Raw genomic sequence first — 72,089 nt, forward strand, 5'->3', positions numbered from 1 at the left:
GGGGGTTTGAAATATGCGATCCACGAAAAGCCACATCGCGTGTTTGTCATGACGACCACGACTGCTGCTATCCGCTCATTGAACTCGCCCACGAAGACGACCTCAACAAGCTGAGGGACTAACTATATGGGCTAAAAATTATCATAATTATATGTAGGCCTAGTCGACATTATGAAAGCCTTCGTTGATTGCCATGTGCTATCGATTCAGTTAATCTAGGTCGACGTCACGAGGTAAAGGTGACTCAACAGAGAATGAAGACAAGGACGAGCATTCTCATTAATGAAGCAGTGATGGCTAGTTTTAGAAATAAGGTCCCCTAGAGAATATCCCAACAAATATTCTTCCCCGACTGTACTACTTAGGGTTTTGTGACCCATGTACCCTGATAAATAGAAAGATATGTAGTTATAGAAGGGATTGGACATTCATTGTAAAAAATTAATACATTGACATTCTTTGAAGATTCTTACTTTATCGTAGACATACAAAATACACATTTTCTTCAGATCTTTATCTATCATTTCTCTCACGGTCCAAGGAGGATCCGAATATTCAAAGGCTTATCATCATCTATCTTTGTGAGAAGGAATATCAAAGAATCTCACCATTTTTCTAGTGACTCACATGCATTTATTTACATAAATGTCATTCATTATTATTTACTGCTATTTAATGTTACCTTCTTTGTCCTTGGATCATTGAATATAGCATCATTGTTGCTATTTATTGCTACTCAAATAGTATACGTGACATCTCGCTACGAAATCATTTAATCTCTCTATTAGATATTAATATTGGCTAAGATTAACTCTATTTTATTGGAAAATCTGATTGTTTAAATCTAGATCTAAATTTTGGGTCAAACAGTGACCGAATATAAAATCTTATTTTCTGCTCCATTACATCTCCATGCCAATTTTGATTAACGACATGCGTCCACAGCATTATTCAAAGACTAGGATCTATTTTTAACTGTCCCTATGAATGGTACGTTAAAGCATAAAAAGCAAGAGAAAAACAAATGAACTTTTGAAAGGTTCCCCACCGCCCACCCAAGCGGCGGAGGCAATATTTTCGCTAAGGGGTTAAAAAAAAAAAGAAAATATTAAAAAATTTAAAAAGCTTGTGGCCAATAAGAACTAAACCAGCAACCTTATAAAAGTTTTTAACTCTCTTAACAACCAAGCTATGCTTTTGAGTTGTGTCAAAGGTATCTCTAACTTGAGTAAGTGCCAGCCATGCAAAAGGGTTAGCCTGAAGTGGTGGTTTAGCCAAAGGGGGAACGTGCAACGGTTGGATTCAGCACGCTCTTAGAAGAGATGTGGAAATCCGAACGCCTATCCCAAAATATAATATATAAAGGTACAAACCGGATTTTGCTTATATGTACAGTGTAATTTTCCATTGTCCGCTCCCTCTAAATCTGCCCCCTTTAATATGCTATAATCAATTGTTTAGTTGGGTTAAACATGATGATTTTCTATTTCTTTAGACTATTTCGAATACTTTTAGAATCCCACTTTTCCCTGTCCACATCTTAAGAGGCGACAGCGACAATGGCATGAAGCTAATTTGCTTTTGATTTGTGATCATCAAGTGAATACACTTATTTATTTATCAATATTTGCTTTTGAATTTGGAGTGATTATATTGTTTAGTACATGTATGACTGTTTTCTGTCTCTTGTAGTAATACTCTTTCAGAAAGCCGCAAGTCTTACGTCCAATTAATAAATACAAGTAATAGCTCATCAACATGACTTGTATTTCTGACGTGGTGCTAGTTATTTAATCACAGGAAGCCGCAAGTCTTACGTCCAATTAATAAAAAATGTTGCTCCTATAGTGGCAAACAATTATTTTCTTTAAGTGATAAAGGAGAGTCACTCTCGTGTAAGTTAATCTCCTTCTCTTATCGCTAAGTTAGTATATCTCTGTTATGGTATCCATCATGAAAAAAAAAAAAAAATCGACTTGTATTGACGGATGTGCAATAACATTCTCTTGCTTCATGAACCTAGTACTTGCTACTAGTATTTGAATGACATTAAATTCATTTATTTTAAAGCGGACAACCCGCACCTTGACAGATGGTGATAATAACCTGGCTTTGAGCTTACCTAATTATTCTCTCAAGAAATCGTTAGGAGATATCACTAAATGCAACGGTAAGATGGTTATTAACAATTGACACAACTCAAAAAAAGGTATATGTAGCATTCTTAGTACACGATGGTCAGAGCACGACTTCTTAGGTACAAACAAACATAGTGCTGTACCTACATGCACATTACATCCAACAGAAAAAGAAAAAAAAAAGTATACAAACTTAATCACTCAAAAAAACAAAACCAAATTAGCTACAGAGATTTGGTATGCACACCCCACCATCTGGATTTTGTTGTTCCTTCCATATCCGTCCAGTAACTCTAAGTTTCAGCTCTTTCCGGTCACCACCAGAAAAGAAAAGTGCCATGTTACGTTGGATTATAAGACCATCGTGACTGTCTCTCACCTTGCGGTGGCTATCTCGAATACTTCTTGGGGTACCCTCCCATAAGAGCTTTCTACCATTTCCTCCTACCTCTAGACTGTAGCTGTAACTCCGTGCCTCACTTTCATCACCCATGAAGCGTAGAAATGCCATATATACAGGTGCCATGCCAAGCTGGAACGCCTCGAAATGGAGACAGAAATACTGCCCGAAACAGTGGAAGACCTGATAAAGGAGCAACAAGAGTCACCCTGTCAAAATACACTACTTTTCTGAACCTGCAGTGACCATGAACTTGGGATACATCAAGTCATCAACAATAACATATAATGGGATACAAGTATTTAGTGTCTTGGAAGGATAAAAAAAAGGCGCGCACGCACGCGTCATACAGAATGCAGGCCCCAAGTAGATGTCAAGAGACAAACTCAACACAAATCATCCCTCAAACCTTGTCCTGACCTATCTCATATTAGAATCTGCCAAAGCAAAATGTTCTAGGGCCCCTTTACCATTATACTAGGCATTTTTGTTTTTAACTTGGAGAAGGAAGCTTTTCCAAAGCAGATGGGAAATGACAGGATAAATTACAATGGCCATAAGGTGCACTCCCTTTCTTCATTATTGCAATAAACTCTATACTTAATTGGGTCAGAACATTTCAACCTTCAATAGAATGATTTCAAACTATTTTCAAATGGCTGAATACATAGACAGCCCCTTAAACTTGTCCGAAAATTTCATTTAGACACCTCAACTAAGGATGTGACGTTCCATGAAAAGTGTGCCTATTAGACTCAAAACAGTGATACTACTTTCAAAATTCAAAAACATAAAACGCATACAGTTCATGCGCACTAACGTGGCAACGAAGACAGTGAAGTAATAACAAGTGGCATCCTAAATACTCAAAAAAAGTTTTGTGCAAAAAACAAAAGCTTTCATCGACCCCCTCCACTCATCCCAGTCATTTCTTTTCTCCGTTTTGAACCCTGTTTTCTTCTTGGCTCTCCTCATTTGACCATTGAAACCAATCCCGCCATCAAATCCCAACCCATCTCTCCTCTTTTCTTGTTACTTGGTGTTATCTCTTAACTGACTCTCCCATATCGGTTAAATTTTGTTGAATTAACAAACAAAAAGAAACCTGACATGAAGTCTATGAAACTTGAATCTCGGCTAACACTTCCTACACTACTAAGGCTGTTAGATAACTTCAATTTTAGACGTAGGTCGTCTTTCAAGTTCTCTTTCTGAATTAAGAATACTACAAAAATAGTAGAGGAACCAAGCTTCTTCTTTTCTCGATACAGATCTGCCTCCTCTGAAATTTTTAGTAATCTCAATGTCCACATAAAGGACAGCAGATATTTTCTAAACAAGGTTAAATCCAGTACCAGCTTTCTGTTTCTTTTTTTTTTTTTTTTTCAACCTTCTAGATCCGAATATTGTTTTTTACTCATTGATTATGATTTTATGCAAAACAGAGAGTTTGAGGCTGCAAAAGCAATGTTCCGAAAGCCAAGAAATCTCTCAACACCAAATAGTCTACTTATCAGTTTTTGTTTGTTATTCTCTTAACGTCTCAGGTGGATAGGTAACCTGAAGGCTGTTCTCCGGCGTGATGGTTTGATGAGTTTAAGTGTAGTGTAGTTGTCATGGTGGGAGTGTGTGAGTTTGGGTGAGATCACGGTGCTGGAGTGGTGGAAGCGGGAGATTGGAACAAGGGGCCTCATGGGTTTTCTGAGAGGAGAGGAAGATGAGGGCGTGAGAATTGAGTGTTTTTTCGGCGATGGAGGTCGCACGGGGATAGAGAAGATAAAGGAGAAAAAGAAAACAAAAAGTAAACTAATTACTGTACCTTTTTTTGTATGGAAACATGTCATTGGAAAATGTTAGCACCGTTTTAAGTTATTTCATGCTGCCCGAAGAAGTGCACATCACGCACTGTGCCATGTCACCACTTTGTGTCTAATAGGCACATTTTCTATAGACATCAAGTGTTCAGTAGGTCACATCCTTAGTTGAGGTGTGTAAATGAATTTTTTGGACAAGTTTAAGGGGTTGCCTATGTATTCAGCCTTTTCAAATAGATGCCATCAAAAATATAGATTGATTGGAAAAGGGACAAAAAAACAAGATTGACCTACAAAAAAAAGAGATAGGAAGCCAGGAAATATGTTATGGCAAAAGAAACAAAAACAACAACTACTACAATGCCTCAATCCCAGGCTAGTTGATGTCAGCTGTATGAATCCAAAATATTATAAATGCTCTGTTTGGATCCATAATATCTCAATACTCTGTACATAAGGATTATCCAACATTAGGAGTTCTCTAATATAGTCTAGTGGAAAAGCACAAAAAAAGAACATTTGGACTATGAAAATGTAAAGCAGGTATTCCGAAAAAGAAAAGATGTGACACATGATAATTTGGCATCCAAGTTCTCTTTTAAAAAATTCATTCGCAGAACAGTTGCAAGTTCATTTTTCAGCATTTGGGTGGTTAGGATAAATAGGTGAGCTAAATATTTTGCTACATAATACTTGCTCAGCAACCCCACTAAACACATTAAATATTAGGCATAGCAATAAGAAGAAATCATTTGATGCTTAAAAGATGCTGGAGTTACCGTCAGCATCCATGTGGCATTTTCCACTTCACGAGGATTAGACTTTACATAACGATGGTTGAACGTGCATCCTGTGTGCATATCCACTTTGTGGTCATCTCTTAAATGCGTAACCAAATAAGGGATGTCTCCGGTCACTGAGCACTCTGACCCAGCATATGGGCAATTGTATGGTCTAAAATTGCACAATGTCTCATGTTTAAGTTTGCTGTAATATGGGAATATTTCTGGGCAGCCCAAAGAATAATATTTGCAAGGCAGTTCAAGCGACTCTGCTACCTTCTCTAGCGCTAAACACCTTATATCACCAAGCTCTTGTCTGCATGTGGGACATCGATTGTGCACCCTTGTTTTGCAAGTTGAACAAAGCGTGTGTCCATTGTGACACTACAAAACAAAACAAAGTTTAAAATGATTACCTTAAGTCCATTCAGAAGGAGTTAAAATTCAAAAAGACTAAATGAGTAATATGAATCTTGATATGCATTAAAGTTTTTCAGTTGATCCAGCCCTAAAGCGTTCACATGACAACCAGACCTAAATATCAAGGAGAAAAGATAGGATTAAGGATAAGAGAACAGAATTCTACCTGATTTAGCCATAGAGAATATTTTGCGGATGAGAAGATCCATTATTATCATTTTGCTTTTCTCTTTTCTTTGGAAGGCCAAACATCTTGTCTTTTACAGAACAATAAATTTAGTCCCAGTATTATGTAACATGCCATGTTCCAAAACTATCACTGAAAGAAGCATACATATAAAGTATTGCATTCAAAACTGATCACGTGAAATTCTGCTCATCCATTTGATTGTATTGTTCGGTGAAAAATAGTGTAGTCAAGGAGTCACTTGAATCCCGAAGAATGTACCCAAAACTTGCCTGCTACAACTATAATGAAAAGAAAAAGGAAATGTCCATTTTTTGTAAAAGAATTCCTAGAGGCAGTAACAATTTTCTGAAAAAGCCATATTGGGTTACCCGAAAAGGAAAATGTCTACTTTCTAATCAAATAATCCCTGGTGGCATTGACCATTTATTGAAAGGCCACATTGGATTGTTAACGCTCACTCAGGTACAACCCCTACACATTGTCCAGCAATGTATAACCACTGAGTAAAGAACCTCAATTATTCACAAGATTTCAATCATTACATATGCATCAAGGATTATCAGAAATGTTTTTCTCTTACTCCTTTCTATGCTTTCAGCTTTAGAAACCGTTTTGTCGCCTTTCAAAGGGCTGGGGTAAAGCGGTATAAAATTTAGCCCGTCTTTTGTATCCTCCAATGTAGAATTATTATGTCAGGATAATATCCTAACAAAATATGTCCTAAATAACATTTTTACTCTAAAATATAAAAGGAAAAGAGCAAAAGGTTCGGCACATTCCTTCCCTACTCCCAAAATCCTAATATGCTTTTGCATCATCGTCCTTCCATCAATTGGGTGCTGGCCCATCAAGAAGTCCTATGTCCAGAAGATGAGCGTAGCTGAAATGAGTATGTTGAGATGGATGTGTGGACATACCAGGAAAGACAAGATCAGGAATGAAGTTATTAGGGACAAGGTGAGAGTGGCATCCGTGGAAGCCAAGTTACGGGAATCGAGGCTGCGATGGTTTGGGCATGTGAGAAGGAGAGACATAGATGCCCCGGTCAGGAGGTGTGAGAGGTTGACCATGACGGGCTTGAGGAAGGGCAGGGGTAGGCCAAAGAAGTATTGGGGAATGGTGATTAGGCAGGACATGTCGGTGCTTCACCTAACCGAGGACATGACTAGCGATAAGAAGGTGTGGAGGTCGAGGATCAAGGTGGTGGGTTGACAGGTAGTTGTGAGTTTCTCCTAGGTTTACTAGTAGTACTAGTAATATTCTTGTTGTTGGTTGAAAGTTACTTCCTTTTAGTTTGTTATTATATCTGGTACTTAGCAACCACGTCCATTGTTTTTGAAAATTGCTATTGGAAATTGTTGCTCCCTGATTGTTACTATTTGATGCTACTCTTTCTCCCTTTTACTAGAAATTGTTGCTCCCTGATTGTTACCATCTGATGCTACTTTTTCTCCTCTCTTTCCTTATTGTCTTTTGTCTCCCTCGTCTTTCTTTCTCCCCCCTCTTTCTTCTTTTTTTTTCCCCTTTCTTCCTTTCCACCTTATCTTGAGCCGAGGGTTTATCGGAAACGGCCTCTCTACCTCTCCAGGTAGGGGTAAGGTCTGCGTACACACTACCCTCCCCAGACCCCACTTGTGAGATTATACTGGGTATGTTGTTGTTGTCTTTCCATCAATTGGTCATGCCTCTCACTGTGTCCCACATCATTTTCCCACCTTGCTAGCGGATCATCCCCCCCCCCCCCCCAACCCACAACACACACAAAATTCTATACCCCCAGTGCACCACCAAACACTAAAAAATTCGGCTAAACGAAATTAATCTACTCCAAAAATCACAGGCGCAGATAGATCTTTGTCGGGGGAGATTGGTGCCGCCCAAGTCTCAATCAACAGAAAAACGAACTCCAAATACGACAAGTTACAAGAATGGGACTCTTTAAGTAGTTTTTACCAACTGGTGATACGTTTTCTTACTAAGCTCAACTTGTTCAATATACCTCCACACAAAAGTCTTTTCAACTTAATCTTACGTTCTCCCTCGATATACATCAATGTATCTATGTTTGTATCATATTATCAGATGCCAAATGGAGGACCTAGGAAGGATCATTCAAGACACTGCAGAATGAACTAGTTTAATCCAATCAATCGCTCTACAAATATCCTTCCATGACCTAAAGTAAGAAAGCTTATTGAATGTTAAGTGCACCACTCCCATACTGCAGCTCCATTAAGTCTCATTATCTAGAGCCAACATTGTCTTTCTGATTTACTAAATTCATCTCCTCATAAAGATTTAAACCACAGGTGAACATAGCACGGGCTGTAGATTCCACAAGCAGAAAATCCTCCCTTCTTCTATTCGTCAAAGTTAAAGCAGAAAACATCCGCAATCAGCTGCAGTTATTCACCAAAACAGCCAATAGTATACAGTGAATACAATAAGAAAAGCACAACACTATCTGCAGTCATCTTCAACAACTCTTCACCTCTTCAAAATTGATAAAACTCAATCTAATGAAGTACACTGTCCTGTTAACCTTGCTACACCATAATCATATTATCATGGTTCAATCCGTATCTTAAAGTTTTACAAGTATTCCTCAAGAGATCCTAAAAAATGGCCATGAAAGTTCCAAAGAACCCAGCTTTAAGATGATTAAGGGCCATAAGAGCGCAATATCAACCTTCTCTAACAGCAAGAGACAAACTCTTCGCATACTCTACCAGTGGCATCCAATTCCCCAATGGTCTAGAAAACACACATATTCCCTAACCAAAATGGAAAGGCCTATAAAAAAGAAATCTAGAATTCAATATCTATATTCCTTGTCATCTCTAAATATACTAGTCTTTTAGAATTTTGTTAGCACTCAACACAATCAAATTACACAAAAGACTTCAGTTTTCCCCTCAATTAACAACAACTAGTCTCAATTCCAAACTAGTTGAGATAGGCTATACAAATCGTCTATATCCATTTGGGTCTGTTTAATTTCAATCAAACAAAACAAAAACAGTCCGATCTAACCCAAATAGTAAATATCAAAAAAGGTGAAGAGAAATAAAGAGAATGAACCTGATGAATAGGCGGGTACATAGAATTAGTACAAACGGGGCATTCCAGCAATTCATGAACACTAGTTGGGGCAATCCCGGAAGGTATAACATTATGATGAGGTTTTGCTGAAGAATATTGTTGATGAGATGAAACAGAAGATCGGATCTCTTCATCTTCAACGCCATCCATTGATGATGATACACACTCAATGCTATCCATCTCCATTTCTTCCATTACAAATCTGAACCACCCACTTACATTTAATCATCAAACTTTTTCACCAAATGACTTACAAAATCAATCAAGACACAAACTTTCTTATGTTTCTTCTTTATCCTGAACAGGAAAATGGAGAAAAATAACACAAGGGTAAAGGGTTCGGATCAACAATCAAAAAGAAACGAACCCTTTTGCCAGAAGAGGAAGTTCCTTTATTCTTTCTTCCCCTCTCTCTGTCGGGGCTTCCGAGGTTGTCTGAGAAGAAGAGAGAGAAATAAGGATAGCCGTCAAAATTAGGGACATAACTGTAGTTGATATTCATCTTACGGCCACTTATTTTTCTCCCAAACTCCTTTTTTAAAATAAAAGTATACTCTCTCCTTTCTAATTTAATTGAATCTATTTCCTTTTTAGTTCGTGCCAAAAAGAATAACACATTTTTCTATTTAGAAAGAATTAACTTTTATGCAATGATTTATACCCACACAAAATATATGTGCCTCATTTTATACCATAAGTTCAAAAGTCTTCTCTCTTTTCTTAAATTTCGTGACCAGTCAAATGTGTTCATATAAATTAAAAGAGAGAGAGTATTAAATTCCGACCGGAGATGCCAATTTGATGGAAGCAATTGTCACGATCCAATTCCATCTTTGACCGTGATGGCGCCCAGCGCCATTGCTAGGCAAGCCAACAGTGAACAATCTAGTGATCTTCCCATTTTAATAAGTTTTTTCTAAGTAAATAACTTTCTTTAATTTAATGGGGTTAGTAAGAAACAGATTTAAATTAATAAAACGAAAGCAGCTGAATGTATTTATGGCCATAGGAATAAAACCAAAATCACAAGTCTACTAGTGTGTGCCAAGATCTGGTGTCACAAGTATGTGAGCTACTAGTAGAATATATAAAAGATCTCTACTCTACTGTCTGAAAAAGAATAGACAGGAAATAAATCAAAAGAGAGACTCCGGCTGCTGCTGAATGGCTCAGAAGGGCAACTCACCGTGTGGTCTCGGACCAGAAGTCAAGTGTACGCGCCGGACGGATAACCAGATGTACCTGCCTCAGATCCTGCACATCAAGTGCAGAAGTGTAGCGTGAGTACATAAACAAGATGTACCCAGTAAGTATCTAGCCTAACCTCTAAGAAGTGACGAGGGGTCGACTTCGACTCCTACTATGGGCCAAAAATATAATAGTATGAAGTTCTAATTAAACATGATAAAAAAATGATAATAGAACTCAGAGCAGGAAAATAAGTAGACAATCCTTTCATTTCAAGTGAGAACCAAGTCATTTCTCTCGTCTAATCCTTTCACCTTTCAAGTCCATGGAACAATATTAAATATAAAGGGGTTCCAATATCTTTACGCACGAATTATGCCGAGGACGTACGGCCCGATCCAAATATATACATATAAATATACTGTGCATTGCCGAGGGCCGAATGGCCCGAACCATAGATACATCAATTAACTTGTCGAGGCGAACGGCCCGCTCCCATGAGAGTAGTAAAAATTTACCCTGCTCGCGGAATATACTTGTGAAGCGGTTGAATGTAGATTTTATCAAGTTATCATAACATTTCTCAATTCTTTTTTTTTTTTTCAAAATATAAGAAATTCACCTAGGAACCCTTAAAATATTGAAATCCTCAACCTCCGCTTTAATCCAAACAATTAGTAAGCATAAACAAGCAACGGTATTAGCAAAATATGGTGTAAGCCTAAATCTACCCGGACATAAACATGAATAGTAGCTACGCACTAACTCTCGTCACTTCGTACGTACGTAGCCTCCTCAAATATAAGTACATAATGATTAAGTTCACCTATGGGGTTAATTTCCTCTTACAAGGTTAGAAAAGAGACTTACCTCGTTTCAAGGCCTACTTCCCGGTCCAAGAATGTGCTCACACCCTCAATTCGGTGCCGAATCAACCCAAAACTAATCAAATAGTATATAAACTAATCAATACATGCTCAAAAATTCGTATTCCAACTATTAAAGAGGTTACCCAACCCTAAATGTAAGATTCTTAAAATATACCCCCAGGCCCACGTGTCCGAATTCCGGAAATTTTCAAAGAAAGTTGTTACCCATAACCTCATGAACTCAAATATATGATTTTTACTAGATTCCATTACGAATTTCATGATTAAATCTCATTTTTATCAAAAATCTAGGTTTTTTCCCCAAACCCATGATTTTCACTAATTTACATGTTATAATCTACCCATAAGTTATGTATTTAACTTATATTTGGTAGAAATTACTTACCTCAAGGTGTTAGATGAAAATTCCCTCTCTAAGAGCTCCAAGAATCGCCCAACAATGGAATAAATGAGCCAAAATGACTAAGTTCCGCATTAAATGAAGGATTCTGCCTTCAGCGATTTCCGCACCTGCGGAAGGGCTTCCGCTTTGCAGGACCGCTTCTGCGGTCAAAAGTCCGCTTCTGCGAAACCGGCCTGGCCACTCGCCCATCGCACCTGTGGAGCCAGGACCGCTCTTGCACAACCGCTCCTGCGGCCGACTCTTTCGCGCCTGCGGACACAGCCGCTTCTGCGGTCACAGTCATTGCACCTGCGCGTTCGCAGGTGCGCCAAACTCCTCGCTCCTGCGGATCCTGGACAGCCTTGGCTTGCTTGCTTTTGTAGCTCCTGGCTCGCACCTGCGGCTGGCCAAGCGCAGGTGCGATTACACTAGCAGCTGGGAACTGCAGTTGTCGCTCCCAAGTTTCAACTTGGTCCGGGCCTCGTTCGATCGATACCTGGGGGCCCCGAGGCCCCGCCCGAACATACCGACAAATTTGAAATCATAAAACGGACCCGCTGAAACCCTCAGAACGTCCCAAACGACATTAAAACTAAGAATCACTCCCCAAACCAATTGGATAAAAAAATATGAACTTTAAGTTCTTCAATTTACTCCCAAAGCGCCGAAACGTACTTACACTACTCGGATTGATGCCAAATTTTGTGTGCAAGTCTTAAATGACATTACGGAACTAATCCCAGTCTCAGAATTCCATTCGGACCTCGATATCACCAAAACCTACTATAAACCAAATTAAAAGAACATCAAGAACCTTCAAGGAACCAACTTTCAATATTAGGCGCCGAAACGCTCCTGGGTCATCCACGACCCGGACCGAGCATATACCCAAGTCCAAAATTACCGTACGAACCTATTGGAACCATCAAATCCCGATTCCGAGATCGTTTACTCAAAATGTTGAGCGAAGTTAAACTTAGCCTTTTAAGGCCAACTTAAGGAACCAAGCATTCCGATTTCAACCCTAACCCTTCCAAATCTCGAACTAACCATCCCCGTAAGTCATAAAATAGTAAAAGCATATACGGGGAGTCTTATTTAGGGGAACGGGGTTCTAAAAAGTAAAATGACCGGTTGGGTCATTACATTCTTCACCTCTTAAACAAACGTTCATCCTCGAACGGGTCTAGAATCATACCTAGAGTGCTGAATAAGTGCGGGTATCTGCTCCGCATGTCCTCCTCGGACTCCCAGGTCACCTCCTCGACTGGTTGGCCCCTCCACTGGACCTTTACCGCGAAAATCCTCTTGGACCTCAACTGGAAATCCTGCCTATCAACAATGGCAACTGGTTCCTCTTCATAACCCAGACTCTCATCGAACTGAATCGTGCTGAAGTCTAACACATGTGACAAGTCGGCATGATACCTCCGGAGCATAGATACGTGGAAGACCGGATGAACTCCCGATAGACTGGGAGGAAAAGCAAGCTCATAAGCAACCTCTCCAACTCGTATCAACACCTCAAATGGGCATATAAACCTTGGGCTCAACTTGCCCTTCTTCCCAAATCTCATGACCCCCTTCATCGGCGAGACTTTCAAGAGAACTTTCTCGCCTACCATAAATGATAAGTCACGCGCCTTTTGGTCCGCGTAACTCTTCTGTCTGGACTGTGCTGTGCAAAGTTGTTCCTGAATTAACTTTACCTTTTCCAAGGCATCCTTCACCAAATCCGTACCATATAACTTAGCCTCGCCGGGCTCAAACCACCCGATAAGGGAACAACATCGCGACCATATAAAGCCTCAAATGGAGCCATCTCGATGCTGGACTGCTAACTGTTGTTGTAAGAAAACTTGTCCAAAGGCAAGATCCGATCCCATTGTCCCCCAAAGTCAATCACTCATTCTCTGAACATGTCCTCCAAGATCTGAACTGTCCGCTCCGATTGCCCGTCGGTCTGTGGATGAAATGCGGTGCTGAGCTCTACACGGGTCCCCAACTCACTCTGTACTGCTCTCCAGAATGTGAAGTAAACTGAGGACCTCTGTCTGATATGATAGAAACAGGTACACCATGCAGGCGAACTATCTCCTGGATATAAATCTGGGCCATTCTCTCTGAAGTATATGTAGTCATCACAGGAATGAAATGTGCCAACTTGGTCAATCTATCAACAATGACCCACACTGCATCGAACTTCCGCAAGGTCCGCATCAACCCAACTACGAAATCCATAGTAATGCGCTCCCACTTCCACTCAGGTATGGTCATCTGCTGGAGTAGGCCACCTGGCCTCTGGTGCTCATACTTAACCTGCTGGCAATTTAGGCACCTAGCTACATACTCAACTATGTCTTTCTTCATCCTCCGCCATCAATAATGCTGCCTCAGGTCGCAATACATCTTTGTAGCACGTGGGTGAATGGAATATCGGGAACTGTGTGCCTCCTCAAAAATCTTCTCCCTCAAGCCATCGACATTAGGAACACATAGACGACCCTGGAGTCGCAGAACACCATCCTCATTGATAGTAACCTCTTTGGCACCACCCTGTAGTACCGTCTCTCTAAGGACCAATAAGTGCAGATCATCAAACTGTCGAGCCTTGATCTGTTCTGATAGTGAGGGCTGAGCAACGACGCAGGCAAGAATTCGGCTGGGCTCTGAAATATCCAACCTCACAAGTCTAATGGGCGCTCCTCTACTGAAATGAAGGCCAAAATACCCACACTCTTTGCCTTTCTGCTCAAGGTATCCACGACTATATTCGCCTTGCCTGGATGATAAAGCATGGTGATGTCATAATCCTTTAGTAACTCAAGCCATCTGCGCTGCCTCAAATTGAGATCCCTTTGTTTGAACAAATGTTGCAAGCTGCGATGATCAGTGTAAACCTCACAGGACACCCCATAAAGATAATGCCTCCAGATCTTAAGAGCATGAACAATCGCGGCCAACTCCAAATCGTGCACAGTATAATTCTTCTCATGGGGCTTCAGCTGACGTGAAGCATATGCAATAACTCACCCCTTCTGCATTAATACACAACCCAAACCAACACGTGAAGCATCGGAATACACAATATACATCCCCGAACCGGAAGGCAACACTAGGACCGATGCTGTAGTCAAAGCTGTCTTAAGCTTCTGGAAGCTCGCCTCACAATCATCAGACCAACGGAACGGAGCACCCTTCTGGGTCAATCTAGTCAAAGGTGTTGCAATAGATGAGAAGCCCTCAACAAATCAGCAATAGTAACCTGCTAACCCCAAGAAGCTCCTGATCTCATTCGTCGAAGTATGACGAGGCCAACTCTGAACTGCCTCAATCTTCTTGGGATCCATCTTAATACCCTCGCCTGATACAACATGCCCCATGAATGCCACAGAATCTAACCAAAACTCACACTTGGAGAACTTAGCATATAGCTTCTGTTCCCGCAAGGTCCGAAGCACCACTCTCAAGTGCTGCTCGTGCTCCTCCATGCTACGTGAGTAAATCAAAATGTCATCAATGAAGACAATGACAAACGAATCAATATAAGGCCTGAACACCCTGTTCATCAAGTCCATAAATGTCGTTGGGGCGTTAGTCAAGCCGAAGGACATCACCGGAAACACATAATGGCCATATCTAGTACGGAAAGCAGTCTTTGGAACATACGAGCCCCGAATCTTCAACTGATGGTACCCTAACCTCAAAATGATCTTAAGAACACCCTAGCACCCTGCAACTGGTCAAACAAATCATCAATACGCGGCAGCGGGTACTTGTTCTTGATGGTAACTTTGTTCAACTGGTGGTAATCAATGCACATCTGCATAGTTCCATCTTTCTTCTTCACAAATAGTACTGGGGCACCCCAAGGTGATACACGTGGCCTGATGAACCCCTTCGCTAGCAACTCCTCAAGCTGCTCCTTCAACTCTTTCGGAGCCATACGGTATGGTGGGATAGATATAGGCTGGGTACCTGGAGCCAAGTCAATACAGAAGTCGATATCACGATCTGGTGGCATGCCTGGAAGGTCAGAAGGAAACACATCGGAGAACTCCCGGGCTACTAGTATTGAATCAATCGCCGGAGACTCTGCATTAGTATCCCGAACATAGGCTAGATAAGCCAAACAACCCTTCTCGACCATGTGTCGAGCCTTCATAAAAGAGATAACCTGACTAGATGTACTGACAGGAGAACCCTTCCACTCCAATCTAGGCGACTCTAGCATCGTTAAGGTAACAGTCTTTGCATGGCAATCAAGGATGGCGTGATATGGGGATAGCTAGTCCATGCCCAAAATGACCTCAAAGTCGGTCATATCAAGCAACAGAAGATCCGCTCTAGTCTCGTATCCAAAGAATGTGACCACACAAGACCGATAAATCCGATCCACAACAACAGAATCACCCACATGAGTGGACACATAAATAGGAGTACCCAAGGACTCATAAGAAATATCCAGAAAATGAGCAAACGATGACACATACGAATAGGTAGACCCTGGATCAAATAGTACTGAAGCTTCCCTCCACAGACAGAAATAATACATGTGATCACGGCATCTGAGGCCACTGCATTTAGTATGGAAAAGCATAGAATCTGGCTGGAGCGCCACCTGGCTGGCCCCCTCCTACCTGACCTCCACCTCTAGGACTGCTCCAACCCACATGCCCTCCGCCTCTGGGCAGCCGGACGGTTGGTGCGACTACTGGTGTTGTAATCATGGGTTGCTGACCCTGCTGCATTGCCTTGCCCCGAAGTCTGGGGCAATGTCTCTTCATGTGACTAGGATCCCCGCACTCATAACAACCTCTAGGAGTGGTGGACTGCTGCCCCGAAGTCTGACCCTGGTGGCCCGAATACCCACTGGTAGAACCCTGAAAAGTGGGTGGGCGGTATGAACTCTCTGGCATGGCACTGAAATAGGCATTGGAAGAACCCTGATGACCAGAGTACCCACTAAAAGAACCCTGAATAGCTGGCAGGCGGTAAGAACTCTCCGGCATAGCACTGAAGTAGGGTCGCGCTGGAACACCCCGAGGAGGTGGTGGTGCTGAATATGGGGGCCTGCTGGGCTGACCCCTCCCAAAATGACCTCTTCCCCCAGCTGGGGCACCTCTGAACTCTCCAGAAAAATGGGACCTTTTGTCCCACTGCATCTGCTCTCTACCCCTCTGACGGTAACCCTCAATACTACACGCAATCTCCATAACCAACTGATAAGAAGTCCCCATCTCAACCTCCCGAGCCATACTAGCATGAATACTAGAGTGCAACCCGGCAACAAACCTCCGCACCCTCTCTGTGTCGGTAGGAAGTATCATAAGTGCATGGCGGGACAACTTAGAGAATCTCGCCTCATAGTCGGTCACTGACATCTGACCTTGCTCAAGCTGATCAAACTGACACCACAACTCTTCCCTCTAGGAGGGCGGAATATACCTGTCCAAGAATAGGCGTTTGAACTGGTCCCAAGTCATGAGAGGAGAACCTGCCGGCCTGCCAAGAAGATAAGACTGCCACCACCTACGGGCCCTGCCCTCCAGCTGGAAATTAGTGAAATCCACCCCGTGGGACTCCAATATCCTCATGTTGTGCAGTTTGTCCCTGCACCTATCAATGAAGTCCTGGGGATCCTCATGTCGCTCACCCCCGAAGATAGGAGGATGAAGCCTGGTCCATCTATCCAATAGCTTCTGCGACTCACCGATCGCAGCTGGTCCAGGCTCAGGTACAACTGCTGTAACTGGCTGGGCTCCGCCTATGGGTAGTGTGCCCGAGGTCTGATATACGGCAGCTGCATGTCTTGGAGCCTGAGCGGTAGGGGTCTGTGCTCCCCCTCCCGCCTGATATGTGGCTGGGTCTGCTGGAAATAAACCAACATGGGTCATAGAATCCACGAACCGCAGCATACGGCCCATGACCTCCTGAAATTCCGGTGCTGACATGAAATCAACCGGGGCTGGCTCTGCTGCGGGCAGCTCGCCTTGCTCCTCTACGATAGGATCCTCCACTAGATCTGCTGGCAGTGCAACTGGTCGGGTCGGTGCCCTCCGCCGACCTCTGCCTCGGCCTCTAGCAACATGGGGAGAAGCTCATCCCAGGTCCGGAACATCTGCCGTGCGCGTTCCCACCATCTGAGAGAGAGTAAGAGAAGAGACTTAGTACACCATCAACAGCACGATAAGAGATGAATAAAGAGTAGTTTCCTAACACCATATAGTCTCTCGAAGATAAGTACGGACGCCTCCGCACTGATCCGCAAGACTTTATTAGGCCTGCCCATAACTTGTGAGACCTACGTAAACTTAGTTCTCTAATACCATGTTGTCACGACCCAATTCCATCTTTGGCCGTGATGGCGTCCAACGCCATTGCTAGGTAAGCCAATAGTGAACAATCTAGTGATCTTCCCATTTTAATAAGTTTTTCCCAAGTAAATAACTTTTCTTAATTTAATGGGTTTAGTAAGAAACAGATTTAAATTAATAAAACGAAAGCAGCTGAATGTATTTATCGCCATAGGAATAAAACCAAAATCACAAGTCTACTAGTGTGTGCCAAGATCTGGTGTTACAAGTGTGTGGGCTACTAGTAGAATATACAAAAGATCTCTACTCTACTGTCTAAAATAGAATAGACATGAAATAAATAAAAAGAGAGACTTCGACTGCTACTGAATGGCTCGGAAGGGAACTCACCGTGTGGTCTCGGACCAAAAGTCAAGCGTGCGCGCCGGACTGATAACCAGAGGCACGTGCCTCAAATCCTGCACATCAAGTGCAGAAGTGTAGCGTGAGTACATAAACAAGATGTACCCAGTAAGTATCTAGTCTAACCTCGAAGAAGTAGTGATGAGGGGTCGACTTCGACTCCTATTATGGGGCAAAAATATAATAGTATGAAGTTCTAATTAAACATGATAAAAAAATGATAATAGAACTCAGAGCAGAAAATAAGTAGACAATCCTTTTATTTCAAGTGAGAACCAAGTCATTTCTCTCGTCTAATCCTTTCACCTTTCAAGTCCATGGAACAATATTAAATATAAAGGGGTTCTAATATCCTTACGCACGAATTATGTTGCGGACGTATGACCCGATCCAAATATATACATATAAATATACTGTGCACCGCCGAGGGTCGAACGACCCGAACCATAGATACATCAATTAACTTGTCGAGGCGAACGGCCCGCTCCCATGAGAGTAGTGAAAATTTACCTCGCTCACGGAATATACTTATGAAGCGGTTGAATGTAGATTTTCTCAAGTTATCATAGCATTTCTCAATTCTTTTTTTTCAAAATATAAGAAATTCAGCTAGGAACCCTTAAAATATTGAAATCTATAACCTCCGCTTTAATCCAAACAATTAGTAAGCATAAACAAGCAACGGTATTAACAAAATATGGTGTAAGCCTAAATCTACCCGGACATAAGCATGAATAGTAGCTACGCACTGACTCTCGTCACTTCGTACGTACGTAGCCCCCTCAAATATAAGTACATAATGATTAAGTTCACCTATGGGTTAATTCCCTCTTACAAGGTTAGAAAAGAGACTTACCTTATTTCAAGGCCTACTTCCCGGTCCAAGAATGTGCTCACACCCTCAATTCGGTGCCGAATCAACCCAAAACTAATCAAATAGTATATAAACTAATCAATACATGCTCAAAAGTTCATATTTCAACTATTAAAGAGGTTACCCAACCCTAAATGTAAGGTTCTTAAAATTCACCCCTGGGCCCACATGCCCGGATTCCGAAAATATTCGAAGAAGGTTGTTACCCATAACCTCATGAACTCAAGTATATGATTTTTACTAGATTCCATAACGAATTTCATGATTAAATCTCATTTTTATCAAAATCCTAGGGTTTTCTCCTAAACCCCTGATTTTCACTAATTTACATATTATAATCTACCCATAAGTTATGTATTTGACTCATATTTGGTAGGAATTACTTACCTCAAAGTGTTAGATGAAAATCCCCTCTCTAAGAGCTCCAAGAATCTCCCAACAATGGAATAAATGAGCCAAAATAACTAAGTTCCGCATTAAATGAAGGATTCTGCCTTCAGCGGTTTCCGCACCTACGGAGTGGCTTCCGCTTCTGCGGGGCCGCTTCTACGGTCTAAAGTCCGCTTCTGCGGAACCAACCTGGCCACTCGCCCATCGTACCTGCGGAGCCAGGATCGCTCCTGCGCAACCGCTCCTGCGGCTGACTCTTTCGCGCCTGCGGACATAGCCGCTTCTGCGATCACAGTCAGCGTACCTGCGCGTTCGCAGGTGTGCCAAACTCCTCGCTCCTACGGATCCTGGCTTGTACCTGTGAGCTCGCACCTGCGGCTGGCCAAGCGCAGGTGCGATAACACCAACAGCTGGGAACTTCAGCTGTTGCTCCCAAGTTTCAACTTGGTCCAGGCCTCGTCCGATCGATACATGGGGCCCCCGAGGCCCCGCCCGAACATACCGACAAGAATGAAATCATAAAACGGACCCGCTCGAACCCTCGGAACGTCCCAAACAACATTAAAACTAAAAATCACACCACAAACCAATTGGATAAAAAATACGAACTTTAAGTTCTTCAATTTACTCCCAAAGCACCGAAACGTACTTACACTACTCGGATTGACGCTAAATTTTGCGTGCAAGTATTAAATGACATTACAGAACTAATCCCGGTCTCGAAATTTCATTCAGACCTCGATATCACCAAAAACCTACTCTAAACCAAATTTAAAGAACTTCAAGAACCTTTAAGGAACCAACTTTCAATATTAGGCGCTGAAATGCTCCCGGGTCATCCACGACCCGGTCCGAGCATACGCCAAGTTCAAAATCACTATACGAGCCTATTGGAACCGTCAAATCCCGATTCCGAGGTCGTTTACTCAAAATGTTGACCGAAGTCAAACTTAGCCTTTTAAGGCCAACTTAAGGAACCAAGTGTTCCGATTTTAACCCGAACCTTTCCAAATCTCGAACTAACCATCCCCGCAAGTTATAAAACAGTAAAAGTATATACATGGAGTCTTATTTAGGAGAACGAGGTTATAAAAAATAAAACGACCGGTCGGGTCATTACAGTAATTATTAGCCAACATATTTGTTGTGATTTCTTTATACTTAACAGCTTATTTGAATGGTTGTTATGTATGGTTTCATAATGTATTGTATACTATTTTACTATATTATTTTGATGTATATAATATTTGGATAGATTATATTATTTGTCATCGTTTCATGATATCATGCACTAAAAATATGAAGAATAAACTGTAATATTATACAGAAAAAATAAGGTATGGGGTAATATTATTATATAAAAAGGTAGGGTAAAGGATAAAATATAATTATTTAATAATAAAAAGGGCAAGATGAGAGAAAAATATAAGTAACAACGCAACGGCGGATTTAACGATACGATACACTAAAATTTAAGTAACAATGAAAATAAATATTATATTTAAAGTAACAATACGATAAAATACAACAGGTAACAACCATCCAAACAATCTGTAAATGACATATGAAATTTCAAACTGTAAAAAATTATTTGTAGTTGTAGGCATATAAATTATATTAAAATTAAATCCATAAAATAATTTGGACTATATTTTAAATTTAAGATATATTGGTCCAAATAAATATTATGGGCTAATATAATTGAATTAATTGTATAAGTCCAATATATATGGATTAAATAAATAAGTTTTAATCCATTGGGCTAGCCCATTTTGGGCTAAAGTGATGAGCCCACTTCATTAAGCCCAAGATGTCATCTTCCTAGAGGCCTAGTTTGGTGCCACGCGTCAAATGGCGTGGCACGCCAAGTCAAACGGAAGAGCCAATAGGATTGTGCCACGTGTCAAAATGACAAGGCATGCCAAGTCAAATTAAAGGGCTAATTAAACCACGCCACATGTGCAAGTGACATGTTCTGGCTAATCAAATGCGGCATTGCCACAATTCGATTTGATTGGTCGGAAAGAGTTTATTTTTATCATAACTCTTCCATCCCACAACTATAAATAGGGGTCTTCATAACCTAGAAAAGACACCAAAAGTTATAACAAGAAGCAAGAGAGAGCTCGTGGATCAAACGCCGCAAATTTCTCTACAAGTTTCAAGCTTCAAGCAATCAAGTTCAAGCTCAAGAACGAAGAATAAATCAAGATTCAAGGAGTACGAGTTCAAATCAAAGTTTGTACTAGTTGAATTCAAGATCATTGTTCGCGACAACAAACTACATATTCAAGATCAAGCTCAAAGGCCCTTGGATTTATTTACTATTGGAAAGAAGAATGAGGGGATTCATAGAGATTGTACACTCATATTATTTGAAATCAAATACTACGATTGTTGCAATATTTTTCGATCTCGATTATTTTTCTCGACGCAAATTTATTTTCTACAAATTCTGGCACGCCCAGTGGGACAACCTCTACCTCTAATCTAAACTTTTCAATCACTAAAGTTCAAGAACGTCGAAATGGCTTCAAAGAAAATCAACTCCAGATCAACATCCACCAAGGCTGCTAACTCCAGGTTCTATGCTGATGTGGAAAACATCCTCGATGTTACCTTTGGAAGCTTTGGACTAGTTACGAGGAGCAAAGCAAGCTCTTTGGGAAAACAAACACTCCAAGTGCCGTCCGCATTAACACCTGTTTTTGGATCTTCATCCTCAAAAAGAGCAAGATCCTCTACGAACGTATCCGAAGGAGGAAGCGATATCGCTGAAAAGATCAAGAAAACTCTAACTCTGCTTGGCCTCTCCGGATCCAAGAACTCTATTGTGAAGGAAGATGATGATATTTCAAGTGATGGATCTTCCCCACTTACACCGCATAGAGTGAGTCATTCGAGAATCAATATGTGTTACAATCCATGCTACTCCCCATCATCTACAACAATCATGCAATCCATGGTGACAAACATTTCATCTGTGGAAGAGCAGTTGGCAAACTTGACGGAAGCAATCGCTGGCTTGACCAAGTGCATGCAAAATCAAGATGCTAGAATTGACAAGCTAACAGACACCGTGGGAATCTTGATGGAAGAAGAATCCACCCATGCACCTGGCAAACTCCCAGAAGTTCAAAAGATTGATCCTCCCCCACGACAAGTTACATACACTAAGGAAATTCCAGTCTATTTGGAAGGGATGATTCCAATCAATCAACTAAAGGAGTTCATTAAAGGGACTATAAAAAACAAATATGAAGTTGCTTCCAAGTCCTCCTTTACCTACGCAAAGCCGTACACTTCAAGGATCGATATGTTGAAGATGTCTGCTGGCTATCAACCTATGAAATTTCAACTGTGTGATGGCAAAGGCAATCTAAAGCAATATGTGGCGCACTTCATTGAGACATGCAACAATGCTAGGACTTATGGAGATTACCTTGTCAAGCAGTTTGTACACTCATTAAAAGAAAATGCTTTTGATTGGTACACAGACCTTGAGGCTGGATCTGTTGATAGCTGGGATCAACTAGCTCAAGAATTCCTCAATCGCTTTTATAGCGCGAGACTTATTGTGAGTATGATAGAACTTATAAGTACTCGTCAACAAAAGGGTGAACCAGTTATCGACTTTATCAATTGTTGGAGGAATGCAAGACTCAACTGCAAAGATAGTCTTAGTGAAGCTTCGGGTATAGAGATGCGCATCCAAGGCATGCATTGGGGACTATGCTACATCTTGCAAGGTATCAAGCCTAGAACATTTAAAGAAGTTGCGACTTGTGCCCATGACATGGAGTTAAGCACGGCCTCCGCTGGAAATGAAAGGCTGCCTATCTATGAGCCTCGGAAAGGAACGACAAGCAAGAAGTTAGGAAATGGAGCAAGTTTGCACCCAAGTCTGAAAACAAAGAAGCTATGAATGTCAACACATCACCTTTGAAGTTCACAACGAAGATGAGCAAGAAGCAGAGTATGAAATCCACTTCTTTTCAAGATAAACCAAGTGGATAGTTGACTCTAAAAGAAATGCAAGAGAAGGAGTACCCATTTCTGGATTCTGATGTGCCAGCAATTTTTGAAGAACTCCTCGAGTTAAATCGCATTGAGCTTTCGGAGATGAAGCGGCCAAATGAAGCTGGTAAAATGAATGACCCAAATTACTACAAATACCATCGACTCGTGAGCCACCCTCTCGAGAAGTTCTTTGTATTCACAGACAAAGTTATGGACTTAGCCCGTGAAAAGAAGACCGTGCTTGAAGATGAGAAGGCAAGTGCAAACCAAGTCTCTATCACCTTTGGCTCATTAAGTCTAGATGAGCTATGCAGTTTAAAAGAAATCAAAGATGAAGAACTACTAGAGAATAACAAAGTTGAAGTAGACGACCATGATGATATTGAAGGTTGGATATTGGTGACTCGCCGTAGGCACCACAAAAGGAGCCCACGAAATGAATCAATAAAACAACCAACAAGGAAAATGATGGTGAAAATACCAAGGAGACGGAATCTAGTTAAGCATTTGAAGAAAGCAAAAGTGAAGGTGTACCATCCTCAAAAGCCACGACATCCAGTGACCTTGGAGGAGTTCTTACCAAATTGGTTCCGCACGAAGATTTACCATGAAGGTATTGGTGCCTCTTGTTGCCATATTGACAAAGGGGAAGAAAAGAGTGATGACCTACTATCGGCACCATCTTTGGAAAAGCTCATCGAGTCCATTCCTCAAGAAGTTAATGCTTGTGAGGAAACATTTATGTTTACAAATGACGATCTTCTACTAGGTGACACTTCTCATAACCGCCCGTTGTACCTGATTGGCTATATGTGCGATGAAAGGGTAGATCAAATTTTGGTTGATGGAGGATCCTGAGTGAACATCTTGCCAATGGTACTGTGAAAGAACTTGGTATTCCCATGAACGAACTCTCGGAAAGTCGTGTGATGATTCAAGGATTCAACCAAGGGGGGCGAAGAGCCATAGGTGCTATCAGGTTGGGAATCACCATTGAAGATATGCAATCAAGTGCATGGCTGCATATGATCGATGCAAAGACTTTATACAACGTCTTGCTTGGAAGGCCTTAGATACATGAGAATAAAGTAGTTCCATCTACCTACCATCAATGTTTAAAATACTACGAGGGTGAAGTTAAGAAGAATATAGTTGCTGATGATGAGCCATTCACCGAGGCTGAGTCACACTTTGCCGATGCAAAGTTCTACTTGAAGAACCGCATTGTGAAGGAGCTAAAAACTGATAATGTCATTAAAAGTAAGAATGACGATCCCACAACTAAAAGAGCTGAGGTGACTGCTGGTAGAGCCAAAGCTGTTATTGAAGAGGTGCAACCTAACTCGAATAAATCTTATAGAGGGGATATTGCATCTTATGGTAAGAAAGTAACTCCTGCGCTCTAACATGTCCCTAAAAGGAAGAAAGATGGAGGTGAATCATCTAATCTCCAAACTAACATGCTAAAGGAGTGAACTCTTCCGGTAAAACGAATTGAGGCAGTAAAGTTGTCCTCAAAGCCACTTGCAAGGTTTAATTTGCGGCCCAAAATCGTTTGCAAAATGTGGCACTCCCTATAAAGCTAACAAATGGAGGTTTTGATCCTAACGCTTACAGGCTATTTGCAAAAGTTGGATACAATCCCAATGAGCCGTCAAAGTTAGGGAATCTCCCATCAGAAGCTGCGACGAGGCAACCACGTGAAGGTTTGGGATACAAGCAACCATCACCAATGTGCATCTCCATAAGAAGGGCAAGCAATAATTATATCACCGTAGAAGATGAATCTGTCACTTCTAACAAGCCTTCTGTCTTTGATCAACTTGAAAAATCAACTGTGAGGACTTTTGTGTTTGAGAGATTGGGTCCATTAAAGAAAGGGAATAATTTCCAGGGAAATTATCGAAATATAAGAACACCCGCTTCGCCCAAAATTTAGAAGATCTCTAAGGATTTCCAAAGCCTGGTTCCTTCTAGAATGAGGCAACAAACAAAAGTCATGGTTTCGTGTGATGAGGTACTAAAGGTGAAGCCATACACTGTGGTCTACACTAAAGAACGTGATGAAGACAAAAAAAGTGTGGGTTCTTCGTATCATGCACAAGGCGAGCACGGTGTTTCATCTCTAATGGAGGATGACGAGAAATTGGAGGATATTTCGCCATGTTATCATATATCCTACAATGATTGGGACCCTCAAAAAGATGAAGATGCGAAAGATGCTCCCCCGGAACTTGAAGAAGGGGTGAAGGCAATGATTGATTCCTTATAAGAAGTTAACCTTGGCACAAATGAAGAACAAAGGCCCACATACCTAAGTGTTTTACTATCAATCGATAAAGAAAGCATTTATATCGAGTTGCTCAAGGAGCTCAAGGAGTTCAAGGATGTCTTTGCTCGGAGTTACAAAGAGATACCTGGCTTGGACCCTAACGTAGCAGTTCATCACCTTGCAGTCAAGAATGGCACTCGTCCTGTTAAGTAAGCCCAAAGGCGCTTTAGGCCGGACTTGGTTCCCTTGATTTAAAGTGAAGTTAACAAATTCATTGAAGCTGGCTTTATTCACGAAGTTAAATACCCAACATGGGTCTCAAGTATTGTCCTTGTAAGGAAGAAGAATGGCCAGATTCGGGTGTGCGTTAACTTCAGAGATCTCAACAATGCGTGTCCCAAAGATGAATTCCCGCTTCCTATTCTAGAGCTGATGATCGATGCTACTACTAGGTACGAGGCAATGTCATTTATGGATGGTTTATCGGGCTATAACCAAATTCATATGGCGCCAAAAGATGAAGAGCTTAATGCATTCCGTACCCCCAAGCTAATCGAAAAGTTATGTTTGGCACTAGTTTTCTCAATCCAAAAGTTGAAGCACTACTTTCAAGCTCATGTCGTTCGTCTTGTTTCTAGAGCAAATCCGATCAAGTTTGTGATGTCAAAACCTGTCCTTAGTGATCGATTAGCAAGATTGTACCTCTAGTTTCAACAATTCAAAATTGTGTACATCCCTCAAAAGGCTATAAAAGGACAAGTGTTAGCAGACTTCTTGGCAGATCACCCTATACCCAATGATTGGGAGTTAACCGACGAACTACCTGATGAAGACGCAAAGGTCATTGAAGTTCAACCTCCATGAAAGATGTACTTTGATGGTGTTGCACATCGCGGAGGAGCTTGTGTTGGCGTAGTATTTGTCACTTCTCAAGGTGAAGTTCTGCCCTACTCTTTTATGTTAACGCTACTCTACTCTAACAATGTTGTTGAGTATCAAGCATTAATACTTGGGCTTGAAATGGCTGTCAAAATGAAGTGGTTGCAATTACAAGTCTTTGGTGACTCTCAGTTGGTGATCAACCAGCTTTTAGGTAGTTACAAGGTCAAGAAACCTGAACTACGCCCATATTATAATTATGCTAAAACATTAATGGGGTGGGTCGGTGACACAACTATTCAACATGTTCCAAGGAAATAAAAAAAGAAGGCTGATGCTTTAGCTGCCCTAGCTTCATCGTTAACCCTGCCTGATCAAGGGCAAGTTACTATCTGCCAAAATGGGTAGTATCGCCGCCAAATGAGGGTGAAGGTGAAGAAAATGAACTCGAGCATCTTGTGGCCGTTTCTGAGGCTGAGAAGGAAGAATGGAGACAACCCATTATCGATTACTTGAGCTACGGGATACTCCCAGAAAATCCGAGGAGAATGACTGAAATCCGCCGTCGTGCACCTCGCTTCCTTTACTGCAAAGATACTCTATATAAAAGATTATTTGAGGGAGTACTCTTGCGATGTTTAGGGGAATATGAAGCACTCCAAGCTTTGCATGAAGCGCATTCTGGGGTATGTGGATCACATCAGTCTGGACCAAAGCTCCACTTCCATATAAAAAGGATGGGATATTATTAGCCAACGATGGTAAAAGATTGCTTGGACTACGCTCGAAGATACAAGGCTTGCCAATTCCACGCAAATTTTATTCATCAACCTCCTGAAGTGCTACATCTGACTGTTGCATCATGGCCATTTGACGCTTGGGGACTAGATGTTGTTGGACCATTGCAAAAATCCTCTGGCGGACACTTATACATCTTGGCTGCAACTGACTACTTCTCAAAATGGGCTGAAGCTGTTGCTCTTAAGGAGGTAAAGAAGGAAAATATTGCAAGTTTCATCCGAGTAAACATAATCTATCGCTTTGGCATTCCTCCTTACATAATAACGGATAATGGCAAGCCATTCGACAATAGGTTGATGAACAAGATTTGTGATCTCTTTTGCTTCAAGCAACGTAACTCTTCTATGTACAATGTTGCTGCCAATGGTCTAGCTGAGGCATTCAACAAGACTCTATGCAACTCGTTAAAGAAAGTTGTCTCCAAATCCAAATGAGATTGGCATGACCGTATGGAAGAAGCTCTGTGGGCATACAGGACAACTCATCGCACGCCAACACAAGTGACCCCTTATTCACTTGTCTATGGAGTCGAAGTCGTTTTGCCACTTGAGCGTCAAATAACTTTATTACGATTAGCTATTCAAGAAGGGATCATTGATGAAGAAAATGCTCGACTTCGACTAGAAAAGTTGGAGGCTCTTGATGAGAAGAGGTTGGAAACTCAACATAGTCTTGAATGTTACCAAGCTCGATTATCTCGTGCTTTTAATAAAAGAGTTCGCCCAAGATCCTTTCAAGTAGGAGATCAAGTCCTTGCCGTACGAAGACCCATTATTACTTCCCATAAATCTGTAGGGAAGTTCACTTCAAAATGGGATGGGCCATATGTCATGCAAGAAGCTTACTCTAGTGGGGCTTACAAGCTGGTTGATGCAGACGACATGGGAATCGGCCCTATCAATGGCAAGTTTTTGAAGAAGTATTATCCTTGAAGTTGCAACGCTCCTTGACGCATGAGCCTAAACTGCATGTTCCTACAATCCTGGCCCGCATGAGTCTAAACTGTGTATGGCCCACCACTAATAAAAGAAAAAGAGTCCGCTAGGTTAAAAACTTCGAAAAAGGCAGCCTAGGAAAAAGTTAGGACGTAAATAGAAAATAAAAGTCGACTAGGTTGAAAACCTTGAAAGAGGTGGCCTAGGCAAAAGTTAGGACATAAAAAATAAAAATAAAAACTCACATATTCTGAACTACGGTATGACTTGATCCTCTTCACCGAGGTACGTATGCAGCTTAGAGTTTCATTCTGAGTTTAGTCGCATAAGTTCAAAAGATACATAATCCCCCAATTGTCGTCTGAATGAAGTACGATGGAATGCAATCCATTCAATCATCACTTGAAAATCAAGCTGAGATACCATTCTTCTGTTAAACTTTGGATCCCATTTGATTTAAAGGGGGCAAACCGCTATGGTAAATTGGTGTCTTCAATAAAATGATTATAATCTTTTAGGAGGCTACAAAGTATTTGCATTGAAGTTTGGGGATTCTCTACGTTTTCATGTCCGCATGACTTTCAAGTTTGTTGGTCTTCATATCCTCTCACTGCCCTAAAAAAAAGAAGAAAAAAAGGGAAGAGAAGAGAGGCGTCAGAAGGGAACGCAAGTATAAGAAGGAAGATTACCTGGCATGACGTTTCAAATTTAGTGAGAATTGGACCCAAGATATTTGGTGATAATGAAGCTCTTGGATTTCAATTTTTGGCAATTAAAATATCTTGCGATCTCAAGGTTTCCACACCAAGATACAAAAGTGTTGGTGAAGTCGCGCTAATTTGGAACTGTTGGCATATCAGATACCAAAGTCAATCTCGAACTATCATCCAAAACTATCCTTAAGGCATTAAATTTTACATTTTGGATATGTTTTAGATTTTGAAGTTTAGTTTCCAAAAAATCAAAGGGTTTGGGATTTCAATGTTTCTACAACAAGATACAAAAGTTTTGGTGAAGTCGCGCAAATCTGAAACCGTCGCCGTGTGAGCATTTAATATTGATTTCGAACTATTATCTGAAACTATCATTAATTCGAGATGTTATAGATTTGTAAGTTAAGTTTCCAAAAAATCAAACGGTTCGTAATTTTGGCTTTTCTACACCAAGATATGATTTCTTTGGTGAGACTGCACAGATCTGAAATTTTCAATGTGGTGGAATCTAAAGTTGGTTTAAAAATATTATCTAGGGCGATTCTGAAGATGTTTGATTCTATGTTTTGGATATGTTTTATATATTGAAGTCTAATTTTCGAGAAGTCAAACGGTTCATTATTTGGACTCTCCCACGACAAGATATGAATCTTTTAAGCGCATAAAGCTGAAAATTATGCGACTAAGATAAAAGTCAGACAATGTAAAGGGAAAGAGAAGCAATCTTATTTAAGATGAAATAAATATCCACTAGGTAAATCTAACATAAATATAAAAGGGGTGATAATTTTAATAGCCTAATCTAAACAGAATTTGTAGTGGATCAATTCTTGACAGCTAATCTCCAGGTTCTTCTTCTTCTCCTCCAGATTGGCCGAATCATCAACAGTCACCAAATTTACGTTGTCATATGAAGTCGACAACTGAAACTTTTTCTTGAATCTCTTCAACCTCCTTTTGAGTCGCTTCTATAACACCTTCAAGATTCTCCCTCTCTTGTTGTAATGTGTGCAACTTCTTCACAACTCTCTTCAATTTCTTTTCACTAGAGTAAACTTTCTTGACTTTCTCACTTGCTTCAAGTTTGAATGATTCGAGACGCTCCTTAGCTTTGGAAATCAGCTCTAGCTTCTCATCTTCACTCGTCTTATCAGCCAAATTGGATCGCTCTAGGTCATATGAAGCAGCAAGTTCGAAAAAAGAATCTAGTAAACACTCTAATGGAGAAAGATCCAAAATATTTGCCTTTTTCATATCCTTGAAAATACGAGTGATTTGCTCCCTATAAGATGAGAGCAATTCTGCACGAGTTTTGGAGAGTCTATTGCAAATATCCTCCCAAAGTCCCAAGATGAATTCCTTTTTGCAATTAAAGACAATGCTCTTTCCTTCAAAAATAGATACTGTTGCATTTGTCATTAGTGGAATGCGAGTTATCCCATTTGGAGTTTGTCTTTTTAGGGCTTTGTCATGAGGAAGAGATGATGCCTTTGAAGATGACTTTACTTTAGACGTAGGCCCTCTAATAGATTCATCACTCACTTGCGACTTGTCATATGGGGATACCATCGGATGCCCAATGGCATTTAACTGCATAAGGAAAAGGCAAAGTAAGTAAGTAATTTTTAGTGAAGCTATTCGTTCAAAAAAAAGGGAAAAAGGCGAGGTGATTGTGTTTTTCCTCTTTGTTACAAGCTGTATGCGTTCTTGAGGGAGTATCAACACTTGGAACCTCTACGATCTCTACTGGGTTAGGCCATTTTCTTTTCCAATTTTGATCTTCATTGGTACTCTGACTTGTATCTTGAGGAACTCGCGTGCTAAATGGAAGAACTGGAGGGTGTTTCTCTATATTTTTTGAAGTGCACACCACCTCTTTCAAAGCTGCCTATGAGGATTTAAGCTTCCTTTTCTTATGTTGTGTAACTACTTTTGGGATTGGAGTAGGTGGTTCTTTGACTTTTGAGAGCGTCTTTCCAACAACTTGATCTTCATCTCCTAAAGGTGTAGTAAATATTAGCCCAACATTGTCTACTAGAGCTTGTAAATTATCCTCGAGAAACTTCCCATGCGCTTTCTCCCACCAAGACATATAACTGGTGGAGAAAAGCTTCTCCACAGGATCTCCCGTTGGGGGAAAAGCCGCACGTGACATAGACCGATACAATGTGCAAGTCCTCCAAAATCTGAGTCCTTCATCTAGAGAGGCGCTATGGATATCATTCTTCAAAAAATTGGGGACGTCCTGGTAAAACCTAAATTGACGACCAAATCGATGTGGGCTATATGGCTCGATGATGAATGAGTTATCATACCTCAAAGGGAGGTAGTTAAAACGTAAGCTCATGAAGTAATTTGACTCCAACTCTTGAGGGGCCTCGTTATCCATATAATAATAAGGACGAGAATTAGTTAACATTGTTGGTGTCCAAACTATATCCTCTCCATTGTGGATGCGTTTTCTTGCATCCTTCTTGTCAAAGTACCTCGCGGCTCCCTCTCCTGAGTATGCCACCATCAAAGGGACAGACGGACCCTTAGCAAGTGGATAATGGATTTTGAGGTAATATGCAAGCCATCCATAAACATAATGGATTGGAAAACAAACTTTGACCTGATCAAGTTGGGAAGAGCATGAAATCTTATTCAAACCATGATAAATACTCGCCAAAACTGGGACACCGCAAGGCTAATCTTTCGCCCGCTTTTCATCATGCTTGCCATCTTAAATGTCTCGGGACGAATGAAGTTCTCTGCCTTATAGGGAAACACAAAAGCACATAGCCAACATGATAAGAAGGCTACTATATATGTTTCATCTTTCTTGTCAGGCCTCACCCTAAGCTTGGAGAATATAGCTTCTTGATCACTCGACCACCTAATTGTCTCAGGAATAACTCTGTTAGAATTATGTATCGACTTTAGGCGCGCAAATTTCTTTTCCTTTCGCAGTGGGGCAGATTTATATATTAATATTTTCTTATACCAAAAATTTGCCCACTTGCTCAAGGAGACCTTTTGGTTAACACCCGTACCTTCCTTAAGGTGATAAAAGGCAACAAATAAATACTCGCAAGAGCGAGGAATAAATCTCATCTGTTTTTCGTCCAAACCGATGAGTTCTCTTGTCTCAGGTACCACTTCTTCGTACGGAAAACCCGCAATGGTTAGACCTCCAAGGATATATAAGTCCCAAAGAGAGATATATAGTTCCCCAACTGATGTAAGAAACGTGTTCGTCTTAGGGCACCAAGCCTCACAAAATGCTTGCAAAATGTTCGAGTTTCGATCATAAGTGAAAAGTGAGGCATAGAAAACATCATAAATCTTTGCTGTACTCAGGGTTTGTTGGCTTCCACCAGTACTTCTCTTTGAATTATGCGACGCCCTAAGTTTGGAAGGGTGCTAGAAATGTTTATGTGGCGATGGATTGGCACTTGAAGAAACCATATCTTGGACAATGGATTAGAAGTAGACTTGTGCTCTAAGGTCCAGTTTTCTACATGAAGCGAGTTCCTCAAAGAAGGCCATGAGGCTGCATACTGGCCAGCTTGTGGGGTGTGAACCAAAAGCTTGTTTTGTTCTATGTCATCTTCAGTCTCTCCGATAGTCGGTCACCTTGAGAGTAATCTCTCCGATAGTCGGGTCATCTTGATAGTAATCTCTTCGATAGTCGGGCCACATTGAAAGTAATCTCTCTGATAGTCGGGCCACCTTGAGAGTAATCTCTCCGATAGTCGGGCCACCTTGAGAGTAGTTTCTCCGATATTTGGACGGGGATGAGTACCCATCCCCTCACACCCATGGATCATCTCGTTAAACAAGAACACATCTTTCTTGTTTGACCTACAAAAAAAGACAAAATAAGAAAAACACAAGAAAAGAAGAAAAAATTATCTTCGCGTTAATGCTTCTGAGTCCACAAAAATTGACTCAAGTGGCTTGCAACTACTGCGTACTGATGCTCACAAGTTGGAGAGTACGCATCCTTTATATAGATTTCTCAAGGCAGTAGTTGGGAATAAAGTCCCGATGTGGGACATAGTTACTACTCCTAGTTGAAAGTGGTTACTGTAAGACGGTGATAGGTTTTCTAAACTTGTTTGGAGATGTGCATGTTATGATAATGCAAACATGACAAAGGGGTAGCGATTGATTCGTAATTTCAGAAGCCTACTCCTATTAGAAAAGCAAGAAAGCAAGTTCCATCAGGATTCGATGTCCACGGAAATACCACTAGTTTGACGCATACATAAAAGCTCGTGTACTTTTATCCTTTTGGAATAACAAAGACATACAAATCTTTATCTACTAGCATTACAGTTACTGGTCATGCAAGATTTGGTTTTGTAAAATTTTGAAGGACAAGAGATTAAATCAAATAATGGTAAATAACATATATGGGCCAAGAAATACATGTGTTGCTTACGTGTTATCTCCAAAGAGATGCTTAGTGAAAACTTCACAATTTCTAAGATTGTGTAGCACCATGGTCGATGATATGGGGATTTGCACCAATGAAAAATGCTATTTTAGATTATTCAAGTAACCAACGTACCGAATGATTAAAGGAATTCCCAAGTCCACAAGTGCTTGGCATAATTTAGATGTTAGTGTATGAGGGAAAATAAATGATGCCATATTAATACTTCAAACCTTGCCCGAGTTTTAACAAAGTTATCCCAATAAGCCTTGAAGTAGGGAGCATTTGTAGGCATATAAATTTTATTAAAATTAAATCCATAAAATAATTTGGAATATATTCTAAATTTAAGATATATTGGTCCAAATAAATATTATGGGCTAATATAATTAAATTAATTGTATAAGTCCAATATATATGGATTAAATAAATAAGTCTTAATCCATTAAGCTAGCCCATTTAATTAGGCTAAAGTGATGAGCCCACTTCATTAAGCCCAAGATGTCATCTTCCTAGAGGCTCAGTTTGGTGCCACGCGTCAAATGACGTAGCACACCAAGTCAAACGGAACAGCCAATAGGATTGTGCCACATGTCAAAATGACAAGGCATGCCAAGTCAAATTAAAGGGCTAATGAAACCGCGCCACGTGTGCAAGTGACATGTTCTGGCCAATCAAATGCGGCCTTGTCACACTTCGATTTGATTGGTCAGAAAGAGTTTGTTCTTATCATAACTCTTCCATCCCACAACTATAAATAGGGTTCTTCATAACCCAGAAAAGACACCAAAAGTTATAACAAGAAGCAAGAGAGAGCTCGTGGATCAAACGCCGCAAATTTCTCTACAAGTTTCAAGCTTCAAGCAATCAAGTTCAAGCTCAAGAATGAAGAACAAATCAAGATTCTAGGAGTACGAGTTCAAATCAAAGTTCGTGCTAGTTGAATTCAAGATCATCGTTCGCGACAATAAACTATATATTAAAGATCAAGCTCAAAGACCCTTGGATTTATTTACTATTGGAAAGAAGAATGAGAGGAATCATAGAGATTGTACACTCATATTATTTGAAATTAATACTACGATTGTTGCAATATTTTTCGATCTCGATTATTTGCTCGACGCAAATTTATTGTCTACAATAGTGCTTACAAACTAATATATATTAATTTATTATCATTAAATGTAATTAAAGTTAGATGTATATTAATTAACCACATTTTAAAGAAACTTAGTGCTATTAAGAGGAGAGGAAGGGGACAGTTGCGGACACAAAAAATTCTGAGATTTTTGATGATTTACAACTATCTATATCTATGAGCCCATTTGGATTAGCTGAAAAAGTGACTTTTAACCCTACATTTTAAGTGTTGGATTTTATTTATAAATAAGCAGTATGTATTTGGATAGAAGTGCTGAAGCTGACAAACATTATTGAAGTGTTTGGTAAATAAGTCCTGGTAATAATATTTTCTATTAAAATGACTAAAAATGGCCTTAAATCTGTCAACACTAAAAATAAGCTTATTGATGCATTTTAAATTTTAAACTAACTGTGACGACCCTATAAGTTGTTTTGAGAACTAGCCTTAATTTTTGTGTTTCGAGACCTCCATTAGCTTTATTTAATATTTCTTGATTTGCGTGTGTGGTCCGTGTCATTTTTCAGAAAGTTTTTACGTAAAAAGTTTGAAGAAAAAGTAATATTTGGCTTAAAATGGGACTTGAGTTGACCACAGTCACTATTTTTGCTAAACGACCTCAGATCAATATTTTTGACGATTCTGGTAGGTTCGTATGATATTTTTGGACTTGTACTCACTTTTGGTTGGGGTCCGGAGTGATCCGAGGGGAAAATGGGACTTAGCTCATTTCATCTCAACCCTAAACACTCTAGAGGCAATGTTTGTAGAACTTTTTCATCGAAAATTCATCAGTAAGCAATTGTAATTTACTTTCTTTCAATTCCCCATTACTTTTCATAAGTTTTTAACATCAAATCTAGGATTTCCACGGTAGAAATTGGGTATTTGGGTAAAATTTGGGAATTTTGCAAAATCGAGATTTAGACCTCAAATTGAGGTAGAATTTCGAACCAAAACACATGACCTGGCTCGGGGTGAATGGGTAATCAGATTTTGGTCCGAATCTCGAATTTTGACCAAGCGAGCCCTGGGTTGAATTTTGTTAACTTTTCCAATTTCATCAAAGATTGAACCTTTTTCATTCGTGGGTAGTTTCTAAAGCTTATTTTGAATTGTTTGATCGATAATTGGTTAGATCCGGTTGGTTTAGAGGCTTGCTCGAAAGGCGAGGCCATGGTTGGTTGATTGATTTGGTTGCGAAGTAAAATAAGTGTTGTGTCTAACTTTGACTTGAGGGATTTAGGATTTTTTAGTTGTTTTTTATATTAATTATGCGGGGGAAACGACGTATATACGAGGTGACGAGTGTATATGCACCGTCATGGGGTTATAGCATGCAGGATTGAGCTATTTACTTCCATATCTTTATTTATATGTTATCTCTTGTTACATGCTTTAGTTGCTACATGTTCTTACTTGTTATCTATGCTTTACTTGTTATTTATTATTTAATTGTTACCTGTTTTGATTTGTTCAGTTCTCACTTAATATCTGCTTACCTGGTACATGTTTCCAATTGCATTAATTGTATATTTTTGTTGTCTCATGTTTTACTTATTTTTATTGTCCTTATGTTACTTGAAGCATTTTGTTATGTCTTTATGTTTATGTGAGCCATTTAGCTATTTCAATATTAATGTTTTGCCAAGGTTTGGGATTGCGTAGTATTAGCTATTTTCCATTTGTACTGGAAGCTCCTTATTGTACCGTACGTTTCATTTCTCTTTTGTGTCGATGTTTCATAAATAGTGGAGTTGGGTTGTTTATGTTAATGACTTGATACTGGGGGATCAGGTTGCGCGCCGCAACATGGATGAAATAAATTGATATTGAAAAATCGGGTTACACGCCACAAAAGATAATAAAATAACATAATATTAGGAACGGATTGTACGTTGTAAAAGATATTGTGTTGAATATTGGGATTGGGTTGCACGCCACAATATGTTATTATGTTAAATGAGGGGATTGAGTTGTTGTTGTTTATAGTTGTATAGTTTTTCCTCGATATTGTGATATAAGATTTGAGGTCATGCTATTCTGGGGCCCTCTGGTAGTTGACCTTCGGGCCCGTTTATATGAGTTTACTGCTTTATTTCTATTTCTGTACTTTATCATCATCATCATCATCTTCATCATCATCATCATTATTATTATTATTATTATTATTATTATTATTATTATATACAGGTTTATTGTGAGTGACTTGCCATAGCCTCATCACTACTTCGTTGAGGTTAAACTCGGTACTTACAGAGTACATGAGATCAGTTGTACTCATGCTACACTTCTATATTTCTTGTGAAGATCTCGGTGTTGGTCCTAGCGGCGCGTAGCGAAGACTAATCGGATTCAATTGCTTTAGGAGACTTGAGGTAAAGTTGTTGGCGTTCGTAGTCCCTGAAGCCCCATTCTATCAAGTTTTACTGTTTATTTATTTCAAACAGTTGTACTTTAATTCAGACCGTATATGTAGTTTTTTAGTTGCTCTTGTACTTGTGACTCTAGATTTCTAAGAGTAGATTTAGTACCATGTTGTTAATATAAATACTTTGTTCATTTCAGAGTTTATCAATTGTTATTTATCATTACTCTGCTATAGTTTGTTAAAATTGGTTAAGTAATTAGCTAACGTTGGCTTGCCTAGCAAGTGGATATTAGGCGCCATCACGACCCCACAATTGGGATTTCAGATCGTGACAAGGTGGTATTAGAGAAATAGGTTTTCTCGGTCTCACGAGTCATGAGCAAGCTTAATAGAGTTTGGAGGATCGGTACAGAGACATTTGTACTTATCTTCTAGAGGCTATAGGGCTTTAGGAAAATATCACTTCTTTCTTTCTCTATCGTGCGACTTTATTCTATCACTGAAGTTTGAACCATTCTATTCATGTTCTCTTGCAGATGGTGAGGACACGCACAACATCCACAGCCAGGCAAGAGCCAGAGCCCCATGTTACAGCTACTACTAGGGGGAGGGGCCGGGGCCAAGGTAGGGTCCAAGGTAGAGGTAGAGCTCAGCCTATATCATGCAAAACAACACCCATTGCAGAGCCTCAGATCGAGCAGGAGGAGGAGATCCCTGTTCTGACCGTTCCAGTTGGACCAACTCAGGTTCCGGATGGGTTTATTGACATTCCCGTACTTTAGGACGCCTTAGTCCTCTTAGTGGGCCTTATGAAGAGTGTGGCCCAAGCCGAAGTATTTCCTATGGCACCATCTGTCTCCCTGGCTGGTGGAGGAACCCAGACTCCCGCTACTCACACTCGAAGCAGATGGCTCCCATATATCATACTCCGGTGGTTCCATTAGTTGGGGAATGGTTCAGCCCGTTATTTCTACACAACCTGGGGAGAGGCCCGTGATGTCATCTAAGAGATTGAAGAGGTTGGATAAGTTTACCAAGCTCTTTCCTATTCATTTTGGTAGGACACTTTTTGAGGACCCATAGGATTATTTGGACCATTACCACGAGGTGTTGTGCAATATGGGTATTGTGGAGTCCAATGGAGTCCACTTCGCAGTGTTTTAGATGACCGGCTTTGCCAAAAGATAATGGTAGGATTATGTTCGAGGCAGATCAATAGGTTCACCTCCACTCACTTGGGATCAGTTCTCACAGCTATTTTGGAGAAGTTCATTCCTTTTTCCCTGAGGGAGGAGTATCGCAACCAGTTTGAGTGTCTATAGCAAGGTGGCAAGACTGTTACCCAGTACGAGACCAGATTTGTGGACCTATCTCTCCATACATCTATCTTGATCCCTACTAAGAGGGAGAAGGTGAGGAGATTCATATATGGCCTTACTTTTGGTATCAGGCTACAATTGACCAAGGAGATGGGGATGATATTTCTTTCTAGCGGGCTGTAGAGATTGCTAGGCAGATCGATAGGATTCGTGGTCAGGGTAGGGAGGTAGTATCTGAGAAGAGGCCTTATCATTTTGGTGGTTTCAGTGGTGCCTTATCTATAGGCAGGGGTCCATTTGGTAGAGGCCATCCTCACAGGTCGATTCGGTCAGCGCTTCAGATAGCACACGGTGCTTCGAGCAGTCATAATTCTTATAGGTTTCAACCTGAGCAGCTAGTATTTAGTACACCTTCAGCTTCTATCGGGGATCATCTCAAACTCAGTAGTTAGGCCTGCTGCGGGGTTGCTTTGAGTGCGGCGATGCAGGTCATATCAGGAGGTACTGTCCTAGAATAAGGAGCAGCAAACCACAACAGGGTACTCATGCCATGATCCCGACACCAGTTGCTCCACCGCCCGTACAGCCAGCTAGAGGCGGGGGTCATGCAACTAGAGGTAGTGGTCAGGCCATTAGAGGTGGAGATTAGCCAGTTAGAGGCCGCCCGAGAGGCGGAGGTCAGAATAGTGGGGCTCAACCCCGTTTCTATGAATTCCCAACTAGACATGAGGCAGAGTCGTCGGATGCGGTCATCACAAGTATTGTTCTACTTTGCCATAGAGATGCATCAGTTCTATTTGATGCTGGTTCCACTTATTCATATGTGTCATCCTATTTTGCTTCATATCTGGATATGTTTCGTGCTTCTTTGAGTGTTCCTGTTTATGTATTTACGCTTGTCGGAGATTTTATTGTGGTAGACCGGGTATATCGTTCTTGTTTGTGCACTATTAGGAGCTATAAGACTAGGGTAGACCTTCTACTTCTTGATATGATGGGGTTTGACGTGATCTTAGGCATGGATTGGTTGTCATGCTATCACGCTATTTTGGACTGTCACGCCAAGACTATGACATTGGTCCTGTCGGGGTTGCCTCAATTGGGAGTGGAGAGGGACTCCTGGCCATTCTACTAGCAAGGTCATTTCTTATGTAAAGGCTTAACGTATGATCGAGAAGGGGTGTTTGGCATATTTGGCCTATATCCGCGATCCTAGTGCGGAAGTTCCTTCAATAGATTCAGTACTAGTTATGTGTGAGTTTCTCGAGGTGTTTCCTACATATTTACCGAGAATTCCACCCAATAGAGATATTGACTTCTGCATTGACTTGGTTTCGGGGTACTCAGCCCATTTCTACCGTACCATACCGTATGGCTCCAGTCGAGTTAAAGGAATTAAAGGACCAATTGCAGGATTTGCTTGATAAGGAATTCATTAGACCGAGTGTCTCACCTTGGGGGTGCATTTGTGAAGAAGAAAGATGGAACGATGAGGATGTGTATAGACTCTCGGCAGTTGGACAAAGTCACTATCAAGAACAAGTATCCGTTGTCAAGTATTGATGACTTATTTGATCAGCTTCAGGGTGCCAAGGTGTTTTCTAAGATTGACTTGAGATCTAGCTACTATCAGTTGAAGATTAGGGCATCGGATGTACCTAAGACAGATTTTCAGACTCTGTATGGTCACTATGAGTTCTTAGTGATATCATTTGGCTTGACTAATTCCCTAGAAGCATTTATGGATTTGATGAACTGGGTGTTCAAGCCCTATTTGGATTCTTTTGTGATCGTCTTCATTGATGATATTTTGGTTTACTCCCGTAGTCGAGATGAGCAGGAGCATCAAATTTCGGATCGTACTTCAGACTCCGAGGGATCGTCACTTATATGCCAAAGTTTCAAAGTGTGAGTTCTAGTTGGACTCGATTGCCTCTTTAGGCCATGTTGTTTCTTCCGAGGGCATTAAGGTGGATCCTAAGAAGATTGAGGCAGTTCAAAACTGGCCTAGACCTACTTTAGCTATAGAGATTTGGAGATTCTTGGGCTTGGCAGGCTATTATCGCTAGTTCGTGGAGCGGTTTTCATCTATCTCAACCCCATTAACCAAGTTGACCTAGAAAGGTGCTCTTTTCAGATAGTCCGACGAGTGTGAGTTGAGCTTTCAGAAGCTCAAAACTGCATTGGCCATAGTCCCAGTATTGGTGTTGCCTAGATGTTTGGGATCTTACACCGTGTATTATGATGCATCGCGTATTGGGCTTGGCGTGGTGTTGATGCAGGACGGTAGGGTGATTGCCTACGCGTCACGGTAGTTGAAGGTTCATGAGAAGAATTACCCTGTGCATGAATTAGAGTTGGCATCCATTTTTCACGCGTTGAAGATTTGGATTCACTATCTATACGATGTTCCATGTGAGGTCTATCCCGACCATCAGAGTCTCCAGTACCTGTTTAGGTAGAAAGACCTTAATTTACGGCAGCAGAGATGATTAGAGTTGTTGAAAGACTATGATATCTCCATATTATATGATCTTGGGAAGGCCAATGTAGTGGCCGATGCATTGAGTAGGAAGGTGGAGAGCATGGGTAGTTTGGCATATTTACCAATAACAGAGAGGCCACTAGCCATGGATGTTCAGGCTTTGGCCAATCGGTTTGTGAGATTGGATGTTTCGGATCCTAGTTGGGTTCTTGCTTGTGTTGTGTCACAGTCTTAGTTGTTGGAGCGTATCAAGGATCACCAATTTGATGATCCTCACTTGTTGGTGTTAAAGGATACGGTGCAACGGGGAGGTGCTAAGGAGGTTGTGATTGGTGATGATGGTGTTATGTAGCTTCAGGGCCGGATTTGTGTTTCAAATATTGATGGGTTGAGAGAGTTGATCCTTGAGAAGGCTCACAGTTCGCGCTATTCCATTCACTCAGGTGTCACGAAGATGTGCCGTGACTTGAAACAACACTATTGGTGGCAGATAATGAAGAAAGATATCGTTGCTTATGTATCTCGGTGTTTGAATTGTCAATAGATGAAGTATGAACATCAGAAATCGGGTGTTTGACTCAGAGATTGGAGATACCAGAGTGGAAGTGGGAGCGCATCACTATGGATTTTGTGATAGGCTTACCACGAACTTTGAGGAAGTATGATGCAGTCTGGGTTATTGTGGACCGGTTGACTAAGTTTGCACATTTCATTCCGGTGGCGACTTCATATTCTTCATAGTGGTTAGCTCAGATTTATGTCCACGAGATTATCCGCCTGCACGGCTTGCCCATTTCCATTGCTCATAGGCTTGCATTTCCCCCTAGACTAGTAGGGGTACATCCGCTATTTCACATTTCCATGCTTCGAAAGTATTATAAGGACGACTCGCATGTCTTGGACTTCAGCACGGTGCAACTTGATGAAAATTTGACCTATGAGGAAGAGCCGATAGCTATTCTAGACCGATATGTTCGCAAGTTGAGATCCAAGAGTTTTCCTTCTGTGAAAGTGCAATGGAGGGGTCATCCTATTGAGGAGGCTACGTGGGAGTCCGAGTCCAATATATGGAGTAGTTACCCCCATCTTTTTACCAGTCCAAGTACTTTTCTATGTCCATTCGAGGACGAACGTTTCTTTTAGAGGTGGAGAATGTGACGGCCCGATAGGTCATTTTGAGAACTAAACTTAATTTATGTGTTATGAGACCTTAATTATCTTTATTTAATGTTTCTTGATTTGCGTGCTTGGACCCTATCGCTTTCTGAAAAGCTTTTATGTAAAATTTTGAAGAAAAAATAATTTTTGGCTTAAAATGGGACTTGAGTTTACCACGGTCAACATTCTTGGTAAACGACCTCGGATCGGTGTTTTGATGATTCTGATAGGTTCGTATGATAATTTTGGACTTGTATGCGCTTTTGGTTGGGGTCCGGGGTGACCCGAACGCATTTAAGTGCATTTGGTGAAAAATTATAAAAATGAGTTTTCAAGTTGAAAATCATGAGTTTTGATGATCAATTCTTGTTCTTTAATGTTATTTTGATGATTTAAGGTAGCAAGCAAGTTTATCTGATGTTATTACACTTTTGTGCATGTTTGGTTTGGAGCCCGAGGGGCTCCAGTGAGTTTCGGATGTGTTTCGGATGAGTTTTGGCACTTATGCAACTGCTGGTGTGCTTCAGTTATGGAGTCTGTTGCAGATCTCGCAAATGCGAGGTAAGGCTCGCATTTGCAAATAAGAGTTCACATTTGCGATGCTGGGCTAGAAATTTGCTTTTGCGAACTTAGCTGAGACCACATTTGCGATTTCAGAGTCGCATTTGCGACACAGTGTTCTAGGGCAAGCTTCACATTTCGGAAGTGTTTGTCCACATTTGCGATGGGTGGCAGTTCGCATTTGCGACTTAGATGGGCCTGATGCACTGATTGCATTTGCGATCAGTGTGTCGTATTTGCGGGCATCGCATTTGCGAACAAGAGTTCGCAAATGCGACACTTGCAGCGGGTAAAAGAGGGTTAAAACGTGACTTCGCTCATTTACACCATTTCTCAACCCTAAACACTTTAGAGGTGATTTTTGAAGAACCTCTTCTTCCCAAATTCATTGGTAAGAAACTCTAATCTACTTTCTTTCAATTCCCCATTAATTTTCATGAGTTTTTAACATCAAATTTGGATTTCCATGGTAAAAATTAGGGATTTGGGGATTTTACAAAATTGAGATTTATATCTCAAATTGAGGTCGGATTTTAAAATAAAATACATGATTGGGCTCGAGGTGAATGGGTAGTTAGATTTTGGTCAGAATCTCAGATTTTGACCAAGCGGGGCCGAGGTTGACTTTTGCTGAACGTTTCTATTTCATCAAAGATTGAACCTTTTTCATTCGTGGGTAGTTTTTAAAGCTTATTTTGAATTATTTGATCGATAATTGGCTAGACCCGGTTGGTTTGGAGGTTTGTTCGAAAGGCAAGGCCATAGTTGGTTGATTAATTTGGTTGTGGAGTGAGGTAAGTGTCGTGTCTAACTTTAACTTGAGGGAGTTAGTATTTGTTGGATGTTTGTTATGTGAATTATGCGGGGGAAACAACGTATATGCGAGGTGACAAGTGTATATGCTCCGTTATTGGGTTATAGCATGCAGGATTGGGCTATTTACTTCTATGACTTCATTTATTCCATGTTAGCTCTAGTTACTTGCTTTAGTTGATACATGTTCTTACTTGTTATCCATGCTTTACTTGTTATTTATTATTTAATTGTTACCTATTTTGATTTGTTCAGTTCTCACTCAATATCTTCTTACCTGCTACATGTTTCCAATTGCATTAATTGTATATTTTCATTGTCTCATGTTTTACTTGCTTTTATTGTCCTGATATTACTTGAAGCACTTTTTTATGTTATTCCGTTTATGTGAGCCATTTAGCTTTTTCAGTAACGATGTTTTGCCAAGGTTTGGGATTACGTAGTATTGGCTATTCTCCGTTTGTACTGGTAGCTCATTATTGTAACGGAAAAGGTCCAGATATGCCAGTAAGGTATACAAAATTGTACATATTTGCCCGTCGTTAAAAGGTGGGCTCAATCTTGACCTTGCCGTGTATAAGTTGGGTCATATATGCCCTTTTTTAAACAGACCTCACTAATCAAATATTTAGCACCAGATTTTGACACTTATCACAATTGGGTGCATCCCATATATACCCTGTTTTAAATAATAAATCAACCCGACCCAGTATTATTTTTTAATAAACCCTAATCTTATATTTTATTATTTCACTCTCTCATCTCGCTTTCTTCTCCCAATTTCTCCTCACCATAGCTGTTCCATTAGGGGTTTTCTCAAATCATATGTGTTTTGCAATCAATGATTACATCCTCAACTCCTGCAAAAACCATTCAAAATTTATTTCTATGTTGTTTTCTTTTCCGAAACTCGGCAGTCTAATTAACTTGAATTCGTGTCAGTCCAGACTCCAGACATTTAATTAATAAAGAAGAAACTTTACCATAACCAAAAGAAAAAGAAAAGAGTCTGATTGTTGAAAATGAATCGTGATACAGATTACTAAAACAAAGAGAAAATAAAAAAAGTAGGACGGGATTTGGTGTTAAAGGTTCTGGTGTTGCCTTTTTATCCTCTTTCTTCTCGTCGCCACTTGGTTTTTCATCTTTGGTTGCCTCCTCTTTCGGTTTTTTCTCTTCCTAAAAAACGAAAAACCATAATTAGCACAAACCAAAATCAGAAATCTCAAACATTAAGGTAAAAAGAACACCGAGTCGGTTTAATAAAATAAGAGTACCAGGTCGGGTTGATTTATTATTTAAAATCAGGGTATAGATGGAATGCACTAGAGTATGACACGTGTCAAAATTTGGTGCTAAATATTTTATTGGTGAGGTCTGTTAAAAAAAGGGCATATATGACCCAACTTATACACGACAAGGGCAAGATTTATCTCACCTTTTAATGACAGGAAAATGCATACAATTTCATATACTTTACTGGCATATCTGGACCTTTTCCGTTTCGTAAATAGTGAGTTGAGTTGTTTATGTTAATGATTTGATGTTGGGGGATCGGTTTTCACGCCGCAATGGGATTGAAATGAATTAATATTGGGGGATAGGGTTGCACGCTGTAAAAGATAAAAAAATGTTATAATATTGGGAACAAATTTTACGCTGTAACAGATATTATATTGAATGTTGGGATCGGGTTGCATGCCACAACATGGTATTGTGTTAAATGGGGGGATTGAGTTGTTGTTGTTTATAGTTCTAAAGTTTTTCCTCAGTATTGTGATATGAGATTTGAGATCATGTTATTCTGGTCCCTGTAGTACTTGACCTTCAGATCCGTTTATATGAGTTTACTGCTTTATTTCTATTCCTATATTATGTTATTATTATTTCGTACGGGTTTATTGTGAGTGACTTGCCATAGCCTCATCCTTACTTCGTCGAGGTTAGGCTACGCACTTACAGAGTACATGGAGTCGGTTGTATTGATGCTACACTTCTGCACTTCTTGTGTAGATCTCGGTGTTGGTCCTAGCGGCGCGTAGCGGAGACTGCTCGAATTCAACTGCTTTAGGAGACTTGAGGTAGAGTTGTTGGCGTTTGTAGTCCCTGAAGTCCCCTTCTATCATGTTTTACTGTTTATATAGTTTTAAATAGTTGTACTTTATTTCGGACCGTATCTGTAGTTTTCTAGTTGCTCATGTACTTGTGATCTGGATTTCTAGGAGTAGATTTAGTACCTTGTTATTTATATAAATACTTTGTTCATTTTAGAGTTTATCAGTTGTTATTTATCATTACTTTGTTATAATTTGTTTAAAATGGTTAAGTAATTAGCCAACGTTAGCTTGCCTAGCAATTGGATGTTAGGCGCGATCACGACCCCACGGTCGAGATTTCGAGTCGTGACACTAACTCAAATATAAATTAATTTGCATAAAAACTTGTTGGTTCCCCAAGTACATGCAAGTATACGTGGCCGCCAAGTAATAAAGTGACTCTAATGTCGGATGTCGAACCCACAGAGACTTAGATCAATTGTTAACTATGAAAACTAAAATCAGTTAATTGTCCAAGATAATCAAGAGTGATGTTTTTCTATTAATCTACTATTGCGAAAATTAAACAAGTAACAACTAATTTATTAAGATTGCAAATGTGTATGATGAGATTTTAATTCAGAGGAGTTGAAAATTCCAGGGTTGTGGTCGGTTTATCAATCCTATTAAGTTCAATAATCACACTTGTTAATCCAGATTATCTACGGTTGCTAATTAATCGGATCGTTTATATGAATAGCATGTTCCCACAATACTACTCGCCTGCTCACAATATATCAATCCTATATTCCTATGGTATTGAGTCTATCATGAACGAATATAATACGGTATTCAACTAAGCAAGACTGTTAGGTATATTCCTATCCTAACCGCAAAATTCTTCCCCGAGCCACGGGTTCAGAAACAAGCTCTCTTTAATTCTACTCTAATCTAAACACGGCTTTCTCAAGCATAGCATAGATAGTAGAGTGAATTGGTAGCTACAACAATTCACAAGTTGAAACTAGAATTAAAGAAACAACCACAAGATGATAATCCGAATTAACGAAGATGTAATTAATAAACGTTAATAATCATGTCGACCACAACCCTAGAAACCAGAGTGCTTAGCCACTCATGTTCGTAGTAATAACTTTCCAAGTATTTTGCATAAACAAATTACAAAGAAAAGATGAATGACTGAAGAACTCGATGATTTTCTCCTCCATAGAATGTTCCCAACGTCTTCTCTCCTTCCAAAATAGTCTCCTTAGGTCTAAGGTATGCTAAAAGTCCTCAAAATAACGTTTTTACATGTATTTATACCAAGTAGGTTTGGGCCAATATGAAATCTCCCTTTCCAAGCTGAAATATGAAAGCTTGCAAACTTATTGCTTTTCATGAGTCGCACTGTGCATTTCCCCGTGCGTCGCACTAGTGCTTTTTCCTGTCAGACCAAAAAAACCCAGTCTCTGAACTTTGGAAATTTCTAACATAAAATTAAACTAATGCGTCGCACTGTGCGTCGCACTGTGCGTCGCACAGTGCCTCGCACTAGTGCATTTCTTCAGCAGTTGCTTCTTCCTTGAATTTTGATGTCCAGAATTGATCCTCGACCTCCGAACACGATCCCGGCTTAATCTCGTGGGCTTTTACTCAGACTTCAAAGCTCCAAATAGCTCGAATTCGTTTTATAACATCTACATAGCTCAGAATCACTCCTACAAGGTATAAAACACGTAATTAGTGCAAAATACTAGCGATTAAAGCTCAAAATCAATTAAAGTATAGCAAATTAGAGTATAATAAGCAACTAAAATACGTAATTATAACCTACCATCAACACCCCACACTTAAACCATTGCTCGTCCTCGAGCAATCAAACTACACTTTATATAGACACGACCTTTTTAAACATTTCTCCTAACTCATCATACCAAGAATCTTTAAAATAGACTAAGCACAAGAGTGTAACATATTCACCTCAAGATTTGACTCACAAGTACCATGCATTATTCATAGCTCACTTACTTACTCTAACATAGAGGTCAATGATATTACCTTTCATTCATGAATCAAGTGCCCTCACACAACAAAAGAGAGTAGTTCCACACATAATAAAATTTAAGAATAATTAGGAACTCAAGATAGAAAGAATTCACTCGCTCTCAGAAATAACATTCATATGCCACAAAAGATGCACCATAGACTTTCTCGTAGTATACTACTCTACTAATCGAGCTCATTCAGTCTAGGATCAAGTAGGACTTTAATTGGTTGTAATGTAGGCTGCGGGTCGGGTAGGATACATTTGGATATAAAAGTGACTACACCTCCCTAAGCACTTTAATACATACACTTTAATATTTTAAACCCCACACTTATGTCAAACTATAACTCCACCTTCACATCAATGTATATTAACTTCATACTTCTTTAAGCACAATTACATCAAGAGTCACCACTATCAAGGAATATTTTTCACAGCAATACAACTATTTTTTCTTTCTTTTTCAATTCAAGTGGCTCTTAATTTTTCAAAATAGTGCACCTTTATCCATATTTCATTAGTTCCACTCAAAAGCCAAACCAACCACCCCACACTTTAACTTTTACAAATTTCATTACAATTTAAGTACTCATGAGAGGTGAAAAGGTTCAAATAGATGGTTAATTCAAACAAATGGGTAAGGCTTGTAACGTGGTTGCCAAAGAAATAGGATTACAGACTCAAAGGGTTAACTACGATACATAACAACTAGTCGGGTAAAATATATATATATGGCTCAACAAAGAAACGCCTATATCACCTCCAAGGCTGAACAAAACTACTATTTTGATATGTAAACACACGGGGCAAGTTCTAGACATCAAATGCAATGCACAGAATAACACACAAACCTCACACACACACATGGCACATAACTCACTCAGGATTGGACTCATCAAGACACTCTAGTCAAAGCAGTTAAGCAAAGTTAAGCTCATACAATTTACGGTACTTATACAAGAGTCAAAAACTGAGCCTAAGCGTCACAACCAAAATACTCACTATTCTCAAGGCATAACAAAGTCAAGAGATATTGCTTCAATTCAATTCATATCACAATGGCTCCTACTCCTAAAAAAATAAAACTAACTACACCCGGTTCAAATAAAACCCTTGGAAAAGAACCGCGGTACAAAGAAAAACCAAGGGGGAATTGCTATACTACCTACAAAGAAAATCTTTTTGTCCTTTTTATTTAAACTTAAATCCCTCAAGAAAATTATTTAGGAGATCCATCGTCAGGAAAAGTCCAATTTTTCAATTATTGTTTTTCGATTTTTCTTAGGAGCTACTAAAATACTACACAACTACGAAAACAAAAATAAGAAGTTAACATTTTTCTAACACACTACTACTAATAGAGAAATTCTCCCACCCCACACTTAAAGGAGTGCAGTGTCTCCAATGCACAAATAAAGCAAAACAATAACGAGGGTGGACAAGAAACTCCCTAAAAGGCCAAAGGCCGAAGCAATAGCGGCTCACGGGGTACTCAGACTTCCCCCAGGCATGGTCCTTTGTGTGGGCACCCCACACTTAGTTCTCACCATCTATATCTCTTTTGCACTCTTCCAATGACCTTGCTTCCTACTTATAATCCTACAAAACAAAAACAGACACTACAACAATAATAAGATAAAAGTAAAAATAAAAGAAAGCAGTAAAGCTGGGTTGCCTCCCAACAAGTGCCTGATTTAACGTCGCAGCACGACACAAAATCTCATCTAATCATTGGCAAGTAACACCTTCGACTTCTGGCAATCAAAGTCACCTCCATAATAATGCTTTACTCTTTGTCCGTTCACTAAGAATGTTCTCTCGCCACCTAAGACGCGCAACTCAATTGCACCATGTGGAGTGACTCTCACTACCTCAAACTGGCCCGACCATCTCGATTTGAGCTTCCCCGGAAAGAATCTCAACCTCTAATTGAATAAGAGAACCAATTGGCCCGGTTCAAACTTGTGATGGTGGATATGCTTATCATGCCAGCGCTTGGTCTTTTCTTTATATAACTTGGCATTCTCATATGCGTGCAAGCGAAACTAATCAAGCTCGTTCAATTGCATCAACCGCTTTCTACCCGCTAATTCTGCATCAAAGTTCAGCTTCTTTATCGCCCAATAGGCCTTGTGCTCAAGTTCCACCGGTAAATGGCATGCTTTCCCATAAACTAGCTTGTAAGGAGAGGTTCCGATTGGAGTTTTATAGGCGGTCCGATATGCCCATAGAGCATCATCAAGCTTTGCATCCCAATCTTTCCTACTTGCACTAATCGTCTTCTCCAGAATCTACTTTATCTCTCTATTTGAGACTTCAACACTAGTCTGAGGATGGTAATCGGTTGCAACCTTATATTTTGACCCGTATTTCGCTAAGACATTGTCCAATAGCTTGTTACAGAAATGGGTGCCCCCATCACTTATCATCACTCTCGGAGTGCTGAACCTTGTAAAGATATGTTTTTTCACAAAGTTGACCACAACCTTGGCATCATTGGTAGGAAGAGCGATGGCCTTCACCCACTTCGACACATAGTCAACGGCCACCAAAATATACTTACACCCACTGGACGAGGGAAACGGACCCATAAAATCAATTCCCCACACATCAAATATTTCAACCTCCATAATACCGTGCAATGGCATCTCATGCCTTTTCGTAATTATTCTTGTTCTCTAGAACCTATCACATCTCCTCACGAACTCATGGGTGTATTTAAACACCCTAGGCTAATAAAAACCCGATTGCAACACCTTAGTTGCTATTTTGTCACCCGCATGATGACCGCCATAAGGCGACGCATGACAGCCATGTAAGATAGCATTTATTTCAGATTCGGGCACACATCTTCTCATTAACTGATCCGTACAAGATTTGAATAGAAATGACTCATCCCACACATATGATCTCACATCTTGCAAAAACTTCTTTTTAGCATAAGGTTCAAGATTAGGCGGCATTTCTCCACTTGCCAGATAGTTTACAAAATGTGCATACCATGGCACCTCCCCAGCAGTAACGGCCAACAATTGCTTATCTGGGAAGGTTTCCTTGATGACATCTCCCTCAGCTACATGATTCAAAGTTTCTAACCTGGATAAGTGATCAGCCACTTGATTTTCTGTTCCTTTACGGTCTCGGATCTCCAAGTCAAATTCTTGCAAGAGTAAAACCCAACGGATTAGCCTTGGTTTAGCATCTTTCTTTTCGAACAAATACCTGATGGCTGCATGGTCTGTGTAGACGATGACTTTGGTGCCAACCAAATAGGCCTGAAATTTATCGAACGCCCACAATACAGCAAGCAACTTCTTTTCTATCACAGTATAATTTATTTGAACAAGAGTGAGAGTCTTGCTTTCGTAGTAAATGGAGTGAAATATTTTGCTCCTCCTGTGGCCCAATACGGCCCTAATTGCACCATCACTAGTGTCACACATCAGCTTAAATGGCTCGTTCCAGTCATGAGCTACTATGATTGGTGCACTCACTAACTTCTTTTTCAGCACCTCGAATACTTTTAGACAAGCATCGTCAAACTTGAATGCCACATCCTTCTCTAACAACCTGCACAAAGGAGAGGAAATTTTTGAGAAATCCTGTATAAATCGGCGATAAAAACCTGCATGTCCCAGAAAACTCCTAACTCCTTTCACTAAAATCGGTGGTGGCAACTTTTCAATTGCTCCCACCTTAGCCTTGTCAACTTCCAGTCCATCTTTGGACACCTTGTGTCCCAGCACTATACCTTCACGTACCATAAAATGACACTTTTTCCAATTCAGTACCAGATTAGTATCCTCACACCTAGCAAGCACTTTAGCAAGATTGGTCAAGCATTCATCAGAAGAAGAACCAAACACAGAAAAATCATCCATAAAGACCTCCACAAACTGTTCCACCATATCGGTGAAAATAGCCATCATACACCTTTGAAAAGTCGCAAGTGCATTACACAACCCGAATGACATTCTCTTAAATGCATACCATAAAGGCATGTAAAAGTGGCCTTTTCTTCATCTTCCGGGGCACTAGCAATCTGATTATACCCCGAATAGCCGTCAAGGAAACAATAGTATTCCTGTCCGGCTAACCTGTCATGCATTTGATCTATGAAGGGGAGAGGGAAATGATCTTTTCGTGTAGCATTATTCAACTTCCTATAATCTATGCATATTCGCCAACCAGTCACAGTCCTAGTTGGGATTAATTCATTTTGTTCATTCACTACAACAGTCATACCCCCTTTTTAGGTACACATTGAATAAGGCTTACCCACTTACTATCAGAGATAGGAAATACTATACCTGTGTCGAGCCACTTAATCACTTATTTTCTTACCACCTCTTTCATGATTGGATTTAGGCGGCGTTGATATTCCACGCTAGGCTTGTGTCCCTTCTCCATGAGTATTTTGTGCATGCAGAATGCAGGGCTAATACCCCTTATGTCAGACATTGTCCAACCAATGGCATGCTTGTACTCCCTCAGCACCCTTAAGAGCTTTTCTTCCTGCAATTTAGACAAATGAGAAGAAACAATCACATGTAAAGTGTTTCAACTTCCCAAATATGCATAATGAAGATGAGATGGTAAGGGTTTAAGTTCCAATTTTGGGGCCTCCTCAACTGAGGGTTTAGGGGGTGGGCCGATTGGCCTATCCAGAGGCTCAAATTGGTATCTTTCTCTTCTGTGTTCGCAAGATGCATCCAAAATTTGCAACATCTCCTCAACCTCTTCTTCAAGTTCCAAGTGATTGAACAACATCAATGCCTTTTCTAATGCATCTTCTTTAAACGCACTTGGCTCTACAGCTGGTTCATTTATCTCCACCATAGAAATCATGGACAGGTCCCCGTAATGACGAGGCAACTGAATGGCTCGATATACATTGAAGACTGCTTCTTTATTGTCCATCCTCAGGATCATCTTACCTTCTCGGACTTTGATAATTGCATCTCTAGTGGCCAAGAGAGGTCATCCCAAGATGATAGGAACTAACTCATCAGCCTCGTAGTCCAGCATGATAAAATCTGCAAGGAAAATAAACTTTCCAATATGCAGCAAGACGTCCTCAATTACCCCCCAGGATAAACATATGATCTATCAGCTAACTGTAGAATCACTGTGGTGGGTATCAGAACTTCTAAGCCCAATTGTTTGAACACTGACAAAAACATCATATTGATACTTGCACCCAAATCACACAAGGCTCTACCCACATTAATTTCACCAATCCTCACGGGGATGGTAAAACTACCCGGATCCTTAAGCTTTTGTGGAAGCTTATGTTGAATCCTGGAAGTGCACTCCTCAGTAAGTGCAATGGTCTCAAACTCAGTTAACCTCCTTTTATTTGCCACTATATCCTTAATATATTTTGCATATTTTGGGACTTCACAGAGCATGTCCACCAAAGGGATGTTCAAGTGTATCTACTTCAGCATATCTAGAAATTTGTGAAACATGTGGTCATCATTCTTCTTTCTCAATCTTTGAGGAAAAAGGGGTGGCACCCTCTCTGATATTTGCTCAGACTTTGTTTTGTTTCTCTCATATACCTCTACAGGTTTTGGCACTCTTTCTTCTTCAAGCCCAGACTGCTCCTTTTTCTTCTTAGGCACTTGTACCAACTCTCTCCCATTTCTCAACGTCACTGCATTGACTTTAGGATTTTTCTCTATATCACTTGTGAGAGCTCCAGCAGGTCTAATATTCTGATTGTTAGCCATTTGCCCAAACTGCCTCTCTAGATTTTTGAACTCTGTGCGCAATTATTGATTCTCAGCCATAACTTTCTGATTGTCTAGCAAGAGCTTTTTCATCATGTCAGTCAAACTCTCTTCTGCTTGCTGTGGGGGTTTAGGTGGCTGATTATAATTAGCTTGAGGCCTGATATTCTGATTGCCACCCCAAGAGAAGTTAGGGTGATTCCTCCAGTTCGGATTGTATGTGTTACCATATTGAGCATTTTGATTCATCGGCCCTCTAGCTTGCTGCCCCACATAGTAGATGAATTAAGGATTCACGGGGCATATGTCACTTGTGTGATCTTCATCACATAACTCGCAGCAAGTAGACATCTGTTGCACATGCTGCATCTGTTGTGCTTGGTGCATTGTTATTTTATTCTTCTGATTTGGTAATCTCACTATATCTGCCCTCATGGTTGAGAAATCATCAAGCTCGATCACACATGCTGCCTTTTGTTTAAGTGCTCTTCGTGGTTCCCCATCTCCTTGCCAATTATTATCATTAGCAGTGAAATTGTTTAGCAGGATCTGGATCTCACTATACGGTCTTGCCATGCAACTATCCCCACATGCTTAGTCAAGATTCATCTTTGATGCCTCGTCCAACTTATCAATGAAAGTGTGACCCAACACCTCTTCAGTCTGACAATGATATGGGCAGTCTCTGAGTAGCTTCTTGTATCTTTCCCAATCATGTCAAAGAGTCTCACCATCTCGTTGTTGAGACCCAAGAATCCGACTCCTCAGCGACTTTGTCTTCTTAGTGGGAAAAAACTTGATTTAGAATTTCCTTGCTAGATCATCCCAATTGTGGATTGAGTTCGCGGGCTCCTTTTGTAACCATTCCTTAGCTTCCCCTAGCAGTGAAAAGGGAAACAGTGCCAACCTGACATAGTCCTTGGAAACGTTCGGATAATTGTAAGTGTCCGTAATTTCCAGGAAGTTCTGAATGTGCCTCTATGGGTCTTTATGAGATAGATCCACATATTGCCCTGTGGACTAAATCAGCTGTACCATGTACTGTTTGAGTTCAAAGTGACCCGTGATATCATGATTCACAATCGCCTAAGTCATATTGGCAAGATTGGGCCTTGCAGCTTCTATCACCGGACGCTCTTCATTACCTGCCATCTCTATTGGCTGTGGTTGAACTACGATGTCCAACTCTCTTTCAATTCTAGTTCTAGCTTCGACTTCCCTCCCCACTATGTGAAGTGTTCATTCGATTTCAGGATCAAGAGGAAGGAGATTGTTTGCGCTTCTACTCCTCCACATTCAAGAGAAGAGCCTGTGTTATCACAAATAAAGAAAACTAACAATTAAAACTTGAACAAATAATGAATAAAAGCTTAACTTAAATAAACAATCAATAACTAAGTCCCCGACAACGACGCCAAAAAACTGGTTGGTTTCCCAAGTATACGCAAGTATACATGGACATCAAGAAATAAAGTGACTCGAAAGTCGGATGTCAAACCCAAAGAGACTTAGATGAATTGTTAACTAAGAAAACTAAAATCAGTTAATTGTCCAAGATAATCAAGAGTGATGTTTTTCTATTAATCTACTATTACGGAAATTAAACAAGTAACAACTAATTTATTAAGAGTGCAAATGTGTATGATGAGATTTTAATTCTGAAGAGATGAAAATTTCAGGGTTGTGGTCGGTTTATCAATCCTATTAAATTCAATAATCACACTTGTTAATCCAGATTATCTATGGTTGCTAATTAACCAGATCGTTTATATGAATAGCATGTTCCCACAATACTACTCGCTTGCCTATAATATATCAATCCTATATTCCTATGGTATTGAGTCTATCATGAACGAATATAATACAGTATTCAACTAAGCAAGATTGTTAGGTATATTCCTATTCTAACCGCGAAATCCTTCCCCGAGCCACGGGTTCAGAAACAAGCTCTCTTTAATTCTACTCTAATCTAAATACGGCTTTCCCAAGCATAGTATAGATAGTAGAGTGAATTGGTAGCTACAACAATTCACAAGTTGATACTAGAATTAAAGAAAGAACCACAAGATTGTCACGCCCCAAACTCAGGGAGCGCGACCGGTGCTCAACCGAGTAAACCCAGTCGAGCAAGCCTAATTTACATTAACCTCTCATCATTACTCATGAATGATTTACCATAAAATAATTAGATCTTAACTTTCATATTGAATACATTTGGCTCAATGACCCATAATTTCTTTCTCATGATGGTTACACAGCTTTATAAATGGATGTAAATAATGTGAACATAAATACATGACAAAACTCAAATCTTTAATTACATGACCCACAGTGTACATGGAGCTTCTATGACGATAGATACCTAAATACATAAAATGAACTAGACCCAAACACCCACTAGAATTATAGAGGGCTCACCATAAGCTGAGTAGTGAAGAAGGTCCCTATCAAAGATCCATATCATCTTGTAGAAGTATACCTGCATCCATTAAAAGATGCAGCGCCCCCGGCAAAAGGGACGTGAGTACATGTGGAATAGTACTCGTATGTAAGGCAGTCAAAACAACATATGTATTACCTTATGAAGTCTCGTATGAATTTGTTGTAGTATAAGAAAAGGAATCTTAGCAAATCTCATCTGATCCCTTGTCAAGCTCAAATCTTCAACTATGGAAAGATTCCTCCACCATCTTCATACGTGTTTGAGATCATGTTTGTGCGTGGCTTGAATTATATAGAAGTTAAGTTTTGCCAACTTCAGCAACATTGGATTTGTGTCGTTGCATAACATCTGAAGCTTTCCATTGTTTTGTAGAGATACAAAATGAATTTGAATGGCTTTTAAGTCTTTAGGAGTGGCCCCCACAGTTTTGATGACTTAGCCAACAATCTTTCTTCATGTGACACCTTATAACATGGACTTTAAGAGTCATAAGTTGGCTGCCACGTTTAAGGATTTGGCCTTAATTAATCACCCACTAATTCTTAATTAACTTGTTAATTCCCCCATTAATCAATAATTAATCAATTATCCACATAATTAAGAATTATCTCAAATTACTTAAAATACTACTCACTTTTAACACACTTCATATATACCTTACTAACATGGTCATGTGGTACCTTGTATGACACTAGTCCATAAATACGAGGTATTGTAGCTTGGACCATATTTTATCTCAAAATGTCAAACTTCGACGAAATTCATTTTTTTTGATTTGCTTACCCTCTCACCTTCACGAATTTATTCATCATTTATTTGAAATAGCATAATGCTTATAATCTCAAAATAATCTCATTTCTGAGCTTCCATCAATTTATTTATGAAGTACTTTCACGTACGAAAACATGAGGTGGAACAAGAATGGTCTGGTTAGTGTATATAGGGTTATTTTTGTCTCCATGAATGATCACCTCCTGATGATTCCACTAGAACTTCACAACCTAGTGCATATTAAAAGCCACTGTCTCAGCTGCATGTATCCATGGTCGTCCCAACAATAGGTTGTAAGTGGGAGATATATCTAGCACTTGGAATTCGACATCAAACAAGGTCGGGCCCATCTATAGATCAAGGTTGATTTCTCCGATAGTGGCTCTCTAAGATCCATCGAATGCTTTCTCATTCATGCTTCCCATCTGTATCTCATACAGGCCTTTACCTAATTTTTTCAGAGTGGTCAGCGGGCATATGTTCAGGCTCGAACCTCCATCTATCAGGAACCTGGCAATGAACTTGTCTTCAAATTGCACAGTGATGTGTAATGCCTTGTTGTGGCTCAACCCCTCTGGTGGTAACTCATCTTCGTGGAAAGTAATTTTATGACTTTCCAGTACCTGCCCGACCATGTTAGCCATCTCTCCGCTAGTGATAGCGACGGGTACATAAGTTTCATTCAATACCTTTATCAAGGCATTCTTGTGTCTGAATTTTGCAATTATGACAAAATGGATATCTGGGCGGGAGTCTTGTTCAGGTGATCAAGAACAGAGTATTCTCTCACTTGTACCTTCCGCTAGAGATCATCTGCACTTGTTTCAATGACAGGTGGATTAGATACAACTTTTTTTCTTGTTCCTCCAAGATTCTCAGGTGTGTAAACTCTGCCAGTTCTAGTCATACCTTGTGCAACACCTGTCTTTTCCATCATGGCCTTTCCCTTTCTTCTTTCCTCTGCAACATAATCCCATGGGACGACATCAGACTTATATAATGGTGTGGGAGTTACCATCACGGTGCAGGGCATAGCTACCTCGACCTCAAATGGTGCCTAAATTTGTACCACAATCGGCGACAAGGTAACAGGAGATGTCTTGGGAGTATTCCTCTCTCGAATAAGTCCAATGGATCCCTCCTGATCCCATCCCTCATCAGTTTTTATAACTTCACTCCCTTACCTCCTATGATCCATGAGAGGGTTATTACGGACATTTGGTGCGGCTTCCTTTGCCTATATAACCTTGGTGTCGATCAGTGTCTGAATCTTATCCTTTAACATGCGGCACTCCTCAATGGTATGACCCTTTATGACTGAGTGATAGGCACAAGTTTTGTTGGGGTTAACCCACTGAGAAGGTTTCTCAATAACAACAGCAGGAATAGGGGTAACGTAACCAGCGACCTTCAGTCTCTCATATAGTTGGGCTATGGGCTCAGCGATTTGGGTGTATTGTATGGGAGCTCTGCGGTCAAAGTTTGGGCTTGGATTTGGGTAGTTTTGGCGGGCAGGTGGAGGTGAATGATAATATGCAAGTTGAGTGTTATAGGCGTGGTAGGTGGTGGTAGGGTAATAGTATTTTGGAGGTGAGGATTGATATGTGGGTGGAGGTGTTTGGTATGTAAGGGGAGACTTAAGGCCCTGGGCTACCATCACGGCACCCACTTCTTTCTTCTTCGAGATACCTCCTGATTGCAAGGCTTTGTTTGTGGCTTGTAGTGCCTTGAAATTGGTCACCATTCCATTCTTGATTCCTTCTTCCATCCTTTCTCCTAACTTGATGATGTTTGAGAACTTGTGATTCTCGATGACCATCAACCTTTCATAATACTGCGGATCTTGAACTCAAACAAATAACTTGTTCATTTTTTCCTCTTCAAGTGGCGGCCTCACTTTTGCGGCCTCTGATCTCCAATAACTAGAATACTTGCAGAAAGATTTCTATTGGCTTCTTCTTGAGGTTCTGGATGTAGAAAATGTTTGGCGTATTCTCTGTATTGAACCTGAATCTGTCTATGAAATCTGGTGCCATGCTCACCCAATTTGCCCACTTCTTCGGATTCTGACTAATATACCAAGATAATGCGTCTCCTGTAAGACTTCGCATGAACAGTTTCATGTGGATTTGTTCATTCTTACCCACTATTACAAGCTAGTCATAGTAGATTCTCAGATGCACCTTTGGATCACCAGTACCATCAAACATCTCAAACTTGGATGGTTTGTAACCCTCCGGCAGTTCTACATCTGGCTAGATACACAAATCTTCATAGTTCAAACCTTTAAAACCCTTCTCGCCTTCAAAACTCTAGACTCTCCATGTCAGTTTCTTGAGTTCTTCTGCCATGTTCTGAATGAGCAAGTCCTTCTCGGTCGGCTCAGGTATGTATAAGGTTTGTTGTGGGGCATGGGATAAGGTTTCCACGTATATCGGGTTGCCTTGATGGGTTCCTAGAACTTGGGTATATGGGTGATCATTGATTGAGGTTTGAGGGGAATCAGGGGTAGGTTGTGGTGCATTTTTAGGAGTGTGATAAGCGGTGGTTTGCAGATATTGAGTTGGGTGATGGTGATGTTGTTGAGGGGTTTACACTGGTGGTGGGTTAAGGTTTTGGGGAGGTGTGGGATTGTGATATTGGTGGTGCAGGAGGATTCAGAGCTATGGGTGGTGGATTTTGGTTTTGTGTGTTTTATGGTGGTGTTTGGTTCTGAGTGGTTATGTTTTGCTGGTTGATGTCAGGAACATTTAGAGTAAGGGAAAGGTTTGCCAGATTTCGGACCTACTCAAGCTCACCCTACAACTCCAGGATTTTCTGCTCCAAACATAGGACCAACTCATTTTGTCCTAGCGTACTTCTCCTGTCTGAGGTTTCGACATTCTCTACCACGGTAGCATTGTCTTTTCGAATACCACTTAAATCATCCATCTTCCCTTTGTCTTTGCCTTTGTTTTTCGGATCTGAAGGTGGATGAGAAGGTGGAGGACCTCTGGATCTAGTGTGGTATGCTGATGATGCCAGTATGCATGAACCAACCTTTGGGAATGGGAATAGTCAAAAGAAAAATAAAAGGTAACCAAGTACGTAAGACGGAGTGAAAGAGTGTTTGCATATATCACATAAGGTCATGCAATAATTCGCATCCTAATTTTAGGGACCTCATTGCGCCTGAGGCAGGCCTAAGCGACACATAAACTTAGAGAAAATTCATGCCAACGTTTGCTTCATTTCCTTAGTGCGAAAATAAGCCAAAACAATCTTTTACTAAATTGAAATAATAATTATAAAGGCACTAATGGCATTAAGCCTTATTACATCAAAATCTAATCTAAGCTAGAAAGCAGTAAAGAATATTATCTCCTAATCTACATGGTCCCTGAAGGACCTCCTTCATGCTTGGCTCTCTTGACCCCATCAATCATGTTTCCCAGATCGCGCATGTCCAGTAGTAAGTAATCTTTTGCCAGCTTCCCTCCTTCATCATCGTACATGCCTTGATAACCCCAAAGCCTCTGTCTCATCTTCCCTTCTAGCTCCATCAATCCTTGCTCCAAGTATTCTAACCTCTCTGTCGACTTATTGGCAATCTCCTTCCATGTTCACTTTATGTTGTTCTAGATGCTTAGCTTCAAACTCGAACACCCTTTTGCGTAGCCTCTTGTACTTCACTTGTGCTTCAGCCACCTCATCTATGATCCTATCCTTCAGATTGACTCCTGGTTTGACGTCCCCATCTATGTCGCCTTCCAACCATGAGAGATAGTAGTACATATGACCAGCGTGATACTTGTCTGGTTCAATAGTTTCTCCTTCCATGATGATCTTTTGGTTCCACATGTGTTACGCTTCAAACTTGAATGGGATGACTTCCCCTTTGAAGTCTGCCTTATACTTAACCATGTTGGAAATCCGAGGTATGATTTGTTTCCTTCTGCCTTGCATTATTACCCTTATAGTAGCATAAGGGTAGATGACTCACAACCCAATAAGGACTAAGTGAGTAGTTCCTTTTGATCTGATAATGCACTTGGTCATTCTGCCACATGCTGCATGGATACTTGACTTATCATAGTGCCCACCAATACTGGAATTCCCTGTAACTCGTATGATCTCAAATATCACCTTTGACTTCCCGTTCGTTAGTCATGATAGGTACCACTTTCTTATGGAGTGCATACAATATTGTAGTGAGACTGTTGTTACAAGACCATTTTTTCTTTATGTCACTATGCTTAAGTTGAAGACTTCTTCCTTATTTCCTCAGCTAGTCTTTCTTTGTAGTACTTAGGGGAGACTCCCTTACTCATGTAAAGTTGCGAGCTTATTACATTATATACCCGAAGGAATTTTTGATGTTCTTACTCTCCTATAATTATCCATAGTTACTTACCTCCGCGCTCTTGTACTCGTATGGTTGCTTCTGAACTGAAATTTTGAATGTCTCCCAGTGGCACTCTCTTTTATTTCCGTAACACCTATACGACACCTTTAACTACCCAAACTCCAATCTGAATATTACTCAAGTATCACAATGTCATATATGCGAGACTGAATTCCCTATGCGTGTAATCTCTATTGGATTATTTCCTTTGTCTTAACTTACCACTCGCGTTGGCTCCTTATGTATCCATTTTTCATTTGCACTTATTTATCAATAATATCCTGGCGGGAACCCTTACTGTATCTCCCCGGCGTCGTTCTTGCATAATGTTCTGGAGTCGTAACATATATGTATAATCTAAATAAATGCAATCTCATTCCTTTCGCCTTTTTACCATATTCTTCCTTTACTATTTCATAGTTACCTGAACCATATAACTCGTACTTAATATCGTATCACACCATGTTCCCCTCTCTCTTCATCTTTTGCGTCTTATCACATCTTCACTGACTCTTAATTCTCCTTGTGGTAACCTTTCTGTACCAAGGATAACAAAATTTCTTACTCACGGGGGTGACACCTAGTGTAACTGGCACACTTAGTCCCTTAAGCTTAACTTGCCTCACAGTGCTCGCTTTAGGGAAGCGTCTTCCTGAATGCCCTTTAAAGCTTATTCTTCTGTTGTTCATTCTGTTATCGCCGGAATGCGATCTCTGAAATTCCCACAATGCCGACTTATCAATTCATTCGGTCCCTAATTCATGTTCAATTTATCTTGTTCACCAGCCCATACTGATTTCTATTACTCCGGGGTCTAACTTTTCCTTTTGGTAATCATGTAGGAGTCACCAACTTATTTCTCGAAATCAGGATATGACTTCATAGATTATACCGTTTTATTGATTCAAGGCATGTATCCTCTTGTCTTTCTATTCACTTGATTATAGACTCTATCATTCTGTCATATTTTGATTTACCGTTATCACCCATTTATCACATCTTACTCATAATGCTTTATTTACTCTTTTCTTATTCTCCGGCTAATATTTTTGTCTATCACTTTAATCTGAAAACTTCAACAAAACGTTCTTTCACTTTTAGCTCCCCTTGCTCCATCTCACTGGCTCTTCGGGATGCCTAACAATCTCTCTTTGTTTTAGGGGAGGGAGTCATACTAAATATTACTGTACTATTCTAGAATTCACCTTCCACTGCCTATCTTCTGAAATTTCTAAATATTATTGTACTATTCTAGAATTCACTTTCTGGGTATCTCACAGGGAGATCTATTATCACATTTGCACTATCCATCGGAAATGTCAGCTAATGCTAATAAACTATCCACCATTTTGGATTACTCTAACCCCAGCTGGATCCTGATATCCCATTCTTCTCTTAAACTATATTTGTTAGCTCCCATTGGGCATAACTGAGATGGGTGTGACCAATTGTATATATATCTGTTACTGTTGAAAGTAACTCAGAATGCTTATATTTATCTGTCTGAATTATAAATACTGATATTCTTCACTAACTGGGTACCTCGTACCCTTCTTCACCTTGTTTCTTTTACTTGTTGAAACTCGTATCTACCTTCTGATTCTCTTATTGCTTTTTACCATATGGGTGGATAAATACTCATGCCTTAGGGCTCCTTATCAAGAAGCTTACACGTTAAACGCACATGATCTGCTAAAGAACGCACATTTACTCATTATAAGCATGATGCAAAATCGAGTTCCTCTTACTCAACTCTTCCACGACCACACTCAATATCTTACTAATTGTCTTTTTGGATGTAGGTATCGTTGTATTAAGAATAAAATAGAATTTAGGAGTTTGAATTCTTACAATTGAGATCTACAACACGATGTAGAGTAACAAAAAAGAGTGACAACCCTAAATGCCCTATAGCCTCATGCTTATAAGTGTGGTGCACAATACACCCATAAACAAGACTCTACTAGACACGGCTTGTAGACTCCCTTGGACAGAAGTGCTCTGATACCACTTTTGTCACGACCCAAACCGTAGGCCGCGACGGGCACCTGGTGCCTTAATCAACCGAGTACCAACATAAAATATCTTTCTTATCATACCATCATGGATAAGTGGGCCAGAAGGGCCATCATGAGATAACTAGAATAAAACATAAGGGAATACTAGACATAGGACGACCCAACATGATATAGAAACTTATACGTGTGACATACGGGCCTATATGACCGAAATGATCATTTATACACTCAAAACATAGGCCGACAAGTCCATACAATCATCCATATACATGACATATGTATATAAGCCTCTAAGAGTACATAAATATCATAAAGGCCAGAATAGGGCCCCGCCATACCAATCTATACATGTCCAAACAATACTGACCAAATAGGCAACTCCGGAGCAAGTGGAGTGCACCAACACCTTCCGTTGAGCTGATAGCCTCCTAGGAGGACTGTCAACCTATCTATCGGGACCTGTGGGCATGCAGCGCATGGTCCCCATGCAAAAGGGATGTCAGTACAAATAAAGTACTGAGTATGTAAGGCATGTAAAGCAGTATATAAAAGACATGAAAGAAACATGGAGTAAAGAACTCAACCTGTAAGTCTGAATAGCTCTGTGAATCATGAAATATATATAATGTCATGCATATGCATATAAATGTCATATCATGCATAGGTATATGCGTACATAACATCATCAAGCCTCTGAGGGCAACTAATCATATCATCTCCGCCTCTATGGGCGAAATTATCAACATATACCAGCTGATCAGGAAGTGGTGCGTATATAACGCCATAACCTTTCCCCATACCCCATATACATCTAATATAAGTATATATAACGCCATCTGTTCATGGGTCAATGTACATGTATAAATGAATGCAATGCATAAGAAGTAAGTCCATAAGATCTCTCGGGATGTCATAAGATCAATATGCCTTCTAGACTCAACAAGATTGACATTGCTTTATAGACATTTCTTTATAACCAACATCGTATCGACAAACGTTTTAATGCGTTAGAAACTAGACTCGTAGACCTTCAATTCAGTATGTGGATCATCCCTTAATTCAAAGTATATTGGGAGAAAAGCTCAGCTACATTTGACCTAATATTCAGCACATTATGACTGTAACTTGTGATGATCTTTGCCAACTTTTGTTCCACAACTCGCTTCACTTCAAAACATAATACACGACTATCATGCGGCTAAAATAAGTCATAACATAACCTTATTATAATGTTAAGCACCCTAGTCTCACTCCAAAAGTATATGTTATAACTTTCCCCGCTTGTCGACTTTTGACGAAACTTATTTTCTTCAATTTGTTTAGCTTCTAAGCCTTCTAACACTCTTGGTACTTGTTATCCATGATCTTAAAGATTTGTGACCTCCATGGTAACATGATTAACTTACTCTATGTACTTTCAAATATAATCTCAATTCTGAACTTACATCAATTGACTTACGACGTACTCTCACGTACGAAAATAAGGGGTGTAACAATACGTCTGTCCCTCGATACCTACCATTAAAGTCCTGGCCACCATGGCTAAGCGAGTATGAATTCTTCCCCATTGCATTGGAAAGATCAACAAACCTAAGAAGCAGACTATGAAAACATAAACCTGGAGGTGCACCCATCCCAAAGAGGTAATGGCTAGCTCCTCATGATGAAGGCGATATAATTTGCTATGCCCATAACGCTCGTAGAGAAATTCAAAAGGGATGTATGATTTCTTCAGACAGACCAGTTCATCATTATTCTTTAAACCCAACATTTTCAGAAAATCGCGTGGAGTGCGATTCTCAGGCACCAATAATCCTGGATTGGTGAAACCCCTTATTTCATCTAGGAGAGGAGTCATTTCTATATTTCCAAATCAAAAAACAGCTCTCTTCTCATCCCAGAACGTGGTAGCAGCCTCAATCAGCTCTCTATTTGGTCGAATCTTCACCAAAGATGGCAGGTCACCAAGTACTCTCCTCACATAGTTTCTATCACAGGGTGAAAGGTCTTTCCACCAGTCAATTAGCAAAGGCAGGATATTCTGGACCATATCGAACCTGGGGATTTCGTGCTTAATTTTCTGCAAACAAATAAAAGTTAGCTTTTTCCCCCTCCAGATTTGACTATTTACGCAATAATGATCAACATGTTGGCACGTTTATTCAAGTAATGCACATAATATGATGGTGTCCTTTAGAATTATGGAAATCTCATTGGACTTTGGACAAGGTTCATCTTAAGCGGGTTGATACGTCAATGACGTCTCAATCCGTACTAGGTTTAACATGGTGCATGTACATTTCAAATTAGAGTGTATTTCTAGAAAAGTCTAAACTGGTACTCTCAAGTGGACAACTCGAGAGAAAAAGGCACAGGACCGTCGACTGCACCGTTGATCGACTATTCTACCGCAAATAAGCCTTTCCGGTTTAAAAGGGTGATTTCAAGTGTTACACCCCATGTTTTCGTACGTGAAAGTGTGTCGTAAGTCAAGTGACGTAAGCTCAGAAATGAGATCGTCTTTGAAAGTATATAAAGTAAGTTAATCATGTTGACTTGGATGATACAAATATTTATAATCATGAATAATAAGAACCAAGAGTGTTTCAAGGCTTAGAAGCTAAACGAATTAAAGAAAATAAGTTTCGTCGAAAGTCGACAAGCGGGGAAAGCTATAACATATACTTTTGGGGTGAGACTGAGGCGACTAACATGATAATAAGGTTGTGTTATGAGTTATTTTAGTCGTATGATAGTCGTGTGTTACGTTTTGGACTCAAGCAAGTCGTGGAACAAAAGTTGGCAAAGGTCATCAAAAGTTACATTCATAATATATTGAACATTAGGTCAAATGTAGCTGAACTTTTCTCCCAATATACTTTGAATTAAGGGACGATCCACATACCAAATTGAGGGACTACGAGTCTATTTTCCAATTCATTAAACTGTTCGTCGATACGACGTCGGAGTAGAGAGATATTAGCTTTTTCAAGAGACTGTGCAAGCAGCTCCCATGGGACCCACTAGGCGGTGGGTGATTCTCCAACCTTTAAAGATCGGGCCAAGGCTCATTTGGGGCTATTTTTCGACCCAACCGGATCCTATACTCTCCGAAAACACTCTCAAAGCAGTCTCTATGATTCTAGAGTGTAAACCAAAAAGAAAAATATGAATCCAATGATAGAGATCCCGTGGTGCTTGCTAGATCGTAGTCTTTCATCTTGTGGCTGTTTTGGAGGATTCTTCAAGTGAAGTAACCTCAGGTTTCGTGTTGTTCTTGTTATTTATGTTTTTCGAAGGTTTCTATTTTTTCAATACAGCTGAATACATTTGTATTCATGCATGAATACAGGATATAAGCATTGAAATACACTGAATACAAATATTAAATTAGAATAAAATATAAACAGTGAATACATTTAATTTTAAAATACAATAAAATACACTGAATACAAATAGAAATACAGTAAATACAACCAATGAAATATAAATACATGTGAATACATGCGCGTACAGCTGGACTGCCTTGATTTTAGGCCCTTTTTGCTGCCGTATTCATGAATACAACAGCGTGAATACATGTGAATACATGCCCGTACAACTGGACTGCCCTGATTTTAGGCGTTTTTGGCTGCTGTGTTCATGAATACATGGCGCGAATAAATGTGAATACATGTGAGTATAGCTGGATTGCCCTGATTTTTAGGCATTTTTTGCTGCTGTATTCATGAATACAACAACGCTCATCAATACACTACCGTAACAATCTAATAGTAGCTATGAGAAGTAATTATGTATATGATAGTTATAGAAAATTAACAACGACTAAACAATAGTGATTTCTGAAAATTCCTCTTTATTTTTTCCACCATTTTCGCTATGCACACAGATCGTGTTTAAATCTACGCATAAAGGACCAAATTTCAGCAGAACCTAAAAAGTAAAAGGGAGAAAGTGGAAAGAAGCCCCAAATTTCAGAAGTATGGTTTCGAGAGAAACGAAAACTTACGAGTTGATAAAGATACCAAAAATATCAAAGAGAAAGCAAATAAGGGTTCATGGTTGAAGGAGGAGGAAATGTTAAGAAGTGAAGAGCAGCGCTGGAACTGGAAACCTTAGTTGATAGGCATTAAAAAGTTTCAAAGTTTTAAATTCGAAAATGAGGTTTTTGTGAATTTGTTATTTATTTGGATTAAATGTTGTTGTAAATGATTGAAAATATATTTTGGATTTTATACCTCAATTTAGAGGAAATTTAGTGAAGATTCGAGTTAATTTTGGTTGGAATTTCAGATTGCAACTCGACGAAGAAGACATAAATAAATTGTACATATTTTACATGTCGGATGTACAAACGATATATAAAATTTGAATTTGTTATTTATTTGGATTAAATGTTGTTGTAAATGATTGAAAATATATTTTGGATTTTATACCTCAATTTAGAGGAAATTTAGTGAAGATTCGAGTTAATTTTGGTTGAAATTTCAGATTGCAACTCGACGAAGAAGACATAAATAAATTGTATATATTTTACATGTCGGATGTACAAACGATATATAAAATATATACAATTAACATAATTTTTTACAAGTTGTAAATTGTAATTTTTTGACAGGATTCTATACAAAACAATTATATACAAGTTGTATATAAGTTGTTTGTAAATTGTAGTTTTTGACCGAATTATATACAATAAAAAATCGTATTTAAGTTGTATATAATTGTATCTTTTAGCCGAATTTGTATATATTTTGTAAAAAAAATTAGTTACTTTCTATAAATAGAAAAACCTAGCTAGCTAAAATCGAGTTAATAAGTTTAAAATTTAGTATATATAAACCAAAAAAATGTCCCCTAAAATAATTCGACAAGGCAATCCAGCTTTCCTGCTTCGGTTATTGGGTTATATTTCGTTAATGTCGAAAGGGCCCAGACACATTACGGAAATAAGAGAACTGTAGGATCCAGGTACAAAAGCAGAGAGCCATGGCGATTGGATATCTATCATTTTCGGTTTCTGGCCCAAAAGGCTATCAACCTATCAGTACATAAGATTTGAAAGTCCAGAATTATTATGATCGGCTCACACTATACACGACTACAAGTCATAACTCTTGCTTTACCACGCGTATTGTGATGTATTACTATAAATATTAAGGTATTCCTAACAGAGTACTTCCTAAGGTTTAAATTCAAAAAATGATATTGTAATGTTTTTTAACAATACCAATAAACAAAAAGAAAAAACTCATTTTCAGCAATATCTACTTTTAAACGCCACAATATCTACTTCTCATCATCACATGCACTCCAAAGCTTCAAAGTTCAACTTTCATTTTTTTTTCTGGAGCATTCATATTTTTTAACATCTAAAAAATCGGTAACATCTTTTGAAGTTCGTTCGTCATGGCGCAATTTATTAAATTTTCAAAAGTAATATAAGAACTCTGAATTCTTTGGGTAACACGCCAATGAACGTTAGGTGAAATCTGTCAGTACAAAGTTGCTAAACAAGGTAGGAAAAATCGTAATTACACTCTATGTTTACATCCGGATAATGAATACATGAAGTGGGGGTTTGGATAATTTTTTGTTGAAGTTTGAAATAAAGGTATTTGTATACGGGTAAAAACCGAACTCATGATAAAATTCGGCCTCCAATAGGATAAAACGAGCTCGAGATATGATTGCGAAGGATCGGAATCGAAGCAAAGATCTGATTGAGTGAGAATCCGGGGCACGTTGCCTGCCCTCGAGAATATCAGGGTCATGATTCGGGATCGATCCAAATCCTGAGAGACTTCGAAGAATATTGTCGGGCAATCAAGCAAGACCAACAGAAGGCCGTAATATCCGCGACCGGCCGGATATCACAGCGTGGATCTCGGCACGTATCGATGAAGAACCATCAATCAGTTAAACAGAAGATTTTTTACCTTTTATGGAGTTGTACTTAGAGTAGAATTCCCCTACTATATAAAGGGGGGTCTCATAATTCATTAGACACATGGTAACACGCATTCCAAAGCAATATACTACTATTTTTTACTGTTATCGTAAGTTTTTTCTCTCGTTCCTCAATATTGTCCACTATGAGCCCGGATCGGGGGTGAATATTTCACTAAGGCTGGAATCATCCTCCTCGCGTGGTTTGAATTTACTGTATCTTTACTTGTTCATTCTAACTCAATTTATCATTTTGTATCAAATTAATCCGCATATCCTTAAAAACACTTATAAATTTAATTGTTACTGATTTCGAGGGTAAATAGTCTGGCGCCCACCGTGGGGCTAAGGATAATAGTGGCAATTTGATACAAATTTCCATAACACACCCTACTTCACACTTGTTCTTTGAAGTGTCTTTGATTTCAGGTCAAAGTTTTAAATGTGGAACTCACAATCTGCCCCTCTAAACACGGATGCTAAGTCTGGCCACCATGGAGAGAACAACAATACGGTGCCCGGTAACGAGGTGCCCCCTGCCGACCCCAACGGAATTCCGGCCGCGGACCCGATCGATGCCAACTCATATGTGGCCACTAACACAAATTTGCCTACCGATGCTGAGAACAGCGTCTGCGGGGGAGTCCGATCGGTAGCCCAAAATACTCGTGACGTTTAAGGAGATGGGATCAACTTACGGGTGATCTTTGAAATGCTACAGGCTCACCAGGCAGCGATATCCCAACTGCAGAACCAAAGTCATGCTCCAGTATAGTTGAGCCCGAATCATCCCGGGAAAACACTCGCAAAAATGAACCAGCCACAGATAGGCCAAATGAAGCTGAACCCAGGACCAACCCTGAGATAATAAAGATGCTCGAGGAATTGATAAAACGGGTAGAAACAGAAGAAAATATAATCGAATCCAACGACAAAAAGGTGGAGACCTACAACTCTAGGGTCGACCAAATCCCCGGAGCACCACCGATACTGAAAGGCCTAGACTCTAAAACATTTTTTCAAAAACCTTTTCCTTATACCCTAATTTTTGATTGGTATCGGAAGTGGCCTCGACCTCTACAGTCTGATCTAGCCCAAAGGGATCCCAACCTAATATATAAATATCATGGCACCCATGGCCACAAGACAGAAGATTGCCGACAATTGAGAAAGGAAGTGTAACGACTCAGCCGGTCGTTTTGAGAGTTATAGCCCCGATCCCCCCTTTACTGCTTTCCCCATATCTTTTTTCTGCTTATGTGACTTGCCGGGAGGTTGTCGTTGTGATTTGAGAGTGAATTGGGACACTTAGTCCCTAAATGGAAGCTTAAGCATTAGGATTTTGATTATAGTCGAAACTGTATGAAGACGACTTCGGAATGGAGTTTCGTCGGTTCTGTTAGCTCCATTGGGTGATTTAGGACTTAGGGGCGTATCCGGATTGTGTTTTGGAGGTCTGTAGCTCATTTAGGCTTGAAATGGCGAAAGTCGGATTTTTGGAGATTTTGACCGGTAGTGAACGTTTTGATATCGGGATCAGAATTTGATTCCGGAAATTGGAGTAGGTCCGTAATGTTCAATATGACTTGTGTGCAAAATTTGAGGTCAATCGTATGTGGTTTGATTGGTTTCGGCATCGGTTGTAGAAATTAGAAGTTTCAAATTCATTAAGTTTGAATCGGAGGGTGATTGGTGTTTGTAGCATTGTTTGATGTGATTTTAGGGCTCGAATAAGTTCGTATGGTATTTTAGGACTTGTGGGTATATTTGGTTGAGGTATCGGGGGCCTCGGGTGCATTTCAGATGCTTTACAGATTGAATTTGGACTTATGCAAATGGCTGAAGCTTCTAGTTTCTAGTATTTTCGCACCTGTGGTGGGGAAAACGCAGGTGCGGGATCGCACGTACGCAAGGTTTATCGAAAAAGCGGAGTTGGGTGGATTGGTCAGGGGTCGCAGATGCGTGGAAAGGCCGCATATGCGATGCCCGCAGATGCGCAAGGCTGCCCGCAGGTGCAAAGTGAGACCGCAGAAGCGGACAGGATTCCGCATGCGCGCACGCGCAGGTGCGGCCCCTTCATCGCAGGTCCGGAGGCAGAAGGGAATAAGTGGTTTGCATAGAAGCGCTCATTTTCTGCACAAGCGCACATGCAGGTGCGAGCCCAGGCTCTGCAGGTGCGGAAATGCCTGGGCAGTGTTTAAGACCGAAGGGCTTCATGATTTTTGTCATTTTGGACTTTGCAACCTCGGTTTAGGGTGATTTTTGAGAACATTTTCAAGAGATTTCTTGAGGTAAGTCCCTTGTGCTTATTTTTGATCAATAATCTTGCTTCCCCATTTATTTTTCCACCTAGTTAGGGTGTATTTAAGGTGGAAATTGGGAGTTAGAGGTTAGGGATTGGTGAGTTGATTTGAGGAATTGAGTGGCGATTTGGTGTCGTATTTTGGTAATTTTGGTATGGGTGAACTCGTGGTCGAGTGGGTGTTCGTATTTTATGATTTTTACTTGATTCCAAGATATGGGCCCGGGTCGACTTTTTAGGACGAATTTCGGAATTTTTGTTAAAATCTTGATGTCATTAATTAGATTAATTTCTTATAGTTGTATTTATGGTATGTAATTGATTTTGGCTAGATTTGGGCCACTCAGAGGCGGATATTTATGGAAAAGGCATTGTTACCGATTGATTGAGCTTGGTTCGAGATAAGTGACTTGCCTAACCTTGTGTGGGGGAAATTCCCTTAGGATTTGGTACTGTTGTGATACGTGAGCGTCGTGTACGTGAGGTGACGAGTACGTATACGGGCTATTTGTTGTAAAATCTGATTTATTTTACTGAGTAGCAACCTGTTTTCCCTTTCATTTGAGTTATACCGTTGAAATAAGTATTAGTCTGTTTTCACTCTTAATTGAGCTATTCCAATATGTGTAGTTATCCTGCTTAGTCTAATATCGCATGTCTACGTGCTTTAACTGCTTATTTGAACTTTGTGAAGCATGCCTAATTGATTCCTGTTTTTCCTTGTTCTTTATCAGTATAACTGTAGAAATCTTGTTGTTAACTATTGTATTTATCGGTTTGAGCTGTGTGTTTACTTTTGAGACTATGAGGCGGTTCCTCGGGAGTTTTTCCTGTATATTTACTTTTGAGACTACGAGGCGGTTCTTGGGAATTCTCCCTGCACATTTACTTTTGAGACTACGAGGCGGCTCCTCGGGAGTTCTCCCTATATATTTACTTTTGAGACTACAAGGCAGTTCCTCGGGAGTTCTCCCTGCACATTTACTTTTGAGACTACGAGGCGGTACCTCGGGATTTCTCCCTGTACATTTACTTTTGAGACTACGAGGCAGTTCCTCGGAAGTTCTCCCTGCACATTTGCTTTTGAGACTACGAGGCGATACCTCAGGAGTTCTCCCTGTATATTTATTTTGGGACTACGAGACGGTATCTTGGAAGATCCCCTATTGTTTACCCCTGTGTGTTGTACTGTTGCCTTGTTGGGTTTCCTTTTGTTAAATT

The 72,089-nt window shown here is 40.1% G+C and overlaps 7 protein-coding genes across 7 annotated transcripts; 3 read left to right on the forward strand and 4 right to left on the reverse strand.

The window, feature by feature from the left end:
* Positions 1–2,159: 2,159 nt before the first annotated feature.
* Positions 2,160–9,312, reverse strand: LOC104096951 (E3 ubiquitin-protein ligase SINAT3-like). Its single transcript, XM_009603411.4, has 3 exons — positions 8,826–9,312; positions 5,132–5,518; positions 2,160–2,721 (listed from the first exon to the last, which is right to left on the reverse strand). The coding sequence occupies exons 1-3, from the start codon at positions 9,039–9,041 to the stop codon at positions 2,359–2,361; spliced, it is 966 nt and encodes a 321-aa protein (XP_009601706.1). The 5' UTR covers positions 9,042–9,312; the 3' UTR covers positions 2,160–2,358.
* Positions 9,313–15,889: 6,577 nt separating this feature from the next.
* Positions 15,890–16,690, reverse strand: LOC138894066 (uncharacterized). Its single transcript, XM_070178740.1, has one exon. The coding sequence runs from the start codon at positions 16,688–16,690 to the stop codon at positions 15,890–15,892; it is 801 nt and encodes a 266-aa protein (XP_070034841.1).
* Positions 16,691–26,448: 9,758 nt separating this feature from the next.
* Positions 26,449–27,212, forward strand: LOC138894067 (uncharacterized). The gene is made up of 2 exons (XM_070178741.1): positions 26,449–26,738; positions 26,840–27,212. Exons 1-2 carry the CDS (start codon positions 26,449–26,451, stop codon positions 27,210–27,212), a joined length of 663 nt encoding a protein of 220 aa, XP_070034842.1.
* A 6-nt stretch (positions 27,213–27,218) lies between these two features.
* LOC138894068 (uncharacterized) lies at positions 27,219–27,695 on the forward strand. The gene is made up of 2 exons (XM_070178742.1): positions 27,219–27,449; positions 27,591–27,695. Exons 1-2 carry the CDS (start codon positions 27,219–27,221, stop codon positions 27,693–27,695), a joined length of 336 nt encoding a protein of 111 aa, XP_070034843.1.
* A 15-nt stretch (positions 27,696–27,710) lies between these two features.
* Positions 27,711–28,193, forward strand: LOC138894069 (uncharacterized). Its single transcript, XM_070178743.1, has one exon. It carries the CDS (start codon positions 27,711–27,713, stop codon positions 28,191–28,193), a length of 483 nt encoding a protein of 160 aa, XP_070034844.1.
* A 21,118-nt stretch (positions 28,194–49,311) lies between these two features.
* On the reverse strand, positions 49,312–49,896 carry LOC138894070 (uncharacterized). Its single transcript, XM_070178744.1, has 2 exons — positions 49,618–49,896; positions 49,312–49,557 (listed from the first exon to the last, which is right to left on the reverse strand). Exons 1-2 carry the CDS (start codon positions 49,894–49,896, stop codon positions 49,312–49,314), a joined length of 525 nt encoding a protein of 174 aa, XP_070034845.1.
* A 2,451-nt stretch (positions 49,897–52,347) lies between these two features.
* LOC138894071 (uncharacterized) lies at positions 52,348–53,001 on the reverse strand. The gene is made up of 2 exons (XM_070178745.1): positions 52,831–53,001; positions 52,348–52,704 (listed from the first exon to the last, which is right to left on the reverse strand). Exons 1-2 carry the CDS (start codon positions 52,999–53,001, stop codon positions 52,348–52,350), a joined length of 528 nt encoding a protein of 175 aa, XP_070034846.1.
* Positions 53,002–72,089: the final 19,088 nt, after the last annotated feature.

The sequence above is a fragment of the Nicotiana tomentosiformis genome, chromosome 6 (assembly GCF_000390325.3).
Source record: "Nicotiana tomentosiformis chromosome 6, ASM39032v3, whole genome shotgun sequence".
NCBI classification, from domain to species: Eukaryota; Viridiplantae; Streptophyta; class Magnoliopsida; order Solanales; family Solanaceae; genus Nicotiana; species Nicotiana tomentosiformis.

Bases quoted from the DNA above. Each gene is read 5' to 3' on its own strand.
- LOC138894066 (XM_070178740.1), bottom strand. From the start codon at position 16,690: ATGTCAGTGACCGACTATGAGGCGAGATTCTCTAAGTTGTCCCGCCAT.
- LOC138894071 (XM_070178745.1), bottom strand. From the start codon at position 53,001: ATGGCTAACAATCAGAATATTAGACCTGCTGGAGCTCTCACAAGTGAT. The intron at 52,705-52,830 runs GTATATGAGAGA...ATGCTGAAGTAG, and splicing joins GAGTGCCAAAACCTGTAGAG to ATACACTTGAACATCCCTTT.
- LOC138894068 (XM_070178742.1), top strand. From the start codon at position 27,219: ATGGTAAAAGATTGCTTGGACTACGCTCGAAGATACAAGGCTTGCCAA. The intron at 27,450-27,590 runs GTAAAGAAGGAA...TTTTGCTTCAAG, and splicing joins AAGCTGTTGCTCTTAAGGAG to CAACGTAACTCTTCTATGTA.
- LOC104096951 (XM_009603411.4), bottom strand. From the start codon at position 9,041: ATGGAAGAAATGGAGATGGATAGCATTGAGTGTGTATCATCATCAATG. The intron at 5,519-8,825 runs GTTCATTCTCTT...TTTGTTTTGTAG, and splicing joins TGTACCCGCCTATTCATCAG to TGTCACAATGGACACACGCT. The intron at 2,722-5,131 runs GTAACTCCAGCA...CTCCTTTATCAG, and splicing joins ATGCCACATGGATGCTGACG to GTCTTCCACTGTTTCGGGCA.
- LOC138894070 (XM_070178744.1), bottom strand. From the start codon at position 49,896: ATGGAGGTTGAAATATTTGATGTGTGGGGAATTGATTTTATGGGTCCG. The intron at 49,558-49,617 runs GTTGCAACCGAT...GAGATAAAGTAG, and splicing joins AATACGGGTCAAAATATAAG to ATTCTGGAGAAGACGATTAG.
- LOC138894067 (XM_070178741.1), top strand. From the start codon at position 26,449: ATGTACTTTGATGGTGTTGCACATCGCGGAGGAGCTTGTGTTGGCGTA. The intron at 26,739-26,839 runs GTGGGTCGGTGA...TGCCTGATCAAG, and splicing joins TATGCTAAAACATTAATGGG to GGCAAGTTACTATCTGCCAA.
- LOC138894069 (XM_070178743.1), top strand. From the start codon at position 27,711: ATGGAAGAAGCTCTGTGGGCATACAGGACAACTCATCGCACGCCAACA.